At 36.3% G+C, this 72089-nt stretch overlaps 1 long non-coding RNA gene across 2 annotated transcripts; it reads left to right on the forward strand.

The window, feature by feature from the left end:
- Positions 1–4515: 4515 nt before the first annotated feature.
- LOC131085102 (uncharacterized) lies at positions 4516–39387 on the forward strand. 2 transcript variants are annotated; one of them, XR_009114609.1, is made up of 4 exons: positions 4516–4612; positions 5306–5416; positions 5627–5747; positions 36745–39387. It is a non-coding gene; the product is annotated as an uncharacterized LOC131085102 (long non-coding RNA). The 2 variants fall into 2 exon arrangements; XR_009114608.1 differs by lacking the exon at positions 36745–39387 and having other exon boundaries at positions 5627–8897.
- The last annotated feature ends 32702 nt before the right edge of the window (positions 39388–72089 follow it).

The following is a 72089-nucleotide window of genomic DNA, read 5'->3' on the forward strand; positions in this document are numbered from 1 at the left end:
TTTAAATTAGATAACAATCTCATATATTTAACAAAATAATTCATAACAAGCCCTTCACGGGAAATAAACAAATTAGGATAGTCAGAAATTGCATGAAGAATTCAATGGTAACGCAAAACAAACCCACAACTTTGATCCTTCCTCTTGACAGAACTAAGAAAAGCCAGCTTCAAATTTTTCCATAATATCCAGAGAATAAGACACATTTGATTTCTCAGCAACAGGCACAAAGTTGGCATTTCAGTGAGAACAAACGACACTGAGCAGGAATAGGACGATTATACCTTTATGGTGAGTAATGAAGCAGTCTCATGCTCATGAAGCGAAACTGGTGACAAAAGTGAGAAGAATGCAACTGGCAAGATCAGGGAGGCAGTGAAGGAGGATATGCACCTCACACACACTAGCTCAATGTCATCCCGGCCTGGATCAGCAATGGTGTGGCCAGCAGGGCTACAGAAGTGATTGTCCCCCTGTACTCAGCACTGGTGAGGCCACACCTCAGATCCTGTGTCCAGTTCTGGGCCCCTCACTGCAGGAAAGACACTGAGGGGCTGGAGGGTGTCCAGAGAACGGCAGCAAGGCTGGGGAAGGGTCTGGAGCACAAGTCATGAAGAACAGCTGAGGGAACTGAGGTTATTTGACCTGGAGAAAAGAAGGCTCAGGGGAGACCCTACTGCTCTCTACACCTGCCTGAAAGGAGGCTGCAGAGAAATGGGGGTTGGTCTCTTCTCCCAGGCTGCTGGTGACAGGACAAGAAATACCTTCACATTGAGCCAGAGGAGATTTAGGCTGGATCTTAGGAAAAATATCTTCAATGAAGGGCTGTTCAGACATTGGAATAGCCTGCCTAGGGCAGTGATGTAATAACCATCCTGAAAGTATTGAAAAAGCATGCAGATATGGCACTTGAAAGCATGATTTAGAGGTGAACATGGCAGTCTCAGGTTAACAGTGAGACTCAATGACTTAAGTGGTCATTTCCTACCTCAATGACTCTGCGAGTCTATGTCGTTTAGAGGGAAAAAAAGAGCAGAAAATTAAAAGGAAAAAAAGGAAACATTTCAATGTTTTTGCAGAAGAAAATGTCTCTTGTAACTTATTAGACAAATCTGCTCACTGTGTATAGAATTCTAGTAGAAACTTAGTGAGTAAATTAAGACAAATTTTCATATCTAATGTGGAAATGAATAAAATCTCAGGTAAAATAATTTTAGTAAATACAAAAGCATTTTACAAATCTGAGTTGGTAAAAAGTCAGAAAAAATGTGCTGTTTACTGTGAGATTATCCAACTTTTATTATAGAATTCAGGCCCTTGAACTCTGTCTCATTTTTACTTTTTTTGTTTAGATCAGTATTTTTCACATCTCTAAAAGTACTGTCTCGCTGCTTCCAGAAACCAGGATTTTATACTTTACATTTTTCTCAATTATTTGGTTCTGAATGGCAGGTAGTTTCTTTCTTCTCTTCACTCTGCATATGTCTCTTCCTATTCAATTTCATCTTCTCTCCTCCCATCTCCTCTCCTGTCAATGTGTGGGCTTCTGCTCTTGCAAAATTGCAATAATTTGATTTATTCGCTTCTGCCATGAAAGAGAATTTTTATGAAGTTACAGCGTCTCAGCTGACACAGAATGGCTTTTTAGCTCCAGCAATTTGTTTGTGGGTCTAAGTCTTTGTATTTCTTTTTAAGCTTTTTTCAAATATTTTAAAAATCTAGTGAAGTTCATACGTTGTAATCTGTCTCTTATTGGAGGTATCAAACCACACACTTTAGTTTTTTCATCAGTAGTCTCATTGAAACTATCAGGACAGTTTACATACCTGAGCTTCAATAAGAGCTTTATAAACCTTCTGAGAGAGGTATCAATACCACATTACTTTCCAGTGTCTGAACTGCCACACTGCTCTCTGTCTGCCTCAGTTTCCATGCTTTCATCTTCCTTCCTCTCTCAGGGGACATCTACAAGTCTACACAGCTGCCATAACTACCACTAGACTTGTGCTAACTGATCTGAGATGAAGAATTCTCAGGGATAGAGCTGTGCTTATTGCATGCAAGAATATTAGTGTGGGAGAGAAGAGAGATAAAAAGACTAACTCTGTAGGTTGCTCTTCAAGAATTTGTCAGGGATATGCAACACAGAGATTCATGGAGATCCTAGTCCCAGGAAATTTGAGATAAATACGCAAAAGTGATACAATTTTCAGTGGAATCACTGGGAAAAAACTCTCAAATTGCTCCAGCATATGTGGGTTTTGCATATACACAGGGAAATTAAATTCAAGTTCTGGCTCATAATCTCTTTCATATGAACAAGTAACACTGCTCCTTGTGAGTGGTGCAGCTGGGGGTTGATCTTATTTTTCATGGATAAAGGAGACTACAAAAATGTCTTAATGTAATAAAATTAAAACCTGAAATAGATTGATCTTTGTAGCAGACAGGAAAGCACATACCTCTGCTTAGAACAGAGATTTAAGAACCTGTGTCATACTCTTTTTTTTTTTCGTTTTATACCCAGAACATCTGTGAGTCTTTGCACAGCCTCGTAGTTCTTACCATGAGATCTTCTGTGTGAGAAGTTTGTTTTGATGGATGTCCCCTCTAATTAGGTTATGCAGTGCTGATTTTACCCTGCCTTAATACTTTTTTAAGGAAATACTCCAATGAAATGTAGTCCAACACAGCCTAAGGTACTATACACCAAAAGAACCACCGACCTCTTCAACTGTGCTCCTCTAGTGCTCAGTAAATGTGATGTCATTAAACAGAGCTAAGAGTTGGAATGTAAAGAAGGGTGAGCAGAGTTGCAGACCTGAATTTGGCCATATGGCACTCTTGGAGACTGCTACCATTGCTCAGCTGATACACAATAATTAAAGTGAATTTCATTGTGTGTAAATCCCTTAAATGCTTCCTAAATCTCTCAGAAAGATGCTGGCAGAATGATATGTACTAATGTACTGCTTTCCTGCCTCTACAACACTTTTACAATTATAACCAGATTTCTTCTTTGGTTCAGTACTGCCCTTAACATTCTGATTGTTTTCCATAGCTACAAGTCATGATCTGTATTCTCTTCCTGTTGTGAAACATGACAGAGTATGCGTCTGTCCAATTAACAACATCAGACTCATGTCTTATCTTTCTACAGTGGAACATACTCCATTGTGAGGATGCAAGGGAACTGAGTTTGTGATGTCTTGTACAACACTGTGAAGATTAATGTACACTGCTGAATCTCTGACTACAGGGGTTCCCACTGGACAACATGATGGGAACAGTAGGATATTTTGTTATCTATGGCCATGACATTATGTCCTAGTTTCACGCACCACAATACACAGAAGTTGATCTACTCAGAGAAGTTACTTACAGAAATGATGTAGGTGGAATAGCACAAAGACAAAAATTATTTGATCAAAATGAATATCCCATGATTCTTCCTAAGAAAGCGTGTTGTTTGGCAATTACATTAAACAACTTCCCAAAAACTGGCCCCTTGCAGATATGTGCTACTCTGCATGATTCTGAATGTCAGGTGCTCTCAGTGGTTCTCACCTCCACCTAGCTTCCAGGCATTCTATGAAATTCTCAATATGGCTACACAATATGGCTGTGTAATATATTTCTACTGTGATTCCTGGTATTTGTCATGATCAGACACTGAGCTGGGTTAAAAGGCATTAAGTACAATGCTTGCTCGTATAGTTTCTCTTAGATGTCAGACTGGATCCTTCACACCCTTTTATCTCCCTTGCTCTGCTGTTTTCTTTCTATGGTGAAAGACTTTCCAATGGCTCTACTTTGGTCTTGGTCTTTACTGTCATAGGGCCTTTTAACATGCAGGTTAAAGCTCTCCTTTCCATAACTAGAGCCAACAGAGGAGGTTTCATTCTGAAGTTGCTTTAATGATAAAGCAACGTCTTCTCAGCAATTCAGCAGTATTTCAGAAAGGCATCAGAAATTTTTTAAAAATGGCCTGTTGAATAGGCTGAACTGGATTTTAGAGCCACTCCTGCTAGATTTCTTCTGCCATATATTGGAGGAAGGGTATTATTGATCTAGTATTGAGTGGAATTTTAGTATTTTAGAATAAAAGTATTTTCCAAGATAAAAATTATTTTGAAACTAATGCATGAGACAGAGCGCAAGATGAATAGAGAGGATTTTTTTTTCCACAAAAGCCCTATAAAGACAATCTTTATGTGTTTGCACACTCAAAACAAAAAGAAAAAAAAGGAAAAGAAAAATAAAAAGCCCTGGATGCAGTGTAGTTAGCTCTAGAGTCTCTATCACAGTACCAATTCTGAGCTGTCAGAAGGCTGCTCTATTTTATTCTTTTTTTTCTCTCTCTGTGTGACACATTTTAGCTTTCTACAAAAAGGGAATAAAGGGGAAGCAGCTCCGGCTAGCCTTGGAAAAGCTATTTAGCTTGCATATTGTGGAACTGTCTTCCCTAGCTAGTTACTGCCATTTTATAACACTGCAGCATATTGGATCAAAGACTAGAACTGCCACCTCCTGTTTACAATGGGCTGGAGCAGTCACAGAATTGTCAGGGCTACTTTCTGTCTCGGTGTGACTGGAAATAAGACTGAAAACGGTAGGTTGCTACCAACAGGTTAATTTCTTTTTTGTTATTTAATTTTTGGCTTTCACCTGCAATGTCAATGCAAGTAAAGCTAAAAATATTTAACCCAGAAGGGCAAGTATCTTTTTTAATCCTTTCAAATATTCTTGAGTATACCTGGGATAACAGGCACAAATATGCATGCAATACTATTGTTTCAGAGATAATTTCAAAGGCAAAACCACTGAGCCAGGAAAAAAACCCCTAAAAATAATCCTTGAAATGTGTTCTAGATTTTTAATATATGTTATGCTGAGACAAGAGCTGTTAGACTGCATAAACACTATGTCCCAAGACTTAGAAAGATTATTTTTGTAGCTCTGCCAGTACCAAATTTTTGTAAGAGTCATTGGTGATTTTCATTTTGCAGTGACAATATGGTGTTTAAAAATATCAATTGACTGATTAGAATACTTCCTTTTAAAAGTGAAATTGCATTCCACATATCTGGAGGGTGTTATCTGGGGGCTCTGGTAGAATAAGAAGCATTTGACAGGCAGATTTCTAGTTTATATATCTGATTTACCTTTCCAGCTTTAAGAAACTAATTTTGTTGCTTATACTCACAAAAAAAGAGACATAGAGAAGAGAGACAACAGACTGCAATTTTCACACTGGAGTGAAATACAAACTTTTAGATTCCCATCACTGTGTCTGTTAATTCAGGTACCTTAGCAAGAAGATGTGCATATGCCTCTAAAGTTGGGTTTTCAAGAGACAAAAGAAACACAAACAAGAAACATGGGTACTCACCATGTTCTTATAACACCAGCTAAGGTAAGAGATCTGTGTCTTTCTTCTGTGTCACTTCTTATATCCCTTAAACAAACAATCTCATTCCTTTTCCTGCATGTGCCTTGTGCAAGACCTAGGAATTGCATCATTGCTCCCATTTAGTGTTGCTAGTTGGTTACTTAGGGGTGCACACTGTAATGTGAAAAATAATGGGATAAAGATGAAGCTGATCTGCTGCTCTCTTTCTTACAGTGGGCTTTGACGTATGCTGAGATCAGAGAGCAAGATGCATGCTGCATGGGACCAAGGATCTTAGGAGGATATTTGGTATCTGTAATATACCGTCTGCACGTGATTTAAGTCACTCTCCAAGGTGCAGCCCTTCTGCTTATTTATTCTGTGGTTTTTATTGAAAGGCTGACTTGTATGTGCAAGCATCAGTTTGTGGACTCAGCAATGACTTAAGGGCTATTGTCTAGAGACTTCTAAGGGGTTTTTGCAGCCTGTACAGGTCCCCTTTTTCCTTCATGGTCCAACTAGAAGTGCTTATAATTTTAGTTTCAGAAGTTTCTGCTTTAATGCTGGTGGTGACTGTGCATCCATCGCCATCATGCACACTGGATGTGTAATATTTAAAGGGATTGAACTTTGGCAGTACTGTTTCCTTAGGTCTCACAATGGTGTATATAAAACAGAGTATGAACTATTTGGTACCTTATATAGTCTGGTATATTGAAAAAAAAAATTGACACACTGCTAAGTACATATTTTGTAGAACTTTTACAAAACTGGATCAAAAGTTGCATTTGCATCTCCCTTCCTTTTTTTTTTTTTTTTTTTTTGGTGCATGTGTGAATGAAAGTATACATATATATATCTGTAATGTATTTGGGACTGAAAAGTATACAAATTTTTTCTTAAATATTTTCTGCTTTCTGCGTTGAGAGATCCTTAGGTTAGTAAAATCTATTCAACATTTTTTCTAAACTCACCTTCAAAAATGAAGAGACACAAGACTGCGTTTTGGGTCTGTTAATAGAACAAGAAACTATGTCAATGGAAACTAATTCAAGAAGAAAACCTGGTGCTCAGAACATAAACAGAACTTAGAAATGCAGATCCTAGAACTTCCAGCCTGCTTCAGTATCATAATAAATTAGACTGATTATAATTACTACCTAGCTATAACTGTATCTTTTCATTAATTATCTTTTCTCACAGACATGTAGGCTCACACATTGATGCATTAACATTCAGGCCAGCCATGTTTTTTAATATTCTTTTTCAAGCCTTGGTATCCTTGTGTGTATTTGCTCAAAAGAGAAGCCAAGATGAACCATTTACTTTCTCTGTATTTACCAAAATTTATTAAATTAGTGGTGCAAAGAACACTTACTTCACACCTGCACATCAGACCCACTTCAAGTAATATTCTAGTACCATTCCTGCTACTCCTTCTTGCCTTGTATAATTATTTTAAATATCTTCTTATAGTTCCTCTCTATGTGAAACTGTTTAAAATAAAGGAAGAAAAGAACTCTGGAGGTTACAGGAGCACTCCAGAATAGCTTTCTCTGCCTCAAGTCTCCAATTGGAGAAATTATTTCTCATTGATGACTCAACTCTCACTGAATTTTTGAAACATTTCAACATGGAACTGAAAAAGCTACTCTACAAGGAAAGGAACTGTGTCCTTGCCATGTAGTGGACAGGTGAATTACATTCAGCCATTTCTTTCCTCTTTTCTTCTAACTGCAGTCTGCAAGCCCTCTTTCAGCAATATTATCCCAGAGGACAGAAAAAAAATCCCTGAAATGTTTGTTAGATCAAAGGCATTCTTTAAAAAAAGAAAATATATTAATTTGAATACTGTTACTTAGGCAACAACAGAGACTCAGCATAGCTTATCACTTACTAAGAAGGAAAATTGCTCCAGGTACATGTAAATCTAGTTCATGTAATTTCTTATGGTCTAGGAAAGCTACCAGTTAATCCCAGACCACCTGGTCAGGCTCTCTCTTGTTTTTGAACCTAACAACTTAGTTAAACATCTGGTCCAGTCGAGAAAAAATAAGGAAAAAAAGGTCTAGCTGGGTCGCTCTCTCTCTCTTCATAAATAAGAGTAAAGTCAGGCATTCCTTAACTATTTCACCTGTGATTTGGATTTCATTTTTCTTTTGAGAGAACAGACATGGTGGGATGATGACTTTAAAATCCCTTCCCTGTGTTGATATTTATAAACCACAGAGGGTGGAGGTTAAGCTCTGGTTCTGTTTTCAACGGCTTCTCTCATCAGCCAAGGTCAGGAGCTGGGCTCCTGAGGGACCTTGGGTTCATGGTTTTATTGCCAATGAGTAATGCCTTGAAACTGCATCCAGTTCTGCACTTCAGAAGTTTATGTGGTGCTGTTTTTAGTATCTTGATTAAAACTTAGTAGTAAACATAAAGCAACTCTCCTGTCACTATATATTTTCAAGTTTTATTATTTTTTCACCACTCCTCTTTATGATCAGAGTAATAAATGCACCTATACAGGTTTTTCCCTGACATTTTATGCTTCTGACTCCACAAATAAAATCTGCTATAGAAATGCTGAAACAATGTTTCAGGCAGTCAAATAAGCAGAATGACCTTATTAAATTGGTGTTTTTCAATATTAAAAGTAAGACTTTTTAGATAAAATATGCAATTCACCAGTTTTGTGTTTTCTTTTTTTTTTCTTTTTCCTTTTTCTCTTTTTTCTTTTTTCATTCAGTAAAAGAAAACCTGGAATTGCTCACCTCCACCTGCAAATAAATGTGGAAGGAAGCAGCCTGGACAGATTTACCTTTACAGAACATAATTATGATAATAGCTACACATATATTTATTTAAGATTACCCCTATTCTTGGCATTTTCTTAAAGATTTGTGGAACTCCTAGCATTTTCTCTTCCTTATTTTTTTTCTCCTGGTAGTGCAGTGTGATGATCAGGTTCAGGGTCTAATGAGGCAGCCATTCCGAACACGTAGAGACAAAGAAGAGGTTTCCCTGGCAACGAGGACCATGCCAGAGCTCTCAGAACAGTTATTTCCCCTGCATTCAGGTTCCTTTTCTGTTTAGGATGCTTATTAGGGTGAGTTCACAGGGAAGGCCTGGCAAGCTTTTCAGAGATTACAGCTCCTAAATATACACAACAAAATACAGCTAAGGCTATGATTTATGAGTAAACTAAAAAGTGGTAAGCTGACACGTATTTTTTTCATTTTTATCTTTTTTGATAGATTCTTAAAACAACAATGACTACAAGTTCATTACAAATGTCTAAAGCTATTAAATACTGCACATATCTCTTTAGAACTTCATTGGTCTCAGCAAAATTTGTGTGAGTTCACTGAATTCTGAGCCATATTTCTGCTGTCACTAGAATAAGCATTGATCAAGGTTTTAGATCTGAAACACACATGAATTTAAGCACATAGAGATGTGATGAAATATGTAGAAATGTATTTAATATAACTTGAATTTAAATCTGTTTCAATGTAGCGAAAAATTACAGTAATAAAGTATTGAAATATTAGATATTTTTTACTATTTAAAAGTAAAATGAAAGTACAATTAAATTAAATTCTTTAGTTCAAATCTTTACTTGCATCTGAAATGTACAAGCCTTTTATGATGAAGACTTCTGAAATCAGATTAAGAGACGAGCTTTTCCACATCCTTACAAGTTCTTGACAGAACTGAGGAGATTAGTACACCACCCAGCCCAAAGCTTGGTCAGTATCCCGAAATCATTCATGCAGGGATCCAACTCAGCAGAGAGTTTTGATCTGGAAAATGTTTTCAAAGTGAACTTTCTCACACACCTCAAACATACAACAGCAATTGCTACTTCATGTACATCAGAAGCATTAATCTCATGTCCATGATATCCACTGGAGAGATGGAAAAAAATAGTCCAGGTTGGAAGGGACCTACAAAAATCAGCTAGTCAATCTGATAAAAACATGTATTTAATTCCACCATCATCAAGCAAGAATTCAAACCAACCAGCTAGCTATCTTGCCCTTCCTTCCTTCCTTCCTTCCTTCCTTCCTTCCTTCCTTCCTTCCTTCCGCCACTTCCTTCCTTCCTTCCGCCACTTCCTTCCTTCCTTCCTTCCTTCCTTCCTTCCTTCCTTCCTTCCTTCCTTCCTTCCTTCCTTCCTTCCTTCCTTCCTTCCTTCCTTCCTTCCTTCCTTCCTTCCTTCCTTCCTTCCTTCCTTCCTTCCGCCACTTCCTTCCGCCACTTCCTTCCGCCACTTCCTTCCGCCACTTCCTTCCGCCACTTCCTTCCGCCACTTCCTTCCGCCACTTCCTTCCTTCCGCCACTTCCTTCCTTCCGCCACTTCCTTCCTTCCTTCCGCCACTTCCTTCCTTCCTTCCTTCCTTCCTTCCTTCCTTCCTTCCTTCCTTCCTTCCTTCCTTCCTTCCTTCCTTCCTTCCTTCCTTCCTTCCTTCCTTCCTTCCTTCCTTCCTTCCTTCCTTCCTTCCTTCCTTCCTTCCTTCCTTCCTTCCGCCACTTCCTTCCTTCCGCCACTTCCTTCCTTCCTTCCGCCACTTCCTTCCGCCACTTCCTTCCTTCCTTCCGCCACTTCCTTCCGCCACTTCCTTCCTTCCTTCCTTCCGCCACTTCCTTCCTTCCTTCCTTCCGCCACTTCCTTCCGCCACTTCCTTCCGCCACTTCCTTCCGCCACTTCCTTCCGCCACTTCCTTCCTTCCTTCCTTCCGCCACTTCCTTCCTTCCTTCCTTCCGCCACTTCCTTCCTTCCGCCACTTCCTTCCTTCCGCCACTTCCTTCCTTCCGCCACTTCCTTCCGCCACTTCCTTCCTTCCGCCACTTCCTTCCGCCACTTCCTTCCTTCCTTCCGCCACTTCCTTCCTTCCTTCCGCCACTTCCTTCTGCCACTTCCTTCCTTCCTTCCTTCCTTCCTTCCTTCCTTCCTTCCTTCCTTCCTTCCTTCCTTCCTTCCTTCCTTCCTTCCTTCCTTCCTTCCTTCCTTCCTTCCTTCCTTCCTTCCTTCCTTCCGCCACTTCCTTCCTTCCGCCACTTCCTTCCTTCCGCCACTTCCTTCCTTCCTTCCGCCACTTCCTTCCTTCCTTCCTTCCTTCCTTCCTTCCTTCCTTCCTTCCTTCCTTCCTTCCGCCACTTCCTTCCTTCCTTCCGCCACTTCCTTCCTTCCGCCACTTCCTTCCTTCCGCCACTTCCTTCCTTCCTTCCTTCCGCCACTTCCTTCCTTCCGCCACTTCCTTCCTTCCGCCACTTCCTTCCGCCACTTCCTTCCTTCCGCCACTTCCTTCCTTCCTTCCTTCCTTCCTTCCTTCCTTCCTTCCTTCCTTCCTTCCTTCCTTCCTTCCTTCCTTCCTTCCTTCCTTCCTTCCTTCCTTCCGCCACTTCCTTCCTTCCTTCCTTCCTTCCGCCACTTCCTTCTGCCACTTCCTTCCTTCCTTCCTTCCTTCCTTCCTTCCTTCCTTCCTTCCTTCCTTCCTTCCTTCCTTCCTTCCTTCCTTCCTTCCTTCCTTCCTTCCTTCCTTCCTTCCTTCCTTCCTTCCTTCCTTCCTTCCGCCACTTCCCCCACTTCCCCCACTTCCCCCACTTCCGCCACTTCCTTCCGCCACTTCCTTCCGCCACTTCCCTCCCTCCCTCTCTCTCTTTTCTTTTCTTTCTTTCTTCCTTTCCTTTTCTCCCTTCCTTCCCCCTTTGCCTTCTGTCCTTCCTCCTCTCCTCTTGTCCTAATACATGCTACATCACTGTATGAAGCAATGGTCAAGCAAATGTTTGAATATTCTGAGGCAATAGAAAGGACTGAAGGACTGTTTCTGGACAGAACTGCAACTAGCTAACTTTTACTGCAGTCATCATTTCATCTGCCAGTAGCTGAACTTTTAAATCATTTATCCAGCTCATTAAAAAAAAAATTAATATATATATATATGTCTACACACACACACACACACACATATATCCAGAGCACTTTAAAGTCCTCCAAGCTAAAATTCAAGCATTAGGATCCCAAGAGGAAAAATCCTCCCTACAGCCTTGAGTAAAGAACCTAAAAGGCAGAACTTAATCTCTCTCTCTTCATTATTCACTATTGATGATCTGTAGGAAGCTACATAGTGTCTGTGCATACTGAGTGGAGTCTTGCATATTTAGAGAGGACCCTAGGCAGTTGCTTCTTCTGGGATGTTAAACGGATGGCAACTAACTCCTCATGTCTGTGAGACAGGAAGGTTTTCTAACTGTCCTGGAATAAACAGGAGCCTTAAAAACAAGCTCTGCAAAGTCCCTTGTATCAGACACTAACCAAATCACTTGTCACAAGTTCAGCTGGGATTGATAGGCCTGGGAAGAGATTGCTTGACTCTTCTTTATATCCTGTCTCATATTCAATTCCATTATATGTAAAGTAAGGCAGTTGCAAAATAGTGAGAAACTAAGAAAAATAAAAAATGAGAAATAGGAGTAAAAATAAATTAAAAAGTGGGATCTTGCTTTGAGCCTGTAAGGAAGATATTTTCATTTTTTTCTCCTGTGAAGATTGCAAAGGAAACTCATTTCAGCTTTGTAAGACCACAACGATTGCTTCAGACACAAAATGAATCAAGCCTCTTGTTGGATTATGTGGGTGGTATTTCCACTCTTCCCTAGTGGGATAATTCACAGCCTGCAGCTGTGGCATGAAAACTTAAATATTTTTTCTCTTTCTGTCTGGATTTAAAAGGAAGGACCTGCATTCATTTGCTGTTTTAAAGAAAAAGGAAAAAGAAATTGAAGGCCCATTAAAGATTAGTAGTGTGAAACAGAGCAGTCATAAAACAAAACTGCACAAACAAAGGAATTAATTTGCATCTTTCTAAGCAGTTATGGTCTAGTATTTGAAAGTGAATGAGAAGATATGTACTTGCCCAGGTGTATTAATAACAAGATAATGGTAGTAAACAACCCCTTTTGTACTGCTAAGAATCATGACTCTTTACTTACCTGCTCTTAAAGAATTGTTTTCCTTTTATACAACAAAATTTTTAGTAGTATTATTACCTATGAAAGCAATTTTCTTGGATTCTTTGTGTGCAATTCAAACATATTAGATAATACATAAACTATACATTTGCTATTCTGTATCACTAAAAACTCTTTGCAAATTCCCAGCAGAACTTAATTTCCAAGTACATTTTTATTAGTCTAGGAATATCTTCTCCAAGGAAAAAAAAAAAAAAAAAAACAAAAACAACAAACCAAAACAAACAAGATCCATAGCAACAAAAAAAAAAACCCCAAACAAGCAAACTTGAATTCAATGCTTCTCTTCTCGCTAATACAACATAAAGTTGATCTTCCATGACACATTTCTTAAAAGCTGCATTAAAGTTTTTCCATACGCTGTAAATTATTTTCTTTCCTTAATAGCTTGTTGTACTGTTTGCCACTACAATGACTAGGAAATCACTATTAACACTTAAGCTAATTAAGGTTTTCAGAAAACATTGGTTACGTTGTTCTCATTAGCAGACTTTAAAAAAAATACTTTTCAGATATATGAAAAAGAAGATTGCTTTTAAATCTCAAGAAATGAATGTAAGTGTTCATATTCTGGTACATTAACAGTTTGTTCCAGTACATTGATATTTTATGTGGAAATCCTACTCTGCAATTAATATGCTTGATGCAAATTGAAAAACCCATAATCCATCCTTTTCTATTGTATTGTAAGAGCACACTATTATTGAGAAGCTACAGGGTATCAGAACCATTTTTTTAAACTTGAATGCCCATTACCTTAAATCTGCATATAAAATAGTTTGCTTTCATAGTAGGTAATATATAACTGACTTTACCATGATACAAATGAAAATATAACAAAAAACAGTAATAACAATAATAATCATTAGTCCACTCTGTTTCACCTCCACAATTACATATTTTAGCATTAGTAAATAAAAATAGCTTAAAATTAAACACAAAAACTTAATTAAATATCTGGCTGTTCTAGATAATGAGATATCGCCATGGTCACCTAATGTGTTAAGTTTGAAAATAGCTTGGTCTTTATTATATTTTTGGAAATTTCCCAAATCTACTGAAAAGCAAAAGTGATATTTTTGAACATAAAATATAAGTTAATAATTATGTAAATGTAAATAAAATATGTCAATGCCACTTACTATCCCCTGGAGACATTTTCAGTTGAGGTGATTGCCAATGATTGATTGATGCTGAGATGTCCTTTCCTGGTCTTTTCCCCTGGGTCATTCATATATTATGAAGGAGCAGGGTTCTGGTGGGTTGACCCTGGCTGGACGACAAGTGCCCAAAAAACCATCCTCTCAGTCCCCTCCTCTGCTGGACGGAGGGAGAGGAAATATTAGGAAAGGTTCACGGGACAAGAACAGAAACGATCACTCACAAATTATTGCCACAGGTAAAACAGTTTCAGTGTGGGGAAATTAGTTTGATTTAGTGCAAATGAAATCAGACAAAGCTAATGAGAACTAAAAACACATCTTCAAAAACATCTCTCCCCCACCCCTCCCTTCTTTCCAGGCTCAACTTAATTTCTAAATTCTCTACCTCTTTCTCAACAGCAGTGCAGGCAGATGGGGAATGTTGTTGTCAGTTCAACACACATTGTCTCAGTCACTGCTTTCTCCTCAGAAGAAGGACTCCTTCACAAACTGCTCCAACAGGAGTCTTATCCACAGGCTTCAATTCTTCACAAACTGCTCCAGCATGGGTCCTTTCCATGTGATGCAGTCCTTCAGGAGCAGTTCCAGCAGTGGGTTTCCCACAGGGTCACAAGTCCTGCCAGCAAACATGCTCCAGCATGGGCTCCTCTTTTCATGGGGCCACATGGCCCTGCAAAGGACCTGATCCAGCTTGGGCTTCTCACTGTTACATCTTCCTTTGGACAGATCCACCCAGTCTGACATGGGGTTCTCCACAGGCTGCAGGTGGATCTCCGCTTCCCCATGGGCCTCCATGAGGCGCAGAGACACAGCCTGCCTCCCCATGGGCTGCACCACGGGCTGCAGGGGAATCTCTGGTGCCTGCAGCTCCTCCTCCTCCTCCTCCTCCTCCTCCTTTACTCACCTTGGTGCCAGCAGAGTTGTTTCTCTCACACATTCTCACTCACCTCTCTGGCTGAAGTTGTCCATACACAGTTTACCACCCATCCCCACCCTCTTTTTGACTGTTACACCCAAAGTTGCCATTGGGCTCTGCCTTGGCCAGCAGTGGGTCTGCCTTGGAGACCGCTGGCACTGGCTCTGTCAAATGTAAGGGAACCTTTCTGGCAGTTTGTTACAGAAGCCACTCCTCTAGCTCCCTGCTAGAGCACCTTGACACACAAACATAATTCCACACCTTGCCACTGTGAATCACTTATTTAAAATTTGTCAGAAAAATCCATATTCATCACACAATCTTCACAAACTTCAATCACGTCATTCACATCCACACCAAACAAGTTGCTGGTCTAGAAATTTTTCCATTAACAATGATGACAAGGTCTCATAGTAATCAGCAGCACAGCAACTTCCTGCAGCTGCCTCATTTATACAGACTGCTGGATACTCCACTGCTAGTACTCCTACTTTAGGTGAAGGGAAATTAAGACCTCATGTATCAAATACCTTGAAAACTCTTTTAAAGCCAGAAAAAGGTTTAATACAAGCAAATAAATAATGTGTAGCAATATATTTATACAATGTAGAGACACCACCTTTGTGTCTGCCATAGAACTCAAGAGATTTTGCTATCTGGTTCATGCAGCAAAAGTAATTGGGATACTGCACAAGATTGTGAAATCAATATCTTCTTTCCAAGGACTGCTCTCTGAACAGAATGCCCTTTCTGGAGACACGGGCAGCTTTCTGGAAACAGAATATTTGTGAGACCATATTCAGAATTCATTTTATCGTTCTTCAGGAGGAAGCTTCTAATTTTCTTCCTTCTACAGAAATTTTCTTCCTTCTACAGACTTTAAAAGTACTGCTGTAATTTGTATATTACAGACCTATCTTGAGCTGGCCTGTATACAGAATATCTAAACCACTGCTCCTGCACTTACCTGGCAACAAATAGTTCATACTTCCTTTCTTTATTTCTTCATACTCTGAAAACAAGGTTTCTTATAAGCATGTGTAATAATACACTCTTGCAGAAGCAATTAAAAATAATGAATTAGTGTGCTGCTTTCGGCTGAGGTGTGTTTACTTTCTTCAGCAGCTAGTGTGGGGTTGTGTTTTGGATTTGTGTAGAGGACAAAATTGAATTAGTTATTGCTGAGCATGCTTTACCCAGAGATGAGCCCTTTTCTGCTTCTTGTACAGCTGTGCTGGGGGAGGTACATGGGAGACTGGAGGTATATGGGAGGTTGGAAGAGCAACCTGTCACAGCCAGGAGAGGTGGCCCCAACTGACCAAAGGGGTATTCCAGACCATGTGGCATCATGCTCAGCATATAAAGTGGTGGGAAAGAGGAAGAGGGGGATGTCTGGAGTGATGGTGTTTGTCTTCCCAAGTCACCATTACATGTGATGGGGCCCTGTTCTCCCAGAGATGGCTGAACACCTTCCTGTCCATAGGAAGTAGTGAATTAATTCCTTGTTCTTCTTTGTTTGTGTGTGCTGCTTTTGCTTCTGCTTTTAAATTGTCTTTGACTCAAGCCAGTTTTTTCATTTTTCCAGCTTTTACCTCTTCAATTCCCCCCTGATCTTGATAGTGGGGTAGTGAGTGAGCAGCTTCTTGGGGCTTGCTTACTGCTTGGACTTAAACCATGACAAACACTCAAAACAGACATCACAAGAACAAAACCACCTTGAGGTGGTAATGAATGGGAAGTGAAGTTTAAGGCTTTGAGGGATGCTGTTGTAGTTACCAAGCGGGAGACTCTAAAATTCTGTTTAATATCATAACTTTTTAAGAAAGCACTTGGAAATTCACAATAATGACCTTTACAGATAGTTTCTTATTCTCTGGAAGTTGTCATCACATCTGAATGTATTTGTGAATGGAGATGTATGTATGGAGATATATGTATGGTTCATACCAACCCATTCCTGCATTTCAAATTATGTAGACATGTAAGAAGATTATTTTTATAGCTAATGCAGCTCTAATCCAAATTTTCCCTTTCCTCTGATTGCAACTTCCTCCTGCAGCTCATCTAGCACTGCTGATCTGTGATTGCTCCTGGTGTATAGGTCTGTTGGAAAAGATTGTCATCCTGAGCAGATAATAGACATGTTCAACTCCAACATCCTCATGAGTCAGAAATGTCTATCAGCCACAACTTTACCCTTAACTTGGTTTAAATTTGGAAAATGTGTATCAAATTGGGAAGGCATTTTATGTTTTAGGTTCTTTATTCCCAACCTCTGAATGACTACTGAACAGATCATTCTTGTAGGGTGCTACAATATGATGTAGCATAGAGTACTACCATGGTTTACTATTCAACAGCACAACCCTGAGACACACTGTGACACCTGTGTCATGGTCAGAGCAGGTGGAGAAAGGAAGGGATCTGCACACTGTAAGGCAGACAGCCACATCTCTATGGCTAAACATCCATTCTGGAGGAAACAAGCTGATAACGTTCACAGTGGCTGTGACTTGTGGCAGAATTGCATTAATTATGTTCTTCACACTTAATAAAACACCAAAATATGAGCCTTAAAATTATCAGTACTCAAAGCAAAAATGAGAACAAAATTTATTGAAGTGATATGTAATTTTAAATGAGATTTTATATAGGATATAGGATCCTTTGCATTCTACTTGCAATTATACATATACAGACTATTTTTCTCTCAGCTTTTCTTCTCCACTCTTCTTCCCCTAACTAGCTGCTGATTTTTTTTCCTCTCTCCTTTTTTCTTTTTTTTTAAAAAGTCCTTCACTCTATCATAGTACTTGTTCCACTTTGTTCCTCTTCCACCATCACACTTCAAAGACTTCCAGGAGTCAGACAGAGTTCTTTCAACAAGGTAACACTTTCCTTCACAGAAAGGAAAAATTCTTCTCTAAGGCAGGAGCAGTGGGAGCAGTCTAGGTACCCTTACCAACCCCTTTTTTTTTTTTTTTTTTTTTTACATATCCTATACTCATCACTGTTGGAAAAGTATGAGACCAATGCAGTGAGCTACAGTTGTTAAGACAGACCATATGATTTATTTATTCTCCTCTCTTCTCCTCACATCACAGAGGGACTCAGTCCCAGACTGAAATGGAATCCAGATCTATCTATCTTTTAGATTTTTTTATATCATTGTTCCCAAATTAAATATTCTGCTTTAAGATATAGAAAATTACTTGCTTTAGAAAATATTTTTTCAGATTATTTATTTTAATAATTCAATATTTTTACAAGCCATATAATTTCAGATTGCTTTTGCACAGAGGAACTTGAGATTTTTATTTAACTGTGTAGTGAAAGCCATCTTAGACTGCCTGACTTCTGAATTTCTTTGGTTTTTTTTAATTATTGAATTTGAGTACTTGTTACACTGGGGTTTTTTTGTGGGTTTGTAGATTCTGATATCCACAAATATTAAAAGACAGTACATGAAGACAGATATTTTATTTCAATTGTACAGTAACTATCTGTAAAGATGTTGTGATGCAAAAATGGTAATGAGGGCTGTCTCAGAGCCAAGCCATGGAAAACACTGTTGTTTTCTGGTTTCTGTAGAGGCTTTAAAATCTTACCAAGCTATTGACATATACAGTTTGACACTGACAGTTCCTGAGGACATTTTATTCACCTGATGGGCTGAATATATTTTATTTGTAAAAAGACAATATGATTATTAAACAGTTTTATTTTGCTTGTTTGATTGTTTTCTGGTTTACGTTAATTTCAGTACATGCTGTATTTTTTTGCAAATTTAGGTAAAACTAGTAAATTACATTATAGCTCTGAACATATACACCTTGAAAAGTCAAACAAACCAGTTTTGACACTCTCTGTAGGAAATTGCAATTGTAGCATACAGTAAGAAGACTTTACAGATAGCGTGTGTTTCAATAAATAAATGTTAAGCAAGGTCGATTTGTTTTTTGGGGTTCTTTTGGGGGGGCTACAGTGATGTCTTCTGTGAGCAGGACCCGGTGTCAGAGCAGGTCAGGCGGATGCCCGAGGAGGCTGAGACCCAGTGGGAAGCAGGTCCTGGCAGGACCCATGGAAACAGGAACCCACACTGGGTTCTCCATCTCTCAGTTCCTTCACTGAGAAGGAGGAGAGTTTGAGTAGTCCTTAGACTGAGGAGGAGGGAGACATAGAGAAAAAGTGTGGTGAACTGATCACATCCCCATTGCCCATCTTTGCTGTGCCACTGGCAGGGAGGACGTGGAGAAAACTGGGAGTGAAGTTGAGCCTTGGGGGAAGGGAAGGGTGGGTGCAAGGGTTTTTAAGATTTGATTTTATCTCTTGTTGTTCTACTCTGATTTGATTGGCAGTAATTGAAACTAATTTCCTCAAGTTGAGTCTATTTTGCCTGTAACTATAATTGTGTGAGTGATCTTTTCCTGTCCTTACCTCAACCTGCAAACCTTTGGTTCTGTATTTTCTACCCTGTACAGCTGAGGAGTGGAGTGGCAGTGCAGCTTTGTAGGGTAGCAGATGTCCAGCCAGGATCAACTCACTACAAAGTTATAGCTGTCATTATTAGGGTTTTTTAACAACTGGTAGGATAATTGTGATTTTTTTAAAAATAAAAAGTTATTCCAAAAGAAATATAAATACAGCTAATCTGAAGCATGAACTATTACAGACATTCTCACAGATTTCCATTAGGTAAATGTTAGTTTCTCCAGTCTTTCTGACAACACACATTTTCTCTTCCCTTTAAATTAATTTTACAGCAGATTACAATTCATAAAACCTCCCTGGGGACTTGAGCTGACTGAAAAAGGAGAGCTGCTGAAACACTATATGAAAGGTGAATACTTTTCATGACTGACACAAACATCTTAGAGACCTTTCCAAATAATTTCAGTTACTGTAGCATGTTCTTTATCTTGAAGAATATTTTGACCCAAACCAAAACCCAAATACTTTGACCCAAACACTCTTTAAGGCTCTGCAAAATTGACTGCTGAGCCAGACTGATTTTTGACAACTAGCTTCACCTTTAAAATTTCCTGTTTTCACGAAACTTAGATTACCTCTATTGGCCAAAGTGTTCTTATGTTTTCTATCTGGTCTAATTAGACCACTGCAATGTTTTCCCAGTAATATATAATGTTTTTATTCTGCTTCTTTTGGATTTTTTTGAGGATTTTTGGCCAGGGTTTTTAAAGACTTTCTGTTGTTTTCTTTATATGTAAGACCCTCCCAATCCTTCTTGCATTGTTCAGTCTCCCGTAGGTGATAAATAAGTGGCTTAGGAGTGTGAAAATTTCATTGGACCTGAATAAGCAAGTCCTCTGATCAAACAAAGCTGAGGGGAGAAAACTGCTCAGGCATTTTCTAGAATCTGGGATTCTAGTAAGCCCTGGCCAACTCTGAGGTACAGACTCAATGTACTGGAAGGCTTTAAAAAGGATAAGGTTATTTTTCTCAGCTATTTTTCTCATGCCACCATCCCCCTGACAACCAGGAGCCTCTCTTTTATGTGGATTAAATCCGTGCCAGCTGCTGTTTTCTCTCAAATTCCCATTCAGTAAACACTGCCTTATTAACAAGACCATATTACTCCCAATCGTTAAAAAGGAAAGTCAAAAATATTGTTATGTAGTTAATTATGATTGTATATTGATGATATCAAATCCTTATTTACCCTAATTTTATAGAGTTCTGTATGTTTGCTTGCTAACAGCATGGTAATTTCAATGAATGGGGAAACATAAAGCCCAGAAACATACACACACAGCCTCTTATTTATGTTTTTGACCTATTTACATTAAGCACAGAGTAAATACACTTTATAATTAACAGAGGGCTAAGCCAAAGTCATCAATATGGGAGAACAAACCCATGTTTTGAAGTCTAGCTCTCCCTGATACTCTAAGGTGGATATGCACAAGATCATTATGTATTCTTCACCACAGGTCAGTTGCTTAGCTACCAGCGAAGTAGAGAACTACTAATTGAAAGTATTCAGTATTGCTGGCAGCATCTGTTACAGGACACTGGTCTTGGAAACACTCAGATATAAATGTTGCAGGGGGATGAATAAAGGAAAAATCCACACAATATAATCTTGCTGAAAATGGCAAATGTCTTCCTTCTGTATTCTAATATATAAATTATCATCAGTAAAATTACATTGATTCTGATGACCATCAAATGCTTGTGTAATGAATTTTGTTGTAGAGATTAGTTATTCACAGAAGTTTTACATGCTGTGGTTATATTTGAGATGCAATTGTTGCAAATACTGGAATAATTTCTTATTTATATAGCTCCATCACATTTCCAAGTGATTCATTACATTCAGGGGGCTCTAGTTAATAGTAGAGCCATTAAAATTTTTCAAAAATACAGTCAAGCACTGGCAAGAATATTATCCTCTCATGAGATCCCTCATTCCTAAAACTCCTGCATTTAGTTCACATGAAACTTAAAACTTTGTAGTGCAACGAGCGTTCCATTTTACCTCAGAGAAGAATTTGACAATACATTATTAACTTTTCACAGTATTCTCCAGTGTAGGTGTTCTTTTTTTATATTTTATTGTTTTTCTTTTGCATTCAGTCTTTTATAACTTCATTTTCTGCCACTGTTAATGTCTGGAATAAAAAGGTTAAGGCCATCCTGTTGGGATAAATGAGAGGCTCTCTTTAATCGATGTCCTCATATCAGACTTTTCAAATGAGACATTTTCAACCTTTACCTTTCAGCTGTCATATTGAAAAAAATAAATTTGGACTAGAATTATGTTCTTCTGAAGTTTTGCATATAAAGTATTAGGAAAACATTCCTTGAAACAAAATCTCAACAGTTTTATTGAGAAAGTTCAGTTAAATTTCTTCCATAGAGAAATGTCTCACTGATAGCTTCACACAAATCCAATTAATCTATATTTCTACAGACAGACAGTTTTTAAAGTTACGGTTGCTCATAATGATGATTCAGTTTATATACAATTTTGTAGATTTGACAGCCCTGTAAGCCAATGAAAGAAACAAGTTTGTTGCATTTATCTGATTTCCAGAGACTTTAAAACTAAAGACAAATCTTCAGACTTTCTGGGCCTACTTGAAATACATTGTCCCAAGATTATCTGTTCAGATAACAGGATTTCATATTTCTTACCTGGAAGGAGAATCCAGAACTTGAGGAAGTAAAACATATTTAATTGACATACTGCCATTTTAATTTAGCACCTTTTTATCTTTTATTAATGGATCAAGTGGGCGATTGTAGAGCTCCAATAATATAACTTGCAACTCAGTAAATCCTTTTAAATTTTGTTGTGAATCTGGAAAAGAATCTCACCCTACTTTTTGCTTAAATGGTACAGTTGTTGACTACAGAGTGGGCCCAGAACTGTTCCTTGGATGCCTCTATGAAAATATCCCTAAACCAAATCACCAGGGAAAGTAACAAGTGCAGCTTGTTGCAGGCAACTTCAGCTCACACAATTGCACCTTCTAAGACATTCAGTCATCCAGTTGAGTATTCAAATATTTATGATTGCATTGCCTTGCAGTCAGGAAAAGGTCCACAATGTAGCTGACACAGTCCTTCTCAGAAGTAGTACGTGATCCTCAGGGAGCACAGCAAACCACCCCAAGAGCAGAACTATGTTTATTATTGTAGGGGGATAGAATATAGGTGGGTGAAGGTACTATAGAAAGTAAACTTACCCCCAGAAGATTTGCAGCTGGGTTAATTATTAAAGATCAGGAGCAGACCTGATGTTAACAGGCCACAGCTGTAAGCCAATAAGAGGAGTGTTATAAAAGAGTGGATTGGTTGGTTGGGGGGAGCTGGAGTCAGTTGGCTGCTGTGAGGGTGAGGAAGAGTCAGTGCCCGGAGGAGCTGCGTACAAGAACCATCAAGGAGGTCTGAAACTCTAGCAATATGGAACCTTTGCAATGTAATGATAATAGAACTCTTGCAATATAATGATGACAACATAATATACCAGGACTATCTTAATTATAACCTATGAATTCAACCAAAATTTCAGTTTTCTCAATCAAATGAATTCTTCTCTAGTAAAACAGTTATAGTTCTAAAAACACTAAAATGTCACTCCTTAGTCTCAGTTAATATTTGACATCCCAAGTTCTAGGGAATACTAGTAATGTCACAGCTTCCTTGCCATCCCATGGGTCTTTCCTGAGATGACTCTACTGTATTTAAGCTGTGCACTTCTCCTGGTTTTCCTTTCTATAACTTCCTCTTTCAAAACTCAATTTTCTATTACATGGAGTAAGTAGATTTAACTTGGAGTAAGTAATTTAACATAATTTTAAGAGAGCAGTTTCTTAGTGATTACTTGCCAGCTGTGCTTAAACCATGACAGTGACTAGTGGTTTTCTTCCCTTCTTATCTTTTTTTAATTCCCTGAAGTCCCTATAGACTATTCAGGGCTCAATAAATCTTTGGTTGCTTCTTAGGTATTCCCATGACATATAAATAATAAAGCTGCTAACATAGAGGACTAAAGTTTATCAGTAAAACCTGTTTTAAGTTTGGGAAATAAGTAAGTGGTGATTGAAGGAAAAAACTACTTTTCATCCAAGCAGATATTAGGCAGAACTTAAACAAGAGCTAATAAAGTTACACTTTTAAAATCACAAGTTATACATAATTTACAAACAGTAATTGGAAAAGGCTCAGCTAATGAGGTCTCTAGACCATTAATAATCTGTTTCAATAACAGAGGATCTCAAAAGACCGGTGAGGAACTGCCACTGTATGTCTGGTTTAATAAGGTAAAACCAATGGCCCAAATAACTATATATTTTTCAGTCTGACCATTTTCACAGATTGAGAAGGATAAATACTGATGGAAATTCAATATAGACATTTTAAAAAAGCTAAATTAATTATTGATTATTAAATCTTTGCATGATTGGAATATGAATAATCACAGAGGGCATGGAGGCTATATAATATGACACTAGGTCATCGTGTCTTCTGTATTTCCCAATTCAACTCATACATCAATAAATTGGAAGGAAAAAAACAACCAAACAAACAAATGACCCACAGCCGATAGAACTGGGTAAGGTTCCAGATGGATGAAAAGATTTTGGCTTAGTTAGGTAGAAAAATAAAGCGTCCAAAGGTTGGTTGTGGAATTTAGACATTTGAAGAAGCAATAACCCATACATTTTAAATATAAGTATGTTACAGTTTCAAATCAAGAATGAGATCAGACTACTTGATCAGGACTTGATTTACAGACTGAAAACTAGCTGTCCCTTTGATTCTCACAAATCAGTCTGCAACAAGGGCCAGCAAGATACCCTTACAACTAAGAAGGTCGACAGCATTCTGGACTGCATTAGGAAGACCACCACCAGCAAGCAGATTTGTGTAGTTGATCCTTCCCTTATATTCACCACTGGTGATATATCTGGAGTGCTGTTCCCTGTGCTAGGTGCCACAGTACAAGAGGCATGAATGTATTGGATAGAGCACAGTGAAGGACTGCTAACATGATTCAAGGATTGCAGCATCATTTAAACTAGGAAAGACTGAGAAATGGGAGTATTTCCCAGGAGAAGAAAGGTTTCAGCAGGATCTTGTTAATGAGTATCAATAATTAATGGCAGAAAATAAGGATGTAGAGGCCAGGAAGATTAACAGGCCTGTGTTACTCTTCTCAGTAACACCTAACAAAAAGACAGGAGGCAGCACGCACAAACTAAAAAACAGGAAATTCTGGCTAAACACAAGGAAAGATATAGTTCTTGTAGAATTACTAAAATGTTTGCGTTGGAAGGGATCTCTTAAAGATCACCTAGTCAAACTCTCTGCCATGGGCTGGGACAGCTTTTACTCAGGTTAGACTTTTTACCAGATTGCTCAAGACTGTAAGGTGGTTGAACACTGTAACGTGTTGCCTGGAGAGGCTGTAGAGTCTCAATTCTTGGAGACAGAAAAGAGCCAACTTGATGCATAACTGGGCAGTCTGCTCTAAATCATCTTGTTTTGAGCTGTGGGATTGTGCAAGATGATCTCTGCAGGTCCATTCCGACCTTAATGGTTCTGTGATTCTATGATGAAAAAAACAAAAGGTGACCATTACATTACTGATTGAAATTGAACTTCCCACTTCCAATAATAGATCTAATAAAGATCTAGTATTAGATACTGAAATATTTCAGGTATTATAATTTATATACAAATTGTCAAACTGAGGTATGGACACTTGCCTTATGAACTTTCCCTTTCTTTCTCCTCAGTACCCACAGAGTCCTACAAATAAATTTTACTTCCTCTCTTTATCAAACTTGCCCTGCAATCACTGAAAATTTTGAGACCCTCTTAAAGTCACTGTGAATTTTAGTATTATTTCTTGTTTTCAATTCTCATGAAGGCCTCTTCCCAACAAGTAGCCATAACTGTGAGATACCTAAATTCTATGCACTAATAATAGACTTCAAAATTTCAGATGTGCATGAGAGGTGGAAAGCATTCACTGAAATAAAAATTGTGAAGTTTTCCAAGAAAAAAATATGCTAGCATTGTAAAAGAAATGGTTTCCAGTATTTTTCATCCTCAGAGGGATTTTCTGTCTTTCTGTGTGTCTGCCTTTACTAATTATCAGACCTTTCTAAGGATAACAACATTTTTGTTGGGTCTATTATCAAATATTTCCTTCATATCATTTCTATATTAAACCAAAAAGCAAACACTTTTACGCAACTGTTCTTTCCTGTAAGAGTTTTTTCTATTAAATGTATAGGGAGGAAAAAAAACCCTGAATAATAGAAAAGTAATGTTCAGAATAAAAAAAAGCTGACTAAGATTTACTATATCGCATGCTTCTTGACCTAGCGTCTAATTTCCTCTTCAGTTATATATCAATGACTTTGACATACAGAATTATACAGCATTGTCCTATTAAACTGGTGCTTTGTGTAAAGGAATGGTTTCCCACTCATTTCCTGACTCTAAGCTAGTCTTTGAAAATGTCATTCCTGGATAATTACCTCCTATCCAAAAAGAATCAATATTTGTTTATACCCAAGTTTATGCATCCTTTTTATGGCATGAACAAAAACTGGGTGCTTAGGCTGAGCTTGCAATAATAAGTCAAGCATGCTGCTTCCTGAAATTTATTGTTATTATGTTTCTTTTGCCTTGCTGATGTGGCTACTAAATGTGCAAACTGAATTGGTTTCCACAGTCCAGCTGATAGGAGTGTTAGAGTTTGTCTGCAGTAATTGTTGTTCTGGAGATGATAGTAAGCACTTCCCACATTTCCCTCATGTCTGCTTTTCATACTAGGAGGAAGAAACAAGTTGGAATAGTCTACGTTAAGAACAGTACTACAACAATTTGTTAAAACCTATCAATCTTCTGTTAGTCTGTCATCTCTCCTGCCACATTCTTTAAGAAGCCTGGAAAATTGGAAAAGAGGAAGCATCCTTAAACTTTTCTTGGCATTTCCTTCTTACAGTGAAACCATAATCAACTCTCGCAATTTCTAATACAAATATATCTCTTGATAATACAGCCAATAAGTTGTGCACAAGCAGTTTAGTCACTAGAAGGAGCATAAAATTTAAAATTTTATTTAAGTGTGTGAATTCACATAAAACTTATTCCAGCCATACTAGGTTATTTCATTTTGTTTCATTCTTGACACGCTCACAATGTTTTTCTGACACCATGCCAGGATGTTCTTCAATCGAAGTTATAAATGCCCTCTGCCTTCTTAATCCAGGTGATACCTTGATAATCAAATTCTAACCATTTTCCTTTTACCCCAGTTCCCTCATCTGCCCAGCCTGCTTTCCAGACCATTCTACTTAAAATTGTCTGTCCTTTGGGAGTCATAAGCTGAAATAAGGGGGGAGTTTTGCTGATCTGTGGGTTTATGTCCAATAAGGTTTTAAGACTGTAGAATCATAGAAGTAGAAATCCAGAAAGCCAATAATCATCTAAATTCCTACCTGTACTCTTTATTCTATGTCACCCAAGATGCCAGCTTATTGAATTGTGACTTATATTCCAGTGTGTATTCTCTAGTTCAAAAATATAAGGAAAGCTCATTTTCTTATCCATATAGATTCAGCTTATGCTCAATTTGTATGCAAAGCAAATAATTTGCTCATACTTATAGAGGATATGCATTATCAGAGCACAACACCTGCAGGACAAAGGATAGGTTAATTTCATTGTTGCCATGAAGCAGAGGAGATCATTACAGAGCCTGCAGTAACCGAGCTCTGTGAAATAGCTGCATTAGCCATTAACTTTCCAGCACTAAATTTCATATCAGACTCAATTAACTACTACATAGCTTTTAATGACAATATTTTTCAGATGCAGCTTTTGTTTACTAATAAGATTTCCCATCACAACCAACTTTGTCATTACTTTGGTGGCATTAATATTCACGTCTTGCATTTCTTTGAAGAAAATGGAGCAAAAAAAATCACATTTGCTGAAAGTAATCCTTGAATTATTCTTCTAAATTTTAAAGCATTTGAGTTGTACTTTTGCACTAAATGGCAATAAGTGTGTAGATGAATGATGTCTCTGCATTATATCCACAGAACAAACTGGAGTTGTTTCTAGAACTTCCATATGTTTGAACATCCAGAACATTTCTTTGTGTTTGAGGCTTTCATGATCAAAGGCTTTAAGTTTATTATTTTCTTATCATACTGAAATTCAAAGCTCAGAATAAAAGAAGTCATAAATTTAATATAATCAGAAAATAGTTTGCATCGTAATTAGCACAATATGCAGAAAATAAGACGGTTGGATTAAGATATCCGCTCACTCACCACCTACAGAAGGAAATATTTCAGAAATAATCTTTGAGATTTCAGAAATATTTTCATGTCTATGAAGTGAACCCAGTAAGCCAACATTAACTTTTTGCTAATGTTTACTTTTCAAAGGTAAAACCTTCAAATGGCACCTATTTAGAGCCAAAGGAAGAAAAATATCTATTTACTGTATTTTGCTTTAAAATACAAAAGAGCAACTTTAGCTGTTACTGGCTTTATTATTGCACCTGGAAATAGTTGCTTTGTATACTTATATTAGAAAAACAGAAGCTAAAGCTCACAATTTTCTGTCATAATTCCTTTCCCTATGCTATTACCATTTTTGTCTTCAGCCCACCTGGAACTGCATTCCATTTTATGTATCTTGTCATTTGTAGTCATATCATCCGAGCTCCTCATTTCAAAGCTGATCAGCTCCCTGTTCATTCCCCTGCTCCTGGGTTTGGAAATACTCACTATGCCCTTATTTCTCTAGAATTGTTTTAGATCCTTTTCTAGTTTGTGCTGGTTTTGCCCTTTTGAATTTTGCATAGGAGTGGGCAAATTTTCTGTTATAAACACATATGTCATTTTGTCATTTTCTTTCCATAAATTTTCATCATCAATTTCTCAAGAATTCTTCAGTGACTTCCAAGAATTCTGCTACACTAATCTAGTAAAGTAGGGAATTTACAAGTCTGCTTTTGCACCACTAAGGAGTATTTAATTTATCAATAAATAGCATAGAAACAGTAATGTACCAGGTTGCATTCAAAACCAAAGAGATCCTTTCTCCTAATTTCAGCATTCAGATTAGCGTAAAAGCACTAAAGCACACATCACTTTAATTACCACTCTTTTGGACAAGGAAATCAGACAGGAGAAGTAAAATCTGTATTGAACATTGGTTTTCTTTTTAATCTTATAATAGCAGCTGCCTATGAATAGGATTTGTAGAACCCTTTCATAGTTGGTCTTAAAGGTCAGTATTATCCAAAGAAAGGAGCTCGCAATATTCAGAAAAGAACTGATTCTGAGGTGACTGCTTGCTGTCTTACTTTCTGCTACACGAGAAGCCATACAAATGCTAAGTTCTGAGGACATAAGCCTTAATATTTACTTTCACAGCTTATAAAGAATTTTGAAGTGTTCCTTTTTTGAAAAAAATTAAAATATGATAAATCAGGCTGGCAGATGCATTACACAGATTTTTTTTTTTTTATTATAAAATAAAACCCCCCAAATTTTTACCTCCTCATTATATTTGATCAGCCTTAACTGCTGCCTTAACTAATGGCTGAAATATTATACTTATGTGCTTTATGTGCCCGAAGAAGCCTTGCAGTTATAATCCTACCGTAACTGGTAGAAAAGGATTTGAAAGTGCCTCATGAGTTTACTTTCCTAATAGTGAACATTTATAAAACATTTCATGCTTCCAAAATGATCTTGTACTTTTATGCCTGCTTAAATAACATTTGTTGTGAAAAAGCGTGGCTCCAAGAGCCTGTGTCGCAGGTTTGTCTTCTGTTAGTCTTTACAGTTTCTGCACAGTTGCCAGACATTGAAAAAATTGAAACAATTTAATTAGAAGTGCCCTCTTCAAAATCTAGTTTCCACTGATAGATTTCCGCTGGTTTTTCCGTATAACTCCTAATCTCTCAAGTGGTTAAAACCTCCTGATAATGTCTCATCTGTATTGACTCAGGGATGTTGCAGATTTAAGTTCCAGAGTTCAGAAACCAATTTTTTCCAGTCAGTTTTGCTGAAACAAATAAATATCTGAAGGATGACACAAACTTTAGGGGATATCCTGAAAAAAGGTCTTCAAATCCACCACATTAACATCAATAAATATGAGGAAAACACTAAACTGAGGCAACTGGTAAGAATTCTCACAGTCTTATTACAGAAATGTTCCTAAAGAAGGACCTGGGCAAACCTGTAGACTACTGAAGACGAACAGAAGCCCAAAGAAAAGCAGTGACACATTTCACTTGTTGAAGAATCTGATTCATAACAGGCCAACACACCTCTTCTTCAAAATAATCATTTTAAAGATTGAAAAGTAGCAATGCTCAGAGAAAAGCTGATTAGTTTATGTGTTCTATGGCATGCATTTAACAGCCACTTTCCTCAGTTCTAATTTCTCTGAAGTTTATCATAATTTTGCTAGTTACCTGACTATTCAGGTATTTCTTCAGATGAAGAGAACGGTCCCAAGTTCTTCCAAACTCTGTCAGCCTAGTCTGGACTGAAAGGGCTGGTTCATTTTGTTCTGACTACAAGCACCTTTGCAGAACTGAAACCTTACAGACATGTTCCAACAGAGAGAGCTGAAAACTGCCTGTAAGGTGTGTGAACAATATTGCCATTCCTTTCTGTACCTAATATGAAAGGCACTGACAATTAGCATTTGCTGAAGAGCTAAGCTCTGTCTTATCTGTGATAAGAGTTTCAGCTCTGTTCTCATCCTCTAAATTAAGGAGGGAGTCTTTTACTCTATTTGAATTACTCTCCAGTCCATTCAACCTGTGAGGGTTCTATTTATCAGAACATATAAGTTTATTAGTCCCTGAGAAGTCAATAACACCTTTTTTTTCCTACTTGCTTAGCTGATCAACATTAGCACTAATCACATACTTGTTAAGGTTTTTGGTAGTTAAGAATACAGCCTAACTGATGCAAGCAGTTTTAAAAATGAATTAATGAAGGAGGTTGTAGTTGTGCATTTTCATAATATGCATTAATTCATTGATAAAATTCATTTAGTAGTAAAACCACATTTTCAAAAATTGAGAAGGATCCCTCTGTGAAGCCATTTTTAACTCTGATATTTATTAAAAATAGCCCACTGCAGAAAGTCCTCACATTCTTTTCACAAGGGGGGTTAATTTTAACCCTCAATATGAAGACACGACCTTACTGCTCAAGCTGCAAGATATGTTAACACTTTCATATGGTTACTATCATGTATATTGATACAAAACGGTCAGAAAAAAAAGAGATAATCACCTCATTCCTCACATATTCCTACCAGAAGGTTCCCTCCTAACAAACCAAGGGCAATGGCTTTGGATTACAACTTTATTTGCATCTTGTCTCAAGGGGGAAACACAAAAGGGTTTTAACCAGGCATGTAGAGATATGATGTTTTTCTAAAACAAACAACAACCACAACAAAATTGTATTCTGGTTCTTGAAAATAAAAATCTCCAGGGCAGTCTTGTCATCAGCCTTTGAGGACACTAAATGCAAGACTATTAATCAGAATAATTCAAAAATATTTTGTTCATTACAATCATTTCATTACTGAGTTTTCACAGGGACTCAAGAAACACCTTTTAAATGAACTACTTATTTCAAAATAACTTGATATAATTTTAACTTTGTTAAGATGAAATATCACTATGATGTAGTTGGATTACTCTTATAAAAGAGTTCATTCTAAAGTCAGGCTGTAAATGTACTCTTTTCTCTATTACTAAATGCTGTCTGAGTGGCATAATACTCCTAAAATCTGTTTGACTTGAGTCCTTGATGTATTAATTTGCTAGGACCTCCTTCCTCTTGAATTATACAAAACATATACTTCTTAAATTATACAAAGAATAAGGATAGGTCACAGAGAATACTTTAAGTATGAACTGTTTGAATCTCTGAGTTCCAAAGGAGAGGATTTGAAACAAAATTAAATTCAATACACTGAACTCAAGTTCAAAGCAATTCCCTGACTTTCTGTTGTTCTGGGTTGTTGGTTTTGTGTTTGTTGGCTGCTGAATTTTTATCAAATTGATTTCAAGAATTGGAAAATTAAGCTGAAAAAAGGCAGCTCTGTTTATGAAAATTTTCATGCAGCAAACACACATTTTTCAAGAAAAGATGATACATGGGAGCGACCTTATTTTTTTACTCAAGATCATTTAGAAGTGCCTTGAAAAAACAGAATTTGAAAATCGGTTCCAGTCTGTTCTTAAATAAAAAATTCAATTCAATAGTTTAATCATAATTCAATCCAAATAGTATCTCTAACAGAAACAGAAGACTACTACATTTTCACTTTAAACCAGAGAATTTTTCATATAATGAGCAATAATATACAAAATACTACAAGACCAATTCACCAAAGTGCTGCAAATATACTTCTCTATCTTACTATTAGCACCTGTGGTGAGTTAACTTCTGGTTGCCAGTAGCCTACCAAACTCTCTCACTCCCCTTCCTCAGCAGGGCATAGAGTGAAAACAAGATGAGCAAACTCACAGATCAAGGCAAAGACAGTGAGATCACATCACAGGCAAAACAGAAAACTTAAGGAAGACTAATTTAAAAGCCTTCCATTTTAAAAATCCATAATAAAAATAGAATAATACAGTATGTAACAAAAAACATAACTAAAAACGTCTTCTTTTTCCCATTTCTCAAGTTCAATTTTTCTTCTTCATTCCCAACTGCTGTACCTCCCCAACCCCAAACAGCACAGAAGGGATGGGGAATGGGGGTTATGGTCGTTCCAGAACGCTTCATTCCTCCTTAAGTTTTTCCCCTTCTTCCTCATGGTTCTTTCCCATGGGCTACAGTCCTCCAGAAACAACCTGCCCTGGCATGGGTCCCCATGGGCCACCATTCCTTCCTGAAAGCCTCCTGCTGCATTAAGGCTTCCCCCTGCTCCAGCTGGAGCTCTCTGCAGGCTGCAGTTGGGCTTGCCAAAGGGGAACAGGGACTTCACTGGAGCCTCCTCTGTGCACTATACAGGATTGTCCAGTTTCCCTCTCTTAGGGTCTTAAGGGTTTCTCACATTTGTCTCACTTCTCTCTCTTGCTGCTGCACAGCCTTTTTACCCTACCCTAAATATTCTATCGCAGAATGATGGGGATGGGGATCAGCTTTAGCCAGCACTGGGTCCATTTTGGAGCCAGCTGAAAGTGACTGTGGCCAAAACAGGGAGAGTTTGTCTCTTCTCACAGAGGCCACCTCTAAAGCCCACTTGCTACCAAAACTTTGCCACGTAAACAATATATATTATCTGAAATTATTTTAAATTGCTTAACACCCTGAAAGAATTCTGATATCTCACCTTTAAATGCTTCCTAGGTTTTTCTGTAAGACAGTGTTAGTGATTTCTTACAAGGGTTCAAATCCCAGCTGTTACTCTAAATTTTAATGCAAAGAATATTTTCAGCCATAGACCTAGAAGGCAACTTCCATCAGAGTTGACAGATTCTTCAACAAAGCTAATAAGAGCTGAAGAAAAAAAATTAAATTCCTTAAGTGTCTGAGATTTGAGATTTTAAGTTTCTGTACATTATTTTTATGAAGTACTTGCTGATATCATGAGACTGAACACCTTTTCCTTGTGTATATGCTCTACTGTATGTTTACTGTGAATAATACAGTTTATTTTACAGGTATACCTTTTGATTATAGATGTCAGGGCAGCTGGGGAGGTTCACTAGTTATTCTGGGGAAATAAAACCCTGGCTAATCAAAAGTTAGATCAAGGATTTAAGCTGAAACAGAAGATTTCAAATTTCTGTACCTGTGAACAGCAAGAATGAGACAAAAGAGATTTGGAGCCACAGTTTAAGATAGTATTTATGTTACCTGAATAGGCATCTTACCCTTCCTTTCTCATAGGCCAGCAGCCTTTTCCTGCTCATTCAATCCTGTGGTGAACCAAATTGAGAATCTGATCTAAGTTAAAATTAATTGAGGAAAAAAAAGGCAGTTTCAGCTCTGATTGGTTCCTTGATCTAGTTCAATGAACAGCAGCACAAACATTTCTGCTAGCCCAAGGGAGGAAGCAAAGCAGGGTGAGAATAAGCTGTCAGGTAGAGAAGGAGGTCAGGACTGCTGCTCGAGGCGCAGAGCTAGCTGACAAAGTACTTGAAACTGCAGCTTGAGGTGTTTTCATATTTGCATTTTTTTCATCAAAACCAAATCTTCATGTTCTGCTCTTGATTAATTCTGGTGTTCCAGAGAAAGGACTGCAGCAGAGAAAGGACTGCAGCATGAATCTTTACTTTTAAATACTTTAAAAGTATTAGCCATTTCTGTTTTTTCAAAATTAAAAGGTTTATTAATGAAAACAAAGGTGAGGTCACCATTACAAGAGGGGGGCAATAAAAATACAGCCCAGACCAATGCAAAAATAAACTAAATGAAATTATGTTGCTCCATCACTTCACACTAGCAGTGTTTATAGACTAGTTTCTAGTTTTTAGCAGCTCCTGTAATTGTTTGCTGTGGAAAACTGCCTTTCCTGGAGGGTCCTATTTTTGAGGGTATTACTGTGATATTTGAACAATTTTGCAAGCCACAGTACATATGTAGCTGTCTGACATGAACACTAGCTGTGTGGGAGTGAATCAGTATTCCAGTCTGCACTGGTTATAACTTCTAAAGCAGCGATGCTTGCACACAAGACTAAGATTCAATTTATGTACCTATAAACAGGGAAGACTCAAACAAACCAGCTTTCTGTGAAAAAGCAGTCAGTTAAATTTACAGCCTTGTATTCACAGAATGACTGCAGCAGAGCAGATTACGTTAATTTAGAGATGAAAATCAGTAGATCTACAGCAACTATTGCATTTCATTCGTACAGTTGCTGACTGAAAATGAGGTTAAAATGCAGCAACATGTCATGTAAATAGCATTTGCTACCCTGCAACAAAAGATCACTTACATGGCAAAGAAATCACCTAATTTTTCACACATTCATGAATCATAGCCCAAATTAACTACAAAGATCTTCAAATATTTTTCAGGCAAGGAAACCTCATAGGTATTGCTTAAAAAAGCAAACTGAGGAAAACAAGTCTGGGTGACCAACTGATCTGATTGTTTTGAGTGATAGTATTAAACAGAAATAATATTTGCTCATCTGTGCAGCAACAGAGAGCATTTCAGCATCGTGGGCTCACAAGGCAGATGTGATGCTTTGTTATAGCTGTCAACAATTTGCTGCATTGCAGGCTAATGGTAGTGGTGTAGGACAGCAGTGCTACGGTAATGTTCAAAGACTCATCATTAACCATCACACCCAGAGCCTAAAATAAGATATTAATTGAACACACAGGTGTGTTAAAATGTAAGTAACATTGTCTGTTAAGATTGAACATTAGTAGATTTCTGCTAGATCTTTAAATCTGCAATTGCAGCAACCTTACAAAATCAGAAGTAGAATTTTAATACAAGAGCCTCCTCAGAGAATTGCTTTTACAGTTGGACAGATGAATGCAACAAAGGAACGGCAGATATCTATTTCTGCTCTCCCCTTTGAACACACATCTAGAAACACTCATCCAAAAGCACATGCATACATTTGTTTAATTAACTAAAATATCCCTGGTGGCTGATACCTACTTGCTTTTTAATATTTTACATCTGCTTCATTAGAATAGAATAGAAAAAAACCCAATAAATTATTATAAAAATTAATAGATGCTGAAAAATTCCATAAAAAGTTATAAATAACTTATTTTGTCTCCTGACTGAAAACATCAAATGTCTGATTCTTCCAGACACTGATAATCAGAAACGCATTTTCTCCTTTCTGTCTCTGTTTTTCAATAGCTATCCTGTGCACAAAGGTTCCAAGGACAAATTCACGCAACAACAGAAAATCACCTAATCATCTAATTTTATATGACTAAGACAGAAAAGAATACTCTTCAAAAGGCATTTTCACATGGATCCCATATGGCTTTTCCTTAAGCTGTTTTTTGTCACTTGGATTTTAGGTGAACCAAAATTAGCCTTTATAATTAGATATTCACAAAATTACACCAAAATTTACATAAACCTAACAAGCCCTTTTAAAAATTTCTCTTTTACATGATCTGAAACTGTCTATTAGTGATTCCATCACTAAACTGAATTACTCAGTTTTCCATAGCTGCAGCACAATGCCTATAGCCCTCAGGACACAAACTTGAAAATGCCATTCATACAAGGTTTTTTTGTCTCATGTACATTCAACAAAGTGATGGGGATGGTCATGTACAGAAAGGGTGAAAGCAAAAGCTTTGGAATCAGTCAGTTACTGAATAGTTTTTTGGCTTAGAGGACATATTGTCATCACAGAGGGACAACCCTGGAGCATTAAACTGAACCCTTCCTAACAGAAGTGTCATATAAGTTTTAGGTGATTTGCTATCATCTGTTTCTGTCAAGGTGAATATTACATGGGAGAAAATGAGTCTTGCCAATTTGCACATACTAAAGCTTAAAAGAATTAGTAGTGTAGAGGTCATTGCAGAATATGATGCTGTTTTTCTTCCTGTGTGATTAAACTGGAAGACAACAGCAATCAGGCAGCATTGATTAACTGGATGATGAAATAATTTTTTTTCCCAAATCCTGAAATTAAGGCCAAGAGATTTCAGTATTACATTATTTGTTTTATTTGGATATTTTGTTACTTGGATTGTTTTGATAAAAAGCAGAGTTAAGTAGTGAAGGGACTACAACAGGGACTGATGGAAGATCCTAGAGACTGATTCTGAGGTGATGGATTATGTGAAAAGGATGGACTGTGACTGGGATGGTATAGTACTAAAGGGACACTTTAGTGGTAGGGTGTGAGAATCAGAGATGAAAGTAATACATCTACTTTTTTTTTATGTTGAAATTTCCTACACCATTCCAGATGCGAGATGTTTGCAATGGATGTAAGTCAATACCCAGGGAAATCTTGGCTTTCCAATATAAGTTAAGTTATTGATTTACTTTTCCAAACTGGTTGAATGAAAAAGCATTAGGGAGACTGAGCATCTCTTCCTAAACTCTTGAGCAAACAAGATCAAGAGAAAAGGATAATTTTTTCTCATGCATTCCCTAAAAATTAGGGTAGGGTCTACACTGGTAGCAACACAGGATATATCTCCCCACCTGTTCTTTGACCCAGAACTGGGAACAGCCTCTTCTAGATGCACTTTTCATGTTGTGCCAGAAATGAGGAACAAATTAGGGGTTAGATGGTTTTTCTCTGACCCAGTATTCCAGGAATACCCAATTCTCTAGCAGAGATTATAGTCTCTGGATTACAAATTACTGATGAAGCTTTAAAACAGAATAATGAAAAATTAAAACGCTGACCCCTAAAACATTCCTATGATTTGTTTTCTTGAACTTCCAACTCCACAGCAGTATTGTCTCCTACTACTCAATAGCATTCATATAGCATCCTTTCTGTTCGTAATACTTTCCTATAAATCTGTGTGCAAACTCCAATTACCAAAATAGATATCAAATTCTAGACATAGGACTTCTAGAGTTATTTTCAAAAGGAGAGTTGGAACAAAAAAGAAAGAGAGAAACCTCTGAGCAATGAAGTAGGAAGCAGCATGGCATAGCAGATAGACTTTCAATCTAGCTCTTCCAACAGTGACTAAGCACATCTTGGTAATACATACTCATCCTTTATCTTTGCAGATAACTCAACATTCATAGAAAAAGACAAACAGCAGAGGAGAGACTATTTCTCACTTTCTCCAAGGAAGACAGTCATTCCGATGAAAAATTTACTCTTGGATTAGTCAGAAAGCCATCTCCAAATTCTAGTATTTGCATTGTTCTTGCACTGCTAAAGTTGAATCAAGTCAACACGCTTACAGGTGAATCAGCTTAATAGCACAGGTTTGACATGGAAAAATAAAAGGAGTCTGCCTTTCAAGGTAATTTTTAAAGGTCATTTCATTCAAAATTTTTTCTTTCAAGTATTTCTTTCAAGGTTACTCAAGAGCTGAAATAAGAAAAGTGATATTGATTTATATAACTTAGTCTTTTTACTTACTGCACACTATATTATGTGCTGCTTGTTTTGGGAGAAGAAACACAAAATAGGGACAATTTTAGAAGATTTTGCTCATATAAGGAAAAATACCAACTGATTCTAGTCCCCTACTTACTGCACTCCTTCTCCCATGTTTGAGTTCTTGGAGATTTTTCTCATTAAATAAGAAAGAATTAACATTAACATACTTGATGTGAGCTCATAACACTAAGGAGGATGGCTCGGAAAGGCAACAAGAAAGTTACTGTTTGTTGGATTATTGTGCACTTACTCACATGTGTATAGAAATAGCTCCTTGGGAAAAATACAGTGGAAGGATTTAATAGCCAATGTCTATTCAGCTCTTAAGGTGATCCCACAGAGTAAATTCCAAACAAAAATCCAGCAACACAATTTCTGAGATGTGACATAAATCACCACTACTAGACTCTTCAAGACACTCTGTAAAGAATTAAACTTCAGAACCTATAAAGGCTATCACCACAATTTGCCATTTGTTACCTTGAACACATATTTTTTTTCTAAATGTCTTTTTTCTTCCTCAAGTCCTGCTTTCTTCCTGAATTTTATAACAATGTTTAGTGACTCTTTTATATATGATGTAATTTTTTCTAGCTTGTATTCCCAAATTACTTATCCAAAGTGAAAAAATGAAAAAGGAAATCAACATACATATTTTAATTCAAAACTCATGTCATTAATAGAGATACCCAATCTTTCACCTGTAAGCATTCATAGGCCTTCTCTCCTCCTCTAAAGCAAAAGGAAAGCACATGTATGGCACAAGTTTTTGCTGCAGGTGAATATGCAGTAAATGTGTGAACTCTTAGATCCTGGGGATTTTTAAAGAAATTCATTACATAAAAAAAACATTGAAAATGAGATAGGCACTGCTTTCCATCGTTACCAAGCCTGATCATTTTGGTAAATTCCTCTTGAGCTGTGGCCTTAAGGATGCTGCTCTTAGGTAACTCCACGAGCCTGCCCTAGACCACATTTCAGACTTTCAAACATCAATGTCTTTGCAGGAGTTGGTATGTTTGGAGAACTTGTGCTAAATTTTAGGAGATGAATTTCTTAATCTTACCTGGAAACTGACATGGCCAATTTAAATTTCTTACTGCGAGAGCTCAAAGAGAAAAGGGAAGCTTTCATCATACTTTTGATAATTTTTGAAATGCAACCTCGTGTCTTTAGCTGATTATGATGCTACTATCATCTGGAAAAAGTCTATGTAAATCTGTCTCCTGTAAGATTACAGCTTTGCCCTATTGAGCTAAGTCAAAAACCCTAAAACTTTGAATTTCTAGAAATTAAAAACATCAAAAATATATGTGAATTAGATATTATCAAAGCAGTACTGTAGATTTTCGGCAGCCATTTCACAAAGTAGAACAAGGGGACAAGTATTTTAGTGTCAGTAATAAATATGCATATTTCAATACTGATATCATAAGCCTTAATTAAAAGTTCTCAATTACCTTGTACAATTTATGATAGGACTAAAAAAAAAAAAAACACAGAAAGAAATTAAATTTGGAGAGAAATCTAATTTACTCAAACAGTTTGTTTCATTTCTGCTTTAAACATGCAAAATCCATGAAACTATAAATTATTCTTTATCTTCCTATTTCATTTGAGAATTCTGCAGCCAACTTGATAAAGGGCATGGGGACTTAATTTGTCCAGTGAGGAGCTATCTTCACTAGCAGGGAGTGCTAAAGGTTCAGGGACACATTTCCTGGCTGCTTGTCCAGCCTAGAGGGTGTCAAGGGAGAAGAGATCTCCCACCAATTCTTGAAGGCATATGGATATTCAGATTTGTTCCTGAACCTCTCTATTCATAACCTCAATACAGGGGACATTTCAAGGATGGGGGATTAGGAGCACAGGAAAAGCCAGATGACATGCTTCAGTGATATTTCAATGATGTATGTTCCCTGGTGATCTGAAAGGATCCAAATGTAAGTTTATTTCAATTTGTTAAAAATTGACCTTAGAAACTGAAACAAATTGTAGAACATTTGCCATTAGACTTACTTCTTCAACTTCTTATTGTTAATTATCATGCATTTCAATAGCATTGTCGACATCCATTGCTCATGATCCTGCTTTTTATAAAGGAATGTGTTTGTCCTTTTTCTATAGATGGTGTGCCCTTCAATTCTGCCAGTTAATTCTCATGAATGTCAATGTTGTGAAGTTCAAGAGAACTTGAACCAAAATGTTTAGGGTACCAATTTATTTTTTTGTTCTGAAATGAATGAGTTATACCTAAGTTAACAGAAAATCATATGGATATGAAAAACAAGCAATAAAAATTAATACCTTGCTCTCTTGTTCCTTAAACAAATTGTTGTGTTTAATTTGCTCATAAAAATGATTTTTTTCTCAGTTTTTTCTAAATTGTGTACATGTCATTTTTGAAAACAGAAGATATTTCACAGAAAATGTTTGCAAACAAGATGTTTAATGATCAGCTGAATTTAGCCTCAGGTAAGCACTAAAAAATGTATTGCAGTCTTAAAACCCATTCAAGGTGTTCCTTAAGGCTTTGGTTAGATTCTCATTTGATCTTTAGTGTGTAAATCAAGATCTATTGGGGAAAAAATCAAGTATACACTGTTTATCATCACAAACTTAATTCAGAATTCAAAATCTTCACATCAGCCACCAGATGTAAAAACTGCACAATGGCTACTTGTGACAGAGCTAAGAAAAAAACATTCCCAGGTTTAAAATACTGGTAGGACCTCATATAACAACTATTCCCCCCTCTCTAATACAGAAGACTTAGGGTTGAATTTCTTTTAAAGATTTTGAAATCAAGCACAAACGTTATTTATGGAACTGTCTTTGTATGTGACACAGAAAATGAGTGCACCTTCAGCAAGTTGCAGACAACATGAAGCTGAGCATTGCAGCTGACACAACAGAGGGAAGAGATGCCATCCAGGGGAACCTGGACAAGCTTGAGAAGTGGGCCCTTAAGAACCTTGTGAAGTTCAACTAGTCGGAATACAAGGTTCTGCAGCTGAGTCAGGGAAATCCCAGACATGAGTAGAGACTGAGAGAAGAACTCAAAGAGAGCAGTCCTGTGGAGAAGGACTTTTGAGTTCTAGTGACTGAAAAGCTGAGCATGAGCCAACAGTGAGCACTTGCAGCCCAGAAGCCAATTGTATCCTGGGCTGCACAAAAAGCAGCGTGGTCAGCAGGCTGGAGGTGTTTGTGCACCTCCGCTCTGATCTCCGGAGATTCCATCTGGAATAATACATACAGGTTTGGGGCCTCAGCCTTAGAAGGACATGGACCTGTTGGAGCAAGTCCTTTGGAGGGCCATGAAGATGGTCCAAGGGCTGGAGCGCTTCTCCTGTGAAGGTGGGCTGAGAGAATTGGGGTTGTTTAGCCTGGAGAAGAAAAGGCTCTGGGAAGACCTTCTTGCAGCCTTCCATTACCTAAAGGGTGCTTTGGAGAAAGGGGAGAGCAACTTTTTGTACAGCCTGATAGTGATAGGACAAAGCAGAACAGTTTTAGAAGAAAAGAGGAGAGATTTATATTAGATATAAGGAACAAATTCTTTACTCAGAGTGATGAGGCGCTGGAACAGGTTGCCCAAATATGGGGAGGCCCCATTACCAAAAGTGTTCAAGGCCAGGCTGGATGGGACCTCAAGCAACCTGCTCAAGTGAATGGCATCCCTGAGCATGGTGTGGGTTGGAACTAGATGGTTTTTAAGATTCTTTTCCATTCTATCATTATATGAAAGGGAGCTGATATGAAAATTAAGAGGGTCTTATGTTATTTTCAAGGTAGGACATCCATATTGTTCTTAAATTACATATGTATTTTGAAAGTATAAGACAAATACATAAACCTCCCAAAAACCCTAAAACAATAGCAATTGTATTAATAAAATAAAAAGGCATTGTGAGTTGAGGGATATTTCTTTTTGAACATCTCCCTTTACTTTCATATACAGAGAAAGTAGGACAAACTCCCGGGGAAAAGTCTAGAGAGTGTAGATTTTTAACATGGTGGAGTTTACTCTCCAGAAAGTGGAAATCATTAAGATGATCTGCATAGTTTCTAGATAATTTAATAAAGATGTAATCTCATTAAGTCACAGTCCTTGTATCTTGTCTTCTTTCATGTATGGGACGAAATCTAGTTCTTCAACACTTTGTACACTACACTAAAGAGAAAGAGTTCCATTACATTTTAATGGCTACTTTCTGAGTAGCCATTGAGTCTTTACAAATCTGTGTCATTCCTCTTTTACAGAGCCAGTCAAAAGCTATGTACCTTGTAATGAAAGATGTGCCCTTTGAGTGCTTTCACAAGAACATCATCCTCTCTATCATGGTGCTGTGTTAGGGCACAACTGTGGGCAAGATGGAGCACAGTCATACTGATTCCAGTGTCCTTGCTACCCAGGGGTTGCTTTCAGAGTCCAAAAAAGATGAAAGAGGCAATCAAGAAAGAGAATCCATTTCACTTTCTAGTGAGGAACATTCAGTTTGTTTTTGTGCAGTGTGGTTCTGATGACTGCTGACATATGAAGAGAGACCTTAAAGCAAGTCTTCATCCTCTTATAAAATGTAACAAAGGCCACAAGGCTGGCTCACTTTTTTTCTTACCATCTGACTTCATTCCACTGGCATTCTAAGTAAAGCACCTCAAAAGAACTAAATATTTTACAAAGTAGAACTAAGCCAGGAGGGAAAACACAAAAGAGGAGGTAAGGGAACTTGGCAAGGATATACACAGCTGCATTTTTGTCTTGCTTGCTTAATAGTGTAAACAACTTTTGTTGGTTAGCTTTGTATGTGACCATTCAGGAAACCTTCTGTATAGACAATGTATCTTGTCAACCATTTCCTCTGTGTGTAAAATGTAATTCGTCACCCTGCGCTGCCTTGGCAGCAGCCTTGTAAAGAACTCACTGAATTAATGAATATTTCATAAATATGTGATTTATTAGCATTCCTCCCCCTCAGCTTTGAAAAAGATCCATCCTTCAAAAGCTGAGTGCACAAAAGCTATCTGCAGGTATGGAAAGGCGACTGAAACCCCTGAAGACAAAACCAGGATTTCTTAATAACCTCTGGGCTCTACAGACTTTAGAAGAGATATTTAGTCAATCTTGTATTAATATTTTAGATGGCAAAGAAAAGCCATACTAAGATATTATGCTGAATTTGGCTGTCAGAACCATGGGCTATCACAACAAAAAAAAATATTACCAACTCAGAAACTTTTATTTTCATATATTTTAAGGAACATATAAAAAATAGTTCATGGCATAATGCAAATACCTCTAGGCCTTCTGTGGCGCCCAGATTTTCATACTGCTACAGAGCACTTTCCTTCCAGAACTACCAGCAAATTCATCACAGGCGCACATTATAAAGTTGTAGGTACCTACAACTAAGCACCTACCTGTGCTTTTATCCTCACCACTAATATCCTTGAGTACTAATACAATAACTACTATAAGAATAAGCATTCTTTTCTGTTATTACAAATATTTATTGTGCTTAATTGCTATGTATAGCCTTGTTTCTTATGCATTAACATTCATTTTCTGAGAATTTGCAGATTCTGACACACCAGCATTGCAATACCAACACAAAATAAACTGAAAAATCAAATGTGATTGTGATATGTCAAAAAGCTAGTATTATCAGTGGCAAAAAAAATTACAGATGTATTTTTCCTTTTTTTTTTTAACAGGAATCCCATATTTGCAATTCTAGTGCAATTCCAGTATTAATTGTCCTCTGTGTATTTGATCCAAAACACCTGTAGCATTCACACAATTATTACAGCTGGATTGCTAAGCTCTTATCTTCAGCTGTAAGAATTTATGCTTTCAAGCCAGGAATCCTCTTATTCTGTAAAGATGGCAAATGCTGCATAATGTCAGACCATGGCAAAATAACACAGAACTACTTCACAACAAGACTCATCTATTATGGTTGTGTTTAAATCTCCTTGACTAAAACTTTCTTGGGTCTCTTTCACTGAGAGAAGATGAATAGCTCCAATGCACAGCTTTGGGACTTGAGGTCAAAGGAGAAAAATGTGTGTGGCAAGTTATAAGGACAGAGTGATTTTCCCAGGTAATAGATGATACTTTTTGTAGTGAGTTTTATTTTTTTTAATCTATCTTAATTAGGTAATCTGAATTTATTTTTTTTTGTGGAAGAAGTACCCACTGTGTGTCTTTAGACTTCAGAGAAACAATCATATATGAGGGAAAAGAGGATAATGCTACAGGAATAACATTACAAAGAGGAAAAAGGAAACTAAAGAATAACTGAAGCATATTCAAACATAATACGAAACACGAGACAAGGACTGCGTGAACTTAACATCTGCATCGAAATAATTCCTGCATTTTGTTTCAGAACCCAGAAGTACCTTCTCACTTACCAAGTTATGAATCTAAGCCCAAAATATTAAGGGAAAATATGGAGGTATACTTCCTAGAAGCTTTTTCTTGCACAGGAGCATTCATCTAGGAAAATATACCTATAATCCATCAAGAGGGTGTATGAGATATCATACATAGCTCAGATAAAGCTTATAAAATGCTCAATCAAATATTGGTATGATGGACATAGAGAAATGAAAAACTATATCAGAAGTTAATGTTCTCAGACATATCAGAAGGAAAACAAGAGATTTTCTTGACACTTCTGTCATCCCCTTCCAGGAGCCATTCCCTGGAGTCTTGCTGTATATTGTTGGTTTATTCTATGATCACCACAAAAGAGATATGTGGTTGTGGTCATCTGATATTTGCTCTGTAAATTCAATCCTTTTCCTAATGCAGAGATTTAAACACTATTAATGTGTATATTTCACTAATTATCAAAGTCAGAGAAACATACGGTCAGAAAAGTTTTTAAGGATTTATGGAACTAAATGGGGTAAACCAAATAGTTAGACTAAGAGAGTCCTACGAACACTTTTGAAGCAGAAAGTGATTAAGTTACAGTTTTGCAGTGCTTGCGCTCCCTAGATAAACTGGCATACAATCTGATTTAATCACCTATCTAAATGGAAAAAAAAATGGAGGGCATTAGAGATTTTGGAGAGAATAGAACTGAACAGGACGCTGAAGCAAGCATTATATGTGCTCAGAGGGTCAATACTAATTTACCTTACATGATGAGTTTATAAAGCTGTTCCTTGGCAAGGAATTTGCAATAAAAACTTGGGTAAACGCATAGGGCTTGAAGTCCAACTTCTTAGTTATTTTTAAATTTCAGCAGTTTCAGAAGTGTTGGGGAAAGTCTATTGATGTGGTGAAAAGGGTTAATAACATTACTAATAAAGTAAAAAAACCCTTTTTGTTACCTTTTTTGTTCCAAGGTCACACACATGTGACTAGGCTAAAATCCTATCACAGCAGGGAGGTGGTTGTGAGCTTCAGATGCAGCAGGGAGAAGAGAATTCAAAGTGAGCACAAGATAAAAGGTAAAGTTTGAAGAATCATTTCTAATTGATTTTGTGATTTTTGGCATCATCCCCAAAGAGCTAGAGTCAAACATGGTGGCTTTGTAGTCATTTGTGAAGTGCATACCTAAATAGGAAAATGTCAGAGTAGGAATTTGTAACTAAATCTTTGTAACTGTCAGATCAGGTGCAAAACTCTGTGTATGAATGCTGTGAGGAAGTAGCAAAATGAAGTTGCATGGAAATCTCTGGAAAGCCAACATGTCATTGGCATAGATGCTTTTCTTTTTTGTATGACCCACCAGATTACATAAAGAATAGAATGCCAGCACAGTGGATTTAAATGAAAAGCCCTCTTTCCACAGAGGAAAAACAAAACCAGTTCTTATCACTGATAAGAGACAAGATCATGTCAAAAGGCTGACTAGTCCTCCAACTGTATATTGAGGTGGGTCAGCTAAATGCTGGCTGTATTACAGTCATGGCATTTCTGCCATCCCCTCCTTCTGAGACTGGAAACAGAAAAAAAGGAAGCATGGAATTATTTGGGGAAACCTACCTTCAGACATCACACTATTCAAATCATCTAATGTAGTTAAAAAATCACTTGGAAGATAAGGGAAGAAATCTATCCCAGTCCCTTAAATGTGGAGACCTTTACAGATTGACACAGATGCCTAAAATCAGTCTTCCACAGACCTTTCAAATATTACGGAAGTTCTGTGGAAAATTTCAGTGACATTGTTTTACTGTTACTGCATTTTGTAAAAAACAGAAGGTTGAAAGGTAACCAGTCAAAACTTTTCAGAGAGGCTTGAACTAGATAAAGGCATTCTTGTCTTAATATTTCTCATCCCATCTTTACTGTCCCAAACTTTGCAAAAATATTTGAGCATATCTCCAAGATTTGAGATGTGAGTAGGAAACTTGGAAAAGATGGAGAAGGGGAATAAAACCTATCTTCTTAGTGTTCTCAAGGCAAAAAAAAAGTGTAAGCAAAATTTTTCCATAATGGAGAAATTATACTCTCTAACAGCAGAACCATTATCTGATCGATTGTAAATGTAGGCATCTCTCATACTAGTCCCCTTTAATCTGGTTTGACAGAATGAAAGGAACATATTCTAAATTGCTGTAATAGCGCTTTCTGCTTCAGGAATTTAATATGAGACTTGTTCATATCAAAGGCAAAATGTGCATATCAAAGTCGTAGATTTTTTTTGTCACTTTCCAAAACAGTAAATGAGATGTTTGCATTTAAATTATGCAAATTTATTTTTTCTTTTCTATCTGCCTTAACCTTTGGTTTGTGTCAAGAGACACTTCAGGTTAGTTGGCAAACATCAAAGCACTTTAGTCCCTACTGCTGTCATTTTTACAATAATTGTATTAGACCACTTAACAAAGTTCAGTTTCTTGTATAGGTCTCACAGCTACAGAAAGGGCAAGGAAAATAGGAGGGTGAAAACTTTAGAGACCCGTAGAGGTTTCCGCAGAAATTGTTAATGTTTGAGTGCACTGGTGTGATAGGAACATATCCTAGTGTCTCACACTAGCCACAGAACTACTAACAAAACAGTCAAAGAGAAGGAAGACTGATTGAACTTTGGGGATCTGTACTAATTTATTATAAAGATAAAATATATTTGTATTTGATAATTAATACATTACTTTTATTTTTTACTATTTTTGCATTAGTAAAAAAGTATCAATTCCCTCAATTATTACCATAAAAAGTATTCCCAAATACATCTCAAAGATGTCAAATAGTACTACCTACACAGAGGATGTTTTTCTCTTTCTTTTTCTTTCTCTTTCTATTTTCTATTTTTACAATTTTAAAAGCAACCTTTTTCATACATAGCTTAAAATATATCGATTCTCATATAATTTAGGGTCAGTCAAAAGCATTCAGAAGGTTAGGTCTGGTTCTTTATGATGCTACACAGTGTTTACTAGGAGGACTTTTATGGGGTTGAGGGGTTTGATTCCTATTGGGGGAGCATTGTCTGCCTAATTCTAGCAGAGTGACTAAGATGGAGTGACTAAACATTCAAAAGAATCCAAGCAAGAAGAGTGCTTCAGAAGTGATGAATAGAATTATTGCATGTCATAAGCCTTTCTGTACAGTTAGGGTGTGGTGGCCGTGGAATGTGTTGGCTCATATGGCATCTCATCATTTCTGCAGTGGGACTAGGGCTGTGCAAGTGGCCCTGGGCTCAGGAGTCAGGAGGAGATGCAGTGGAACCATATGGTTGGTGCTGAAGCAGTGACTAGGGCAGTGCTGCCCTGAAGACTGGTCAGAGGCTTGGATCTACCATGTGCAGGGAATGCGCTTGGTGGGCAATTAGATATTTTAAAATATTTTCTTATAGATATAAGTTTCATAAAAGAAAAAATACGTAAATTGGACTATGGCCACTGCTACATCTAGAACAGTTAGTGGGAGTAGGATTGATATAGTTGCCCTGTTCCTTTTCTGGAGAGCTCTCTACATATTGCCTGGACAGCTGATCCTCTGTTTCAGAGTCCCCACACACAGAGATATAGATTTTGATCAGCTGGACTATATCAACTGCTCTCATCAGCATTTGTGCTGAGATACTAGTCTGCAAAATATGGCTGCTGAAAATCAGACCCATTCCCTGTTTTCTCACTTTTGTTAAAGAGGCAGAAATTTCCACAGAGGATCAGAGTGAACACATTATGGAAGACTCACATCTTCAGCTGTCTCTACTGAGTATACCACGCCTTTCTTCTCAGTTGCACTGGTTATGCAACATGAACACAGGAGGGAAAGGAGAAATACGGTCTAATAATACTAGTGGTTTGGTTTTAGGGGCTTTTATTTTCCCTTTTGTGTCAGTATTCCGAAGGTTTGCACTATTTCCTTTTCTAATTTGAGTAAATGAAAACTCATTCCTCTATATTTTGAGCTTCTTAGGTCAACTGAAAATCTAAGCACAGCAGGCTCACTGAGGAGTGACATTTTAGATTTAATGCCCAATTTTCTGCATTTCAGTGATTTAATCCTTTTTATATGGCTTTTAAAGAACATTATTCTGGACTCTACCAACATTAATAGTGGCTGTAGTAGTTGAATAAAAGTATTCTTATGGACTGCATAAATTTATATTTGGATGTTAATTTCAAGTTTTCTTTTTGTATGTGTGGAGACCATGATATTAATATAATAATTAATATGATATAAAGTGAAGGATACAGAATTGTTTAGCAAGCAGTCTGAAAACTTTTGCATATTCTAATCTTATAAAAATATATTGCAGAAAAAGGGAATAAGTACAAGAATAATGTACATCATTTCTAAGTGTATAAAACTTCTATTGCCAAATGACAGTTGCTGATTTATGGTATGTCATCTGCTATACAGCTCATAATCTAAATTCTCTTTTTAAATGCATGTCATGGTGAATTTGCATGTAAGTGAAGTTCAAAGGATTTTTAGCTATTCTAAATGTCATAATAATGTGTTTATTTATCCTTACTTATTCAGCAACATGTTCATTAAGTTTAGATCTATAGGTTTCCAAATTACAAAATTCCACAGGGCTCCAGGTAGGCATATGCCTTTGAAATTGCTTACAAATATTTTTACCCTGTAAATTGAATGTATTGAAAAAAACCTGATTTAAAGGCAGTCCTGACGTTTGTTTTTTTTTTTTTTTTTTTTTCAAAGAAATAGAAGTAATGCCTCTGAAACGGATGGATAGCTAATTCTTGAGACTCTGGAGTTATACAGTAAGGAAAACATAGAAAATGACAGAAAATGCCACAGGCGGATTGTTCATAGAAGTAAAAACTAGTGACCCATCAAAAATCTCTGAACCATATCTTTCTATGTTATTGCAGATGTGACAGTTGCAATTCATTTTGGTTTATGTTGAATCTCTGAAATCTGGTTCTCTAGAGCTGAGAAAAAAAATATAGGGCTAATGTAATGGTTATTTATGAAGTTTCATCTGCTGTCATAATGCATATGTTACATCTAAATATTCTCTTTCAAAAACCATGTCATGGTGACATGTCAAGGCTTTTGGGGCCAGTGATGTTTTACATCTCGATCAATGTTCTGCATGAGGGAATCCAGTGCAGCCTCAACGAGTTCGCAGACAGCCCTGAATTGGGTGGGAGCGTTGGTCTGCTGAAGGGTAGGAAGGCTCTGCAGAGGGATCTCTACAGGCTGCATGGATGGGCTGAGGCCAATTGCATGGGGTTCAACAGGGCCACGTGCCAGGTCCTGCACTTGGCTCACAGCAGTCCCAGGCAGCACTACTGGGAAAAGTGGCTGGAAAGCTGCCTGGTGGGGAAGGACCTGGGAGTGCTGGTTAAAAGCAGCTGGACATGATCCAGTGTGTGCCCAGGTGCCTAAGACTGTCAACAGCATCCTGGCCTGTATCAGCAATAGTGTGGCCAGCAGGAGCAGGGCAGGGATTGTCCCTCTGCACTTGGCACTGGTGAGGCCGCACCTCAAATCCTCTGCCCAGTTCTGAGCAACACAGTTGGTGAAAGGTCTGGAGAAAAGGAGGAACAGCTGAGGGAGCTGGGGTTATTTAGCCTGGAGAAGAGGATGCTCAGGGGAGACTTCATCCCTGTTTACTACTGCCTGAAAGCAGGCTGGAGCAAGATGCAGGCTGGTCTCTTCTCCCAGGCAGCTAGCAATAGGACAAGAGGAAATGGCCTTAAGCTGTGCCAGGGGAAGTTCAGACTGGACATAATGAAAAATTTATTTGCTGAAGGAGTAGTTAAGCAATGGAACAGGGGTGCCCGGGGAAGTGGTGGAGTTACCATCCCTGGAAAAGTTTAGGGAATGACTGGATATAGCATTTAGCACATGGTGGTTTTTGGTCAAAGGTTGGGCTTGGTGATCTTGGAGATGTCTTCCAGTCTTAATTATTATATGACTCTAAATGCATTTTATTGTGAATTAAGAGAAGGATACATTTTTTTTTTTTTCTAGGAAACAAATCATCTAAGTTTTTTACAAAATATTTGAAGATTGTTTTCCATTACGTATTTTATATCTATTTATGTCTATTTTATATATTTTTATGCTCAATAAAAGACTGCCTGTGTTAACTACCAAGAAGAAGAGTTCTTAAAAGCCTGGTTAAGAATCTTTCTTTTTGATATATTTTTGTTATTGTTTGAATATATGAGAAATTAGAGCTCAAAAAAGGGTTACAAAATCAAAATTTCACAAATTGCTTTTATGAGGCCAAATTCTCCAACTGATTGTAGTGTTTTTAGGTCCAGATCAGAAGGAATAACAGAGCAATATTTGCCCCTAAAATTCTTTTGTTATCTCTCTATGTTAGAACAACAAGTTGCAAACACATTTCTAAAATTTGACCATTATGTTAAAAAGTTTGGGTGACATAGAGAGAATATATACTATAAATTGTACCAGAATAGATACTTCAGAACGTGATGAGCACAGAAAAAGAAAACATGGACCATAACTGGAATAAAATTTTTCAGAGCTGGGTCCAGTCACAGAGGGTAAATATTTTCATGGGAGTGCAGAACAGCCCAGGTGGAAATTACCAAGTTATTGTCAAACTGTCATCAAGCCTCAGCAGAATGTTTTGATCTTTCAGATCAGAATAAAATCTTTCACAACACACAACTAAGAGACGTCATCCCTGTGGGTGAAGTAATTCCCACATCTTGAGAGTGAGCTGTTAACAATAACAAAACAAAAGGAAAACCATTCTTGGAGTCCACAGATACAGGAAATCAGAGGAGTCAGAACACCAGTAATAGTGGCAAATTCGTATCACCAGAACTGAAGACTCAGAAGTTTTCATGGCCCCAGATACTCAGGTTACCAAAAAACAAGAGGTGCAACCAGACACAAACGTTTTTCTCTGCATTTCATGGAGCACCAAGTGCAGTTCTCACTCCAATTTCATTGAATGCTAAAAGCAAGACAGGGAAGCAAAACATATTGATGAATAAAAATTGAAAAAACAAAGTGATTCAAATGCTGAAATAAGTACACCTTGGTTAAAATATATACCTAGTCTTATATTAGATATATTTTAAATAATCTCTGACACAATTGTTCTTTGATCTTTTGTCTATCCAAACACATTCATTTCAATAGAATCATAGAATTAATTTATTGGAGTTTGCTTTAACATTCTAAAAACGTATTTCTACTCTGCAACATCAATGTAAATCTGGATTGATTGCCTGTAAAATCTTTGTATACCTCTGGAGTGAACTGCTCTATGAGACTGACATGACACTGAAAGAACTATACATATAATTTTGTCTATTATGTCCTTCTTTCCACATAAACATGAAGAATCCATATAATTTGGAAATTTTTATACTCTATTAAAAAGAATCAGTGCTTCTGAGTGGTGAGTAGGATTAAAAAGGTAACAGCATTGAGCAGATTTCTTTTCTTTACCAGTTTTAATTTGCAAAAATGCCAATTTTGATGTCATTATCAAAGGAAGCAATTTTGCTCATTTGTTTACTAAATCATATTTACACTGAGAAATGTATTACTCCATTAGTGAATTGCTTTGCAAATACTCATGTGCATTTATATAAAGAAAGCGACAGCTGTTCTTGATAATTTACCAATTTGCAGAACATTCCTTGACTCTCCAAAATGTATGTCACAGCTGAATAAAATATTGCAAAATATTTTTCAGACACGACCTCCAGAGATGGTTTTCTTTGTATGACTTGTTAACTGTTAGACATCATAAGAGAGATGGTATCAACCCAACATTTTTTGTTTTCTTTCTTTTCCTTGTGAGGCATCACTAAAAATTTAGTAGGCTCTAGGGACCCAGGACCTAAGATAAACTGTTTTTTTAAGGTACCACAAACAAATCAAAAAAATTCCCAGACAATGATCATGTCATACACAATAGCGAAGATACCTATTTTAAAAGAGGTTTGAAAATGCTGAGCATTAGACTAAGCTGAGACAATAGACAGGTAAGAATTGTACTTGACCTATTACTTTGGTACAATACAAACTCAGTACTAACCATGTATCAATATTCATGTTTTGGCTGATTGGAAATTTGGGATCAGAGTCTTGTATGAATATTAAAGGCTTATCTCACGCTTATTTTAGTGAGACCAGTTCTCTCAAATTGCCACATCTGACAAATTCATTATATGAACACAAAACATTCACAGGCTAAAGAATGAAATTAAATGGATGCAAAATTTAAATTAATTTTAGACTGAGTATCTTGCAGAAAGTAATTATTCTCTCAGAAGAGCAAACATGGCAGTGAGGTACATAAGAATAGAATTTGGTCTTCCTTTTTAAAGGTGGTTTGCATCTTTAAAATGATGGATGGCTGTTGCAGGCCAGCGAGTTTGCCTAACATATTTGTTAAAACAATGCTAAAAAGAATCATTTCAGTGGGGAAAAATTCCTACTAAAATCAGGATACAGAAGTCTAGTATTTTTCTATTTGACCAAAATGACAATATGTGTTGTTATTAACAATAAAAAATAATCATCAGCATCTACATTTTCATATTGAAAGATTTTATTTGGGGATCTTTTGTGCTATGGAATGGCAATTAATTCTATTTCATAGTTGAGATAGATAGGAAGACAGTTTCTCCATACCATTCCTGCCACATTAGATGTGAAGGACATGGGGAAGGAAGAAAAGCAGCACCAATGAGGAAGATGTAACTGTGATCTGGCTACCCTACACCATCATAATAGTTTGGAAAATACCAGTTATACACTAATGTTATTTAAAACACTAACCTTAGTATTTATATTATCAAGACTTTGTAGAGCTTCAGCTAAATGTGAAATATAGAATGTGTAGAGATAAATCTGAATTTCATCTCCATTCTTCTTGCAGTTAGTAGAAAAAAATGTAATAAAGCAAAATAATCATTTCTACATTTCATTAACAAAACTTGAGTCCTTTAGGTTGTTTCACCCCTTCTTCATCTTTATTAATGTGTTCTATTTTAGTACTGATGCTGTTTTATTTTCCGTATGTGCCAAGCCACTATACTGTAGAGCATTGTCTCACACTTCATTAATAGGTCTGAAGTCTTACCAAATGAAATAATAAAAGAAATTTAGAGAATGAATCCTTTTTAATATATGTGCATCCATTTTTGCTAGAGTGTTCTCATTCTAGAGAATTTTTCTGCTTCAAGAGAAATTAATAATAGTGCATTGCTATGGAAACCTTTTAGTCTTCATATTTTCTTTGCTATTTCATCACCATTTACATTAAGTTTTCTATGGCTTGTAAGTTCACATGCATGCCTTGCTTTTACCTTAACTTCTGATTTTAACTTTGTTAGTACTGTAATAAATTTCTCCTAAAATAATAAATATCTTGTAACCATAATGTTTATTATTTTTACACCTAAATATATTCAAAGGAGAGAAAATTATTTCATATTTTTGCTCACCATAAGTTCTTTTCAAATGTGTGTGATGTATTTTCAATGCAAAATGAACGATTAAATGTAATTATCAGACCACTAGGGATAAAAAAAGTAATATGTTCCATTTTACTTACATTTTTTTAAGGAATGAAAACTTACCAGCAACCATCTTTCAAGCTTTGTTCTTCCCCCAGGCTTGAAATGAATATAAATAGCCGTCATAAACTATGCCAACAAACCACTGAAAGAATACAAACTGTAAAAGTGAAGCTGTTTTACTGTACTGCTGTGCCCACTGCATCAAACACAGCACAAGCTCTGCCTTCCCAAAGTGTGTATGTGCATGCACTCACACATCTGTAACATGCGCAGCTGCACTGTAAAGCATCTTTTCTTGCTGTAGATGATGAGGCACGTACAAGTTTCTATTCATCTTGAAACAAATATATATTTAAAAGTGTATATTTAAGGTTCAGAGGAGACGATAGAATAGGAGAAATTATGCAGGGAGTCAATAAGCCCAGTCATAATTGCAGTAGACTTAGGAAGGTCTCAGACTGAAGACAAATTCATGAGGGATTTTTTCTTGTGTTACCACAAACTATTTCTAAATATATATTTAAACCAATATATATAAATTATTGTTGCATACATAGATGTGCTTAAATTATTCTTCTAATACATAATTAAATCTATATACAAAGGCAAAATGGAAACTGAGCCATCAGATACGTATCTGTTGCAATATAAAAGCTATTCTCTCAAAGGTGAAAATAAATTCTGCACTATATTTATTATGAAATATATGACAAACATTTGAGAAAATTCTGTGTCATTCAAGATTCTATTAGCTCTTCAAACTCTACTAGCTCTGCAGTGATGTGCAGCAATAACTGAAGTAATCTATACCGCAGAAACAGTATAACTAGGCTAATGCTGGCCTCTGCCTGCAGTGCTGACAAGTATAAAATGGGAAAATCTGAAATATTACTATTGAAAGAAGGTTCTTGGTACCCTTTTGGAACAAGTTCTCTTCCTGACAATGAAATGCTCACTAGCTCTACTTCAGAAAAAATACAAAAAATCATCCAAAACTTCAGTTTAAAGTACTCTTGCTTAAATTGGTTTTATTGGTTAAAGACAAAAGGAAGGTCAGATGAACCAGTATTGACAGAGCTTTTCAGGTGGCAGTGCAAAGGAGAAGCAGGGACAAATGGATGTTTGGTAGCAGTATCTTCAGAAGCTAGTTGTCTGCTAAATGAATACCTTTCCATAGCTGTTAGTCTTTTCTACTGGGGCAACTTTGATTTTAGTACCTAAATAGCTACACACCTGAGTTGGTTTTGAGAAAGCTATCTCAAGTAATGAACACTTTTGGAGCTGTCCTGATCTGCCATTTAATGGCAGGATCCATGGCTATACTAGCCAAATAGCCACCCCTGAAACCATCTGACTGTTCTTTTCCTCTTGCTACACACCTCTTTTGCATTTACTTTTAACTTACCTGTGTCCTGAGAGACACTGGTTGTGGATGTCCAATTATTCTTCCACGTGTAGCTGGATTTCCTCTTTTTATCTTAACCAAGTAGCACTGCTAATCAATGTCAAACAATGCTCCTAAGTTAAGACCAGATCACAGTATCACAAAATTATTTTCCCAGGTATTCAAGAAACCATTTTGAACACTCTTAAGCCTTGGCTTAACCCAAGACTCTGAGATATCTTTCTGCAGAGCAGTTTCAGCACAAAATTGTTTCTGCAAATGTTGACATGCAAAAGATTAAACACCAAGATTTATGTAATTGTAGGTCTGAGTAGCAGCTCAAAAGCAGCTTTGGAGACTTTGGGACCTACGGAAAGTAAAGACAGAGGTGCGTACATCTCTTTGGAGCCCCTTTTCGGAGAGTTTAAAATGCCAAGCTGTGAAAGTACCTTTAGAAATGGCATTTACAAACCTGAAACTTGTAATTATACAATTAGCTCACATATGGACCACTCCATGTGAAAGAATTGGCCAGATAAACATATATGTAAGGGTAAATAAGTTGTCTTGATTAGCAGAATAGAATTCTGCCAATATATAGGAGGAAACTGTTCAAGAAATAGAATCTCAATAAAATGTTTTCTTCTTAAATCCCACATTTATGAAATTTCTGTAAAAAAAAAACAATTTTAAAGTCACAATTTTCATTTCTTAATAAATTTCTATGTAAAAATTAATATTTGAAATTGAGTCTGAAATGTTATTTTTTTAAATGTTGACATATTTTACCATTTGATCTCTTAATTTCATTGTTTTCTAAAAAATCAAACTCAACAAGTTTCAAAAGAAAATATTTATTTCTACAATAAGATTGTTAAATTCTTTTTCTCCAGAATAGATTTTTAGAGCACTTGGGTAACTACTATGAAGTAGTAAACAAGTGACATTGCTTTCATGTATCTTCTACCCATGGTAGTTCTTCATGAAGTTATAACATTGCAGCTTTGATAATGATGGCTTTGCTTGGAATGTTAATATGAGAAGAATTTTTGTGAACATAACTCTAGCAGTCTCATTATAGAGTTCTGAAATCATTACCTTTATTGCTGCCTGAAGATATAATGCATCACTTACAATAGAAGCCAGCAGTGGCATTTATCTTCCATCACTTCCAGGACTGACTTCATTTTTTGTATTAATTTATGTACTACATGTCTTGTATCTAAAAGGATTAATGCATAATGGCAAAAAGTGCAGCACATGCTATAAAATGGCATACTTTCAGGGTAGATATTAAATGTTTAGGTATAAGAAATGCAATACACTGAATTGTTATTTTCATCACAGAGCAGTAGGTGGTATCTGGGACATCACATTTTTATACTGCTTTATTTATATGGTTGCAAACATGGCAATGAGTAGAAAAAATTAATGGGATTTTTTTAAGTGATGTGAGATCACCCTCCACAGGAAATACCATAGAATGCAGAATTCCTTATATCCTGCAGGTTCAATGTAATTCCCCTGTGTGCTGGTATAACTTTCCAAATATTCCACAGCATTCTCCTGTGGATGCATCTTGTTCAGTCTCTTCATGTTTACCCATCTTTTAAAAGCCAACACCCCTTTCAAACACAGAGAACTGAGACAGAGGACATTTTCCATATTTCACAATTTTTGGTCACAGCTTTAACCAATTCAGCCTGCAATGATGTAAGTCTTACAGAGAATAATCTTGTTTGGAAAATTGCTGCCCTATTCCCTCTCCCTTTCCTTTTCTTTTTCTTCTTTTTCTTTTTTTTCCCTTTTTTTTCTTCCCTTCTTTTCTCATTTTTATTTTATCTCATAATTTCCTTTCCTTTCCTTTCCTTTCCTTTCCTTTCCTTTCCTTTCCTTTCCTTTCCTTTCCTTTTCCTTTCCTTTCCTTTCCTTTCCTTTCCTTTCCTTTTCCTTTCCTTTCCTTTCCTTTCCTTTCCTTTCCTTTCCTTTCCTTTCCTTTCCTTTCCTTTCCTTTCCTTTCCTTTCCTTTCCTTTCCTTTCCTTTCCCTTTCCCTTTCCCTTTCCCTTTCCCTTTCCCTTTCCCTTTCCCTTTCCTCTTTCCCCTTTCCCTTTTCCACCTGTTTTGTTTTTAAGTCACTTACTTAATTTAAAAATTCAGTAATACATATTTTCTTGATTCATAACAGGACTGATTCACAATGGTTTGTCTTTTCTTTCAAGTAAACTTAGGTAGAAATAATTGACAAACATGCATTAAAATTCCTAAATAGATGTTCCAGGGATGAGGAATCCATGTCTTCAAAAGAAATATCTCTACTCTGGGTGGTACTGAAGCTGTTATCCTCTCTCAATCCTTGGTATTTTTGTTCCCCATGGAAGCAGACTGATGATGCCATAAAAGCCTTTGGGTTTGGTAAAATATGAAAGGTAGATAAAAGTAGAAAATAAAGGCATGAAGAGCAAAGAAAATTTATATGTTTGTAGATATGATTTCTATATCTTTGTAGATAAATCATTCTAATCAGCAGGGGGGTAAGCAAAAACCCTCTGTAGGTGCTATTTTCTACAGCAGAGACGTCACTCCACAGAAAACCAATTTAAAAGTCGTAGTATTGCAACTTTGCTTTAGTGATTTGGCAATATTTCTTTTTCTCTATTCTCTTCCCCTGCTGAGCCCATCACTGTGCACGACTCTACCATTCTCTATCCTAAGCTTTCTCTTTTCTTCACAAACATTACTCCTCTCTCTTTCTAAGTCTCTTTTTGATATCCCTTTTGGCACTTGCATTTTACACACCTCTTTCAATACACATTTAATTAATTTAATTTATTACAGTTGATATTTTGATGCTTTGAACCATTGATCATCTCAGTCCTCTACTTTATGCCCATAAACTGATCTTAGTGTTTGTCTGAATTTCATAGATCATTTTAGTGGGGGAAAAGTATGTATGTCATGTATAACAAAATTAACACTTTTCTTAATCAGCAAACTATTCATAAAGTACATTAAACAAAACATATTCTAGAACAATTTATAGATTTTATATTTTGAATGTTACTAACATTTTCAAAGACTTTGAGGTGAAGTCCTACCTTAATGTAAGAAAACATTCAAAAGTAAAACTATTAAGACAACTCTAAAAACCAAAAAATATTTTAACAATAAAGATCACTTCCTATAGCTATCATAATTGTATATATTATATTTTGGGTGTTTATCATTAATATATTGTCTCTGATAAAGTAAAAAAAAATACAAAAACTTAAGAACACTGAAATTCAAAATTATGTATGCGATGACTTGTAAAGAAAAAAGTGAAGGCTAGAGATAGATGACAACTGGTAGATGAAAATTATTCAACCTGTCAATTCTTGTAAAGACTGCATTACTGAATTTTACCGGCATATCTAACAGTGAGAGAATAGGTGAAGGCAATGAATAAATTGGAAGTTAGTTGAGTAGATGCACTGAAATACCTACCTATGGTTGGTTCTCAAAAAAATTACTGTAAACCCTGTCTTGACACTGCAAATACAAACATAAACATTCTTTTCCAGTACAATAAGACAATCTCAAAAGATTCTGCAGCCATAAGAACACAAATTACTGTAATGTAGGAAATAGATGCTTTGTTAGATAATCTAATAAAGTTAGTTATATTTTGGAATTTGCTTTTTCTATATTTATTTCAAATGGTGGTTTTTTCCCTCATATTTCTAAAATTATCCTTCCCAACTCAAATATGGATGATATTCAAGAAACTGTTGCCTTCCTAATTTCCCTTGTACCTAAACCTGCATTCACTTTGATAATTTACTGTCAAAACTCCTCCTATGCAATGTAGTATGCACTAAAACATGTAAGTAAAAGGGCTGTTAGAGACCTGAAAAGAATCAAACTTTCTGTAATAAAAAGACTGCATGTTTATCCTGCTTTTTGTGAAAGCAGTTTAAATTCTGTCCAAGGAAGAGGTGAAAATTATTTTGCAAACTATGAGATGATACTTGCAGTATCTTGGTTTCCAGACTAAAATTATACTCAGCAATCAGTACATGAAATTCATTCTGTTTGTATTTCTGTGGTTTGGTGATATAATTACAGCTGAAGTGTAGAGGAGTAATTGTTTTCAGCCCAAGAATTAATTTTACCTTATCCAAATTGTTTTTTGAAATAAAACTATTCATACAGAGCTTTACAAAAAGATTGGAAACAATTCCTAGCATATGTGTCTTCCTTTCTGAGAAGAGATAGGATGAATACACCAAAATAACAACAGAAAACTTGATTCCAAATATCTCCTGAAACTGATTGTAAAGCTGCTTTTCAGTGCTTACCTCTGATTGAAGATAAGATGCTTTCTAAAATAAGATTTTCATCAAGATCCCATGTGATTCCTTTTCATCTCATCCCTACTGCTGCCTGTTTAATACATAAATGAATTTTCAATCAAATCTGAAATCATGTAAGTCCAGAAACAGGGAAGATAATCGAAATTGTTCTTCTTTGCTTTTATTATTTGTATATCTATAATATCTTAACAGTATTAGTGTCACTGCCTAATGACTGTACTAACTATAAAGAAAAAAGATAAAGTTATGCTGCATTAATAAAATAAAGAAAAATATTCATCTGCAAGATAACATCAAGGGCAAATGTGCCACAAGTCATAAACATTATTCAACTTTGACGTGAAACCAAAAAGTTTATTATGTATGCTCCTTTATGGAATTTCACTCCTATAAAATGTAGCAATGATTTGCAGTAAAGTAGCAGTGATCTGTAATGAAAAGTGCACTGATGATGATTTAAACTCCAGCTGCAGCTTCAGCTAACAGCAAGAAAACATTTTAATGGAATTTTCTACTTCTCTGAGGACAAACTTTTTTGTCTTAATAAAAGATTTCTATTTTTATTTCCATTTCACTCTTAGAGAAAAGGTATTTTGCTGGAGTATGTTTCCATTATGCTTCCTTCTACAAATTCCCAACATAACAATTTTAACTACCTGCCTTTATGTCAGATATGTGAGGTGCAGTTTCTACACAACCATGAAAGGATGACAGGAAGGGTTTCATGCTCAGTTCCAGACAGCAGTGAGACAGACTGTCTAGGATATGATGTCAGAATAAAAGTTCACTCCGAATAAGGAAAGTGCTTCATATTGCTGCATTCCAAGTTTTTCAAGCAGCATAAATCCCAATCTATGTGGAGTTCACATTCATGAAGCAGCTTGAAAAGCTGGAAGTGTGTCCTGGTTCAGAGCATGACCTTGGTTTATTTCTAAATTCAGAGAGAGCCATCTTAGTAAAATCAGGACCCATGACTGAAAAAATCTCCTGTATGTTGCAGTTAGCAAAACTGAACAGAGCTTTGGACAGTAAATGTGCAAATAAAAGGGAAAAAATACAATTATAATATCACCTTAACTCTGCACCAGATTCAACCATTTGAGATGCAAATTTCCAACTTGTGTGCTCTGAGAACAACTTGAACTCCATAAGGAATTGCTATCTCCCGTTCTAACTGAATGTATTTACCAGCTTACAGTTCAATTACAACCATCATCTTGAAAATTGAGTGATCCCTGAAGAAACTTAAAATGATAGATACTGGAGTACATTGGGTCATAAAGGGACTTTCTTGGTCATGGAGATCACTCCCTTGCCAGTGCTAGACAAGATAACCACATTACATAATCTATTGATCAAGTTCCATTTTGAAAGAAGTTACCTTTATAGGGTTTGTTGTTTCCTCTTGCCTCTCACCATTCTTTTGTGAGTCATCCTTCTTCACTATACCACAAAACCCAAATTTTCCAAAAGGAAATCAGCTGTGTTTTCCTCTTGAAAATTTCAAACACAGCATATGCAATGATTTATGACTTGTATAATCTTAATTTCCTTAAGCAATTGTTTTAATTTTAAAAAAAAATTAAAAAGAAAGAGGGGAATTAAAATGAGAAAAAAACATTTCTGTTTAATTCTGTTTTCTGTGTCCTATTGTTATAGCTTTCTAGCATGAATTGCATGTCTGTTTCAGCTCCATCTCAGAGCCCTCTTTTTCTTTAATTATTCCTGCAATACTATTTTTAAAATGTTTATCTTTCACCCATTATTAATTAGCAGGATAAATTACACTAAAGCTAGTTAAAATCAAACAAATGAAAGAGTAAAGTAATATTTTGTGGAGAGCATCAGATAGCATCTGGTTGACCTCATCACATCCAACACAAAAGTGATGACTTCATCCACACTTTTGCCCACAATGTAAAATTATTGCTAAAAGCTAGTTGGCTTGTAAGCCTAGGTTAGGTGCTGGAGCTCAGATTTCTCAAACTTGTACCTGCATGTCCAAGAGTAACTCCTATTGTGAGCATATCTTGTCTCTCTTTTCAGGCAGGTATTTTCCATGCATAGAAAAATACTGTACAACAACTTGTTTCAATTGCAGATTTCCATTTTTGGTTGAAATTCTGAGATTTTAAAATGTAATTTTTTCTTACACTAAGACACAAAGTCAAATGTATATCACCTATTCAGAGATCCCATTGTAAAGATGCATATACATAACTATACATAACAATAAATCTGTATAAGCGTAACAGATAAAACCAGTATCTGACATTTTTAGCTTTTATACTTTCTTTTAAATACATCATCATTATAAACTATAAAACCAAGCTTCATATTTTAATATCTGAAAAAATAACATAAATTCCTATGAAATTCTAATTTCATTGAAATGTAATTTTTCACTGGAAATATTTTACTCAATTTTAAGCTTGAATTGGGAAATTCTCAAGTGCCTGGGGGAATAAAAATATTAATCTGTCTACACATGCAATGATACTACTATTGTAGTTGACAGATCCACCTATATTTAAATCTGCAATATCAAACATTACTTTAGATCTCAGTAGTTACACCTTCAGTACACACATGGCCTCACTCTAACCAGAATATTATGTAGAGAAAACATTCAAATTTTCTCAAGCAATTCATGTGAAAAATTTCAAAATACAGGCACACCTATATCATGTACAAGCTGTTTTTGAAATTTATCCCAAGAATTTTTAATATGCAGGGCCTATTGCAATAAAAATGTGCAACCTTTTGGTAATATTTTGAAAACAAAAATATTTCTATAATCTGATTAATTAACAGTCCATGGGGATTGTTTTTTCAAGACTAGAAATCTTTAAAATTCTTAATATTTTTCATGCCTGGCTGAATCATATGTCTGTCTCTATATGAAATTAAATTTAGCATAATAATCCACCAAAACTCAGTGATTTTCATGCATTAACTCAGGTAACTTTAGCAAGTTCATTCCACTGTTCTTAGAGATGGTTAATTTCAAGTGTTTTTCAAGTTAAATTTTTGTGGCACATATGGAGAATTGCTGATTTTATGAAAATTTGTTTTGCAAATGCCAAACTCATTATGTTTGCTTTTATGTTTTTCTTCCTCTGATATTGTCTTCTAAATGTCTAAATATAGCATGCAAAAAGAGGGTGTTATACTAGCCTTCTCAAAAGTTCAAACTGCAAAAAGAAAAACTTGCTTTACAGAATAAGTTATTCTACTTGCAAAACATCTTTTTAGTCAGTATCTAGCTATAGTCCTCTTTATTAGTTTTTTGTACATTTTATAGAATTCTCAGGAAAAATGAGTGGAAGCAATTTCTTATATATTTCAATGGATGACAAACAGTACATATACACACATACTCATACAAATAAGTTATTTTGAATTCTGCTGCACACACATTTCTGTTGATGCCTCATGGATGGTCTATTTCTAGACCTAAGCACCTTTCCCACTGTGGTGGATATCACTTCCAAAAGAGAAAAAGGCAAATAGGATAACCAGGGACCTCAATATCTTCTAATTATGCAAGAACTGTTGTCTGAAATTAGACTTTTTTCAAATAACCCATCAGTACTGCAAAACAAAAATAAAAACATAAGTCTGTTTCAGCCATATGCTTTAGTGTAACAGCGTATGCAACAGTTCAAGAAATGGGGAGATATAGATAAAAGGTAAATAAAATAATGTTAAAAGCTACCACAGAAATAAATGGTCAGAAAAGCAGAAGGATTCTCAATCTTTTGATGTCATAGTAAAGACATGAGGCCAAATGTAGGTTACTGAGTTCAGTACAGAGATTAATTTAATACAACATAATGATGTGGTCATGCTTTTTCTCAATATTAATGAGCCTAAGCTACTCAGCTACTCAGTTTATTTCCCTACTCAGATAAGAAGGGCATCTGAGTGATTAAGCTGCCCTATGTATTGATTTGGTTTTTCCAAGTACAGCAGGATAAAACATAGTAAGATCCTGAGTTATGTGCTATACCTTTTGCTCTGGGGGACTACAGCAAACTGTGAACTTCAAATTAGTGAAGAAAAAACATAAATTAATGGTATTTGAAAGAAGAACCTCAGAGAGATACATACCTTTGTGTGTGTACTTTAATAAGTCAGCAAAGCAAGTTTTAAATTGATTGGACTGTCAAGAGTCAGGCTGAACTCTGAGTGAGACCAAAAAATTACAATGAACAAAAAATCTACTGCATTTGCTTGGATGCAGTATAGATGAAAAATGTTAATCATCTGTGGCATTTTTTAGTTTGGTTGAAAAGTTGAACAAAAGTAATGAATAGTAGCAGTCTGTGTATAAAGTGTGTGTGCAAATAAAGAAATCACAATGAAATCAAGTAAGCTGCCTACTAAGAGGGTCACTTTAATTTATACATTTTATAGGTTATTTTGTTTAAATAATCTTTGTTAAATAGAGCCACATCATAGTAGCAAGGATGTGAAGGATGGCTCAAAGGATTTCCTCTTTGATCACACTGAAGGCTAAGACTAATTGTGAGAGGTTCCATGGGTCCCCAGGCCACAGGGTGCATAAAGGCTGATCTCCACTTTGCCCAGGGCTGGACACGCTACACTGGGCAGGCTGTCTCCATTTCGTGTACAACTCGGCCAAGGTCTCTTCCAAACTCCTTGTGGTGTTCCTCTGAGTTTAAAACCTTCTTTTTACTGTATATATGGTTCCTCTATTGTCACGAGTAATTAATAGAAATTCATCAATTGCAGGAATGGAGGACACAACTGATTTGCCATAAGTTCTCTATGGATGAGCATGAAGAATTATAAGGGGTAAAAAGACCCAGACGTTTGGGATAGAGCCTACCAAGAAGGATCCCTGGAGAGAACATCCTCCTAAAGAAACACTTGTTTAAATGGGAGCTAGTTGATTTGCTCTGAAATGAAGCTTGGAACTGATGTGATACACTTCTGTAAAATAGGAGCAGGGAAGTAGCTGGATCAAGTCTGATGGCCAAATTACTTGATGGTGAAGAAATAGCCAAAATCTCCCACTCAGCTGTGAAAAAGAGTTCCATTATTTTATGATGGGAAGAGAATTGTCTTGAGATACAACTCTGTATGCATCTATACTGGTGATTTTTTGCTTTGGAATGGCTCTCTTTAGCCATAGGTTTAGGTTGTAACTGTGCCTGGATTAACTGTTTGCTGTGCACTGTAGAATGTTTCTGTGCACTTTTCACGGTTTCCCTCATGGCTAAGAGTGATATTGTGCCTTACTACATCATCCAGAAATTACCACTTGCAATGTAGAAAAATAACTTTCCAACAGTTTGCTCTCTACATGCATGGAGGATTTTAGCACAACAGCAAAATAACCTGGGATAGCTGTACAGAAATCTAATTAGCATTGCCAATTAGGTACAGCTGCACAACATGACCCTATAATCATGGGATTATATAAAAACTTCCTACCTTCTTCTTTGTATGGAAATAGTCAGTAGTGTAGGTGCACCCTATGTGGATACAATGTAAGTTTTAACAGTGTTTTAAAGGACATCATAGCTTTTAGACTACAATGAGGAGCAATAGAGACATTTCTCTTTCACCCTTAATCTACTCAGGATTTAGGATCTACAATGAGACCACCAAAACCTTTTTTTCTTCTAGAAATGCCTGTATAAAAATATCAAACTGTGCATTACATAATTTGAAATTTCTTCATATGCAAGAAAATTTTAAACAAAATTTATGTATTTTGGGATAATTATTAACAAGCAAAAGTTTTAGCAAAATAGAGAACAAATGTATTCTTCACAGAAAGATACCCATTAATAAAGATTTAGTAAAACCCATGGTTTTACATTCTGGCAGAAAATCTACTGGTTGCTGCGCTAGTTTTCCCCATGCCCTGAATCTGAGGCAGTGTTGGGAAGACTACTTCTGTCAAGGACTTGGCATAGTCAGTAATCTGGCTTTACAGAATACAGGCTGGACAACCTCAGTCTAGGGCTGTCAGGGCTTCAAGCCATGTTGCCATACTCCCACCTGACAAATAATCGTATCCTCTTTATTCTCTTTCTTTCTTTAGCAAACAGATGGTGTTGGTGCCTCACTGTGTCCAAAAATAGTTTCTAACTTTGCAACCAATTGTAGTTTCTTCACACTCAAATGCATTTCAACTCAGCCCTTTGCTCTCTATTTCAGCACTTATTCAGTGTTCAGCTAATGGTGAGTTTACAGCTCATTCCTTTATACATTTCCTTTTTTTATTTTTTTTTTTTTTTTTTTTTGCTTGGGTGCATATAGCCTAAAAAAATCCTAAGTGAATACAGCCCTACAAATTGAGTGACAAAAACTGTCAGCTAGATATTAAGTTCTTGTATGCAATAAAAAAGGAATCTTATAATAAACTTGCTACAACAGCAGAGAGTCTGATTTCAGCCATGAGCCCCTGTACTATATTGCCCTATATAAGGACATGAGATAGCAACAAAAGAGAAGCGCTTTAGCCATCTTGATATTCAATGAATGGGCTAACTGCTTTTGTGGAATTGCACTGTTCTTCAATGTGTTAACTTTATCAAACCAAGACCTGCATAAAAATGAAATGTCAGACTCCAATACAGTTCTAGTCAGTCATACAGTTTATCTTCTTGTCCACTGATAGAGTTCACAAATTTAATAACTGTCCTTTATCCTTGTCTCAGTTCTCTTTCAGCTTTCTATTTGACTTTCCTTCTGACCTGACTTGCAGGAAATTCTTCATCCTCCTCTCCTATAGTAATCAGAATAGAAGGAACAGAAAACATACCATTGCCATTACAAAGAGTATGAGGGGTTATCAAATCACTGTGATGGTCAGAGAAAAACATGTTCAATGTTTATCTACCACATACAGTTTAACCTATTTAGACAGTAGTTGACTAAAGTAACTGAATAATTTAAACTGAAAAGTTTATTAAGAATCTTAGTCACAGTTTCACATCTTGTATGGAAAAAAAAATCATTTATTCTTAATCAAAAATAATAGGATTACTTGGAAGAATCTGCTGATAACATTATCAAAATTATTTTTCAGCTGATTAGAAAGCATAATGATGAATTTTTGCCCTTTTGTTTTGGTTTCTGTGACTATAATTAAGAACGACTCTTCAGGACTCCGGATGGTCTGTAAATGACAATTATACTGGTTTCTACTTCTTCCAGGACATTCACAAATGAGAATAAACTGAACTTGCATTTTCCTCTGAATTGAAGGTACTAAAAGAAAAATTGCTAAACCAATCTGCTACAATGTCAACTATGTGGAGATAGCTTCTGTGGAGATACATGGAAGCACTAAAGCCTTAAAATGCTCAGCAAGGCTCATGTGTGAAACAGCCACCTGCTCCTTTACAGCTGGGAACTCTCAACTCAAATTTTCTTCCTCCTAGCTAGTACAGTGCAGCATTTTGGAATCGGTGTGAGAATGATGCTGATAACACAACACACTGATGTTTTAGCTGTTGCCATGTAGTGCTTGCCCTGCCTAGGTCAAGGACCTCTCAGGTTCCCATACTCTGCCAGTGGGTAGCTTCTCAAGAAGCTGGAGCACAGTGTGGCAGGACAGCTGACCCAAACCTACCAAAACAGTGTTCCGTATCACAGAACACCATACCCAATAAATCAGCTTGGGTAATTAGCTTGGGTAATAAAAAACAGGAGTCAATCACTGTCAATCAATCAATGTCTGCCTGGGAACAATCACTGTCTGGGAACAAGTTGGGGACCAGTCAGGGTGTGGTGAGCAATTGTTTTGTGTATCACTGGCTTTTTACCCTTAAATTGTATTTCTCTCCCTCTTTTTCTTATCTCTCTTTTCATTACTATTATCCTTATTATTTATAATTATCAATTATTATGACACTATTTTACTACATTTCAATTATAAAACTGTTCTTATTTTAATCCATGGATTTTCCAATTCTCCTCTCCAACCCACCTGGTGGAAGTGACGAATGAGAAAGTGTCTGCATGGGGTGAAGTCACCACACTACTCATTTTCATAGGTCTTGAAAATAGAGAAATCTTGTATCTCCGTGCAGTTAGGAAGAGGAGCCATTGATAAAAGAACAGATGCATAGGATATGCTGAACTATCTGGCTAAATAAAAACCCTATAATGTAAAGAAAAAAAATAAGTAGATGTGGGCAGGTTGCACTCTGAGGAGATAAGTGAAATTAATCAATGGACACAATACTGTCTCAAACTGAAGGCAAACTGTTGAAAATTGAACTACCAGCTAGAGTGGGGTAAGGGATGTTGAGGCTATTGGAAAATGTTACCGTCTTTTTGCAGCTGAAGTGAAAAGCAACATCTGATCACCTAAATAGCAACTTCCTTTCTGTCAAGTTAGGCATTGTTTTAAATTTCTGATCCAGAAAAAGTTGCTGTAAAGTTTTGCCACCAGTTGCTAAATTTTGATATTCTGGGATTAAATTTTTTTGACAGACACTTTTTTATTTACTCATTTTCAAGTTTTAATAATTTTTATTGCTGTAACAATGGAATTAAATCAATCTTTGAGAAAATTATTTGTATTATGGAACAGTCTACTCAATATTGCATATAAATATACATCATATATATAATTTTGTATATAAAAATTTACTAGAATTTCATAAGAATTTTTTTCCCCAAATCCAACTGACTTTTAATAATTCCTGAAGTCAATTTCCATCCAAGGAAACATCAATTCATAAGAGGCTGACTCTCATTAGGAATAGTTTTGTAATATTTCCTGCTCCTAGCATGAGTTCAGAGAAAGCATGTTCATTCTGTTATTCTAGGTGGCTATTGAAATACAAAGACTGGATAAATTTGGTGTAACATCACTGTTCAAACAAATTGGATTTTGTATTCATTTTAGCTGTCATTAGAGAGTTAACATAAAAAGAGGGACATCACATTATTCTAAAATTAGTCATAATTAAACAATTTTCTTTGCAGATACCACAAATTACATGGAACAATTGTGTTGAGGACAGAAAAAGCCTGCTATGGGAAAAAGGTGGATTTCTAGTTAAGGTGTTTCATATAATTTTCAGAAGATTTCTTTTTAAATCATACCTCTCTTAGAAGCTTCCTGTGTGACCTTAGGCAAGCTGTTTAATTTCTCTGAGCTTCTTTTCTCATGTTAAATGTTTTCTCTCTCACAGCATCCTTTTTCATCACCATGGAAGTGATGGAAATCATCCTAACTGTGCGAACTCGCAAGAATGTGCCAAGATGTCTGGCAGAAATAATAGCATTTAACTGAAGGGGGAAACAGAAGACACACTGGCATTTCCACTGCTAGCAAATATGCTATCACTTTCCCTAATAATTATTTCAGGTTGCACATGGTCGACATTTACAACAAGAAACAAAACAGCAATCAAAAGCAAATACCATGAAAGGTACAAACCTAAAATAATAAGATAACTTGGATCACAGTATTTACTGAAAATATTGATTCATTTCTTGGAATATTCTTTGTATAAAAGATATTTTTAATTATCTCATTAGTGTTGCAATCTGGTTTTCTTATTAATAAAAGTAACTTATGAAAATTACTAGATCAATTTATTTTCTTCTAGTTTTTAACTTGCTGTAAAATATCTGAAATATCAATAAAGCTTTTTTCCAGTAGATCCTAATGCCATCTTCTTTGGGACTCGAGGCACAATAGTGAAAGGATAAATGTCCTTACAAAGAACGCAGGTGAGGTAGCTGCAGTCAATGTCAGAAATATGTTTTCGAACATGAGTAGAAGTTAATTAAGTCAGAAAAACATTTACATCATAAAAGTTTGTACCCAGGTTTGCACATACATTTGGGTTTTGCATCATTTACATCTTCTTCTGCCACTGTCACGGAGAAAGAGCAAGAGCATGAGCATTGTTACACGTTTGGGAGGAGCCCTCTTGCTTGTGCTTTGTGTGCCCATAACCTCAGTGGACCCTGGAACCCACAAAGATTCTCCTTGTGCTGCCACATGCTCAATGCAGATGGCATCTTCTGAGAGGATGTTGGCAGACACACACAAACCCATATTTACCGAGTGCAAACAATGTTTTTTAGGAGTTTGTAAGTCAGCCAAAGGCAAGTGTCTTTCACGCAGATTACAAAACAGTTCTCTGACCTCATGTTGATAATTTGCATTTCTCCAGCTCCCCAACTGAAAGTCCTCGATTAAAGTATGAAAAGGTTCCTTCATCCAAATGATGTTATTTTTTTCATAAAGATGATTCTTTTTCTATTTTCAAAGAATATCTGGTCTGTTTTAGCTGGAATTTAAGTTATGTTCAAGACTCAGCCAAAAATATCCGTTTCAATTCAAGAAACACACTGTAAATTTAACTTGCAAATATAAATTCAAATGTAAATATTTAAGAATTTGCAAACAGCTTCAGTAGAGATTGTCCCTAATACATTCTAGTTCTTTGCAGCAAGCTTCAAAAGTGTCAAGTGAATGCTGTCCATGGTTTATTCAGATTGAGGGTCTGGCTCAACACACTTAAAAGTGATGCATGATAAAATTTCAAAGCAATATGTAATCCTTCAATAAAATAAGTACCTGAAGTAACCTATTGATCCCATTTGGTTTTATGATCATTCTTTTCAAAACAAACATATCTGAATGTTTTTTATAAAGTATAATAAATATATATTTTATTCAAACAAAGATTTTACAGGCAAATGGATAAACTTACACTCATATATCTCAGTTATACCTGTGCCAGTAACTGTTTCCAACAAACATCTTCATGAAGGCTTCTTATTTAGATAAGCCACCAGTGAAGAGTAAACAAATAATCTAACAAACATTAAACAGCATCATAACTCCAGACTGATTATTCTGTTACTCAGTTGTTGCATCTGTGGGTTTTGATTATCTCAGTTTAGAAATATGTAATCTACAGCGAATACTTTTTCTTCTGAGGAAAATAAAACTTCAATATATTGTTCAGTACTTACTAAAATTGCAACAGCTTTGGCTAAGACAGGACTCAAACACAATATTGTGATTAAATGCACTTTTTCTTACCTTATTCTCTACTTCTCAAAATGCTATAATGTTTGCTAGAGAAAAAAATCTTTTTATTATGTTGTAGCATGTAGATCTACATGCTGAAAATTTTGGAATTTAATATTGTTGCTTCAACATATGAATCTCTACCTTACTTTGAGCATATGCTGTATATTCTATTCACATCTTGTGATAACAGATTCTCATAACTTTTATGTCAAGCACATATGAACATTATTTTCATGTATGAAGTAAAAAGCTAAAATGTGTACATTTTTAACCAGATAACCATATTTTATATATATTTCTTTGAAAATATGGGCCCAACAATGTCAAATTGTAACATTTCTACAAAAATTGTCAGTCATTTCAAGTTCTCAAACAATATCTATTAGAAAAAAAAAATCACTTGGCAGAAAGAATGACAAAATAAATATGCCATCTCTCATCTACAGTACAGATAAATCTATTTTCGAACATTTTCATTGATTTTCTAGGTGAGCTTGCACAAGTTAGCTAATGGCATGTTTCCCTTCAGAAGTATCAAAATGGGAAGTTGAAATAGAAAGCAAACTGTCGTTTTACTGGAAATAAATTCAAAAATAATCCTTATTTGGTAAACTTGGGTTTGAGCAAGTAACATTTATCAGTGGAACGACATTCAATCCAAGTTTATTACATAAACAACATGTAATAAACAAATTCAATACAGTTTATTACATAAACATACACAATTTCAGTTGTGTTTCAAACATATTTACTCCAAGCTATTTATCTGTGTCATTATATATACCTTACTGCTCTCAGGATAAGTACAGTGCAAAATGATACAGAGATTCCTTCCTAAAATCAACAGTGGAATAAACATTGGCATGGTTGTCCAACAGGATGAGCCACATGATATCACACGGCATCGCAGCCTCCTCTGCTGGGCAGCTACACCACCAGCCACAACCAGACCAAAGGCAGCCTCCAACAATCCAGGACCCCTTCCTGCCTTCCCTGTCTTCTTCTAAAAGCTAGTTTTCTGGTTTCTCTGGCTTCACTTTCTGGATGAGTACAACACCCAAATAACTTCTTTTTCATCTGAAGTGCGTTTCTGAACATATTTTTCAGAGATGAGAATACTGTAAGATGTACCTGAAATAATCATTACTGTATCTCAGAATGGTCACAGTAACTAAAGGTGGAAAACACTTATCACATCAGCTGTTTCACTTTCCTGCACTATATTAAGTTCTTAGAGAAAATATGCCAGTCCCTACTTAAGTACAGATACCTTTCATCTCCTAGGCGTTATCCAAAGACCTAAAAGAAATAAAGTGAAAAAAAACCAACTGAAAGAGAAGCTTTTTAGTTCATGGTTCTGAGAGCAGTGAATGTTAGATGGGCAGTCTTGCTGCAGGTTAAAACCTCCAAAGCTTTCTTCATAGTTGAAAGGCAAGAGCACTCTCTTTCAATGTAGTCAGCCTAACTGTAAGAGTTCCCCATAAATACATAATAAATTTCTCTCAGCTGTGCAAGTCTTTTAGAAAAGTGTATGATAGTATCCAGTCGCAAATTACTGGGTAGTCTTTTTTAAATAATTACATTCCTGCAGGATAAAAGAAGCTCCATAATACAGGTCAAGCCAGATGATATTAAGTTCCTTTGCAGATGCAATTGAAGAAGAATATAGCTAGACTTAAATAGAATAATATTCAGAGAGCAAAAATGAAATATAAAATGAAATATAAGCGCATTTCATAAACATTACATTAAAATGAACCAGATTTCATGGAGGAAGCTACAGAGATGCTGATATAGCCCATCATCATCAATGTAAAACAACTAGCTATTACCATAAAGCTGAAAGAATAATGTTTCATTTAAAATGCTATGAAATAAATATTTCAGTGTGGCAGTCATGATGGCACACATTCAAATACACAGCAGATTTTTTTTTGACATGTGCAAAGCCTGAGAGCCTGGCTTTGTGTGGTAAAGACTGCATACATATTTGGTAGGATAAAAACAATCAATTTGCTTCAAATATATTGATACTAGGTAATTAAGTAGCTCCAATAATTCATTGACAGATATAAATGTTGATGATTATACTTTAACATCAAGATTTACACTGCTGTGACCCATACCAGAAAAGGAAAAAGATGGTGGTGGTTGGTTTTAAATATCCCCGCTCTTTTCAAACAAATGAATAATCACAAGGTATATCTATC

The sequence above is a fragment of the Melospiza georgiana genome, chromosome 6 (genome assembly GCF_028018845.1).
Source record: "Melospiza georgiana isolate bMelGeo1 chromosome 6, bMelGeo1.pri, whole genome shotgun sequence".
In the NCBI taxonomy this organism is placed as follows: domain Eukaryota; kingdom Metazoa; phylum Chordata; class Aves; order Passeriformes; family Passerellidae; genus Melospiza; species Melospiza georgiana.